The sequence below is a fragment of the Silurus aristotelis genome (genome assembly GCF_946808225.1).
Source record: "Silurus aristotelis genome assembly, chromosome: 15".
Taxonomy (NCBI): Eukaryota; Metazoa; Chordata; class Actinopteri; order Siluriformes; family Siluridae; genus Silurus; species Silurus aristotelis.
Window position 1 is genome coordinate 11,529,911 of NC_139588.1, and position 69,931 is coordinate 11,599,841.

Below are 69,931 nucleotides of genomic sequence, written 5' to 3' on the forward strand. Positions count from 1 at the left end.
ATTATTGCAAAACAACAATGTAAAAAGCTTTTGCATTTCTAGGAAAAAATATCTTGTATGTTCTTCAGATTGTCTTAGTGGTGGAGCCATTAGAAGTGCCTCAAGAATTGTTTTTTCCGAAGGATTATATAAACCAGATTACTACAACCTAGATTCCAAAAATATTGGGACACTGTGTGAAATATTAATAAAAACAGACTGCAGTGATTTTAATTCACAGTAGAACACAGAAAACATCAAATGTTCGAACTGAAAATATTTACCGATTTAAGCAAATAGCTAAATGAATTTTACATTTGATGCCATAAAAAGATCTCTGGAAAGGTGGCCCATGTTCAATTTTAACAAACATTTACATACACAATATGGTTGTGAGATGTTTCATGAAGGTGCTTGTATGTGTTTATAGTTGTACCTATGTTTTTGAGTCTGCGTGTTTGTGTGTCTGTTTTCCGGGTTTGCTCATCTCATCTGCAATAATTAAACTCTAAGGATTTGCACACACAGCAACACATATGTCCTTGAGGACTCGAATATGTAGTACCTGACACAAATATTACCAGACACTGACCAACAAACATTATTTAACAAACCGCTACATTTGATCAAAGTAGATATTTTTTTTCTCTGCTCTTATATAGTAGTTCAATCGTGTGCACACTGTCTGTCAAGGTTTTATGTTGATTAACTTTAATAGGCCCTAATGCTTCCACTTACCAATGAGCTATTAGGAGCACTTTGAATTCAAGAGGAAAACACTTGGTACTGAGGCTGCTGAAGCCTAATCTGTAATAAGCAGCTTTCCCTGTGTAGTGTTGACCCCAAGAGCACCACAGACCGCTTTTTTCTAATGCACCAAGTGCTCTTATATTCCAAATGTACTCTATTTATCCGACACAGACAATACAGCAAGTAGAGGTGAAAAAATGAAGACAAAATATTAGGTAACTTCCTCACTACCAAAAAGAGCAATCAGTTTAGTACAGACACTGCACACTGCAGTTTTAGTACAGAGTCTACATTAATGCAGTCTTTTAGTGCAAAATTCCCTTTACAGTCCTTTACTCAGTCTGCATCTGAATAAAGAACTGGCAACAATCAAACACACACCCCAGGCAGGGAAGCACCAATTAAGCCCAAATAGAAATTGAAGTAAAATCCCCAATAAGGCAGCATTCACTGTTGCTTATTCCATGCATAATTAAACTCGGGCTAAGAGATTGTTAACACGTTAACGTAAAAGGAGCTGCTCATTAAGGAGCAGGCAATTAGACCCCTGGGATGGGTGCAGCATACACCAGACAGGATTAATGCATTCAGACTCACCACATACCATTAAGTACCCACCTAGCAATGAAAAGGGGGGCCATATTTATGAAACTGAGACAGAAACCCCTAAACATGTTTAATGGTTAATGACTATAGCACAATGCAGAAAGATAATGATTTTGTTCCAGCAGTAGATAATCTTTAAATTTGCGTGAAGGTTTTAATCTCAGCTTGGACAGTTAAGTTCTCAAGCTAACCATTTTGAAGGACTTAATGAGGTTAATGATATCAGTCATCCACTTCTGTCATTTATCACTTTAATAGTTCTTTTGAAAGCAGTCATGCTTCAACAGAGTTTACACTGATGTTTGAGTGAGAATAAACAAGCTGAATGGTGATGAAACTTAATGAGCCGTAGCAAGAAAACAATGCTTTTCTGTGGCAAAACAAATATCTGCAAATATATTACAGTCTAGTATATTGACAAGTGTTTTTTCCCTTTTTTCTTTTTTCCCTGGTTTGGTTTGCCATTTGGCTAATTGTGCTAAACGGAAAAGTACACCAACAACATTAATATATATATATATATATATATATATATACACGAATATACGAAAGGGGCTGAAAATGTGTTGCTGATCCAAAATGTGTTCATCACAATCTCAGGTTAAGCAACAGCATATTAATGAATTTAAAGATTCCGTTTTTATTCTACTGGATGACACAAACACACTTACAGTGAAAAAAAGCAACAGCTTTTTCATTGTTTTGCATTCACTTAAATATGCAATAAATAAGACACACGAATGATAAATATGACGCAATTATCGCAATATCAGCATGTATTTAAAGCTTATACACTGAGGGGCTATTCAGAGAGTTTATTATGACATTATTGGTCATAATGATTGAAAAAAAGGAATAATTTATTATTGTTAAATTTACAATAGAAAAAGGGGGGAAAAAACTGGTTAAATACATACTAATGTGGCAAGTCTTCCCCAAAATGGAAGCACAAAATATGAATACATTTAGATGCTGTGGCAAGACAATTTCTCTTCACTGGAAATGTTCAAGCCCGTGACAGCCTGATAATACACAAGGCAAGCATGTCATTGCCAAGCTTGAAGTAGAAAAATGGTCTTTCTCATCATTGCTCTTTTCCAGTGAAGTACATAATAAAAGATAGTAGATGATTTACTTTCTGTAGCTAAGATTCTTTTTTCTTTTTCTTTTGCAGTGAACTAGACCACTCTAGCATTAATGTAATTCAGCACCAGTCTTGGTGGTTATAATTTTAAAACATCTATATAATTACTCAGTATCTTGTGGTATATTGCAGTATAGAGTATTGAGTGTATAGAGTGTAGAGTATAGAGTATTTCCTATTGTGTGTGTGTTGTTTTGAGATATTTCTTTTAAAGCCAGTTGTACACTAAGATACTCTGAATATTTTCTTATCTGTTTATAAAACAGAGAGGATCTTCAGCTCGTCTGAAGTATTTTTGGACTGATGATGCTGGTACACACTACTGATACACTGCATCTCCTAAAACTGCTATGCTATTGCTTCTTTCTTCACATGCCCCAAAAACACTGTCCTTATATGTTCCCTACTTCTTTCAGATTGCTTTTTTCTTTACTTTATATCCTGCATTTTAGAACAATGTGTATGCAGTTCATTTGAGAGACACTCTGTGTGTGTGTGTGTGTGTGTGTGTGTGTGTGTGTGTGTGTGTGTGTGTGTGTGTGTGTGTGTGTGTTGGAGATTGTCAGCATCCATCTTCATTCCTGTCAGCTTTTGCATGATCAAAGCAGGTCCCTCTATCTCACTGCAGCAAAACTCTGCAAACTGGCACACCAAGACAGGCAACCTATTTTTCCTCCCACTGGATTGTGCAAGAGTTTGCAGCAAAATATGGTGACTATGTGTTCTTGCAAACAACAAAATTTGGTGCATGCTTAGAGTGATATAAAAGATTTACATTGGGTTTAAACAGTATACACTTTCTCGATTGAGAGAGAAAACAGCGGTCAAGGTTCTTGTTTGTTTTTATTATATATATATTGAGTTACATCAATGCTTAAATGCGAATGCTGTGTAGTTTGAGAAAACTTTAAGACGTTGAGAAAAATTAATGAATAGTCCAAATCCAATATCAAAATACCACCTGCAAAAATTCCATCTGTTTCTTTCTCTCCCTCTCTCTCTCTGTCTGTCTCTCTCTCTCTCTCTCTCTCTCTCTCTCTCTCTCTCTCTCTCTCTCTCTCTCTCTCTCTCTCTCTCTCTCTCTCTCTCTCTCTCTCTCTCTTCCAGTGTGTGCAGCCTGTAAATATATAAGATACATAGAATTAATAGTACAGGTCAGTAGTAAATTGTAGCAGTTTATAGTGCTGACTAATGCTTGCTCATTTCATATTGAAAAACTGCAGTGGCATTTAAAGGCTTTTTCACACCCGTTATTATATGAAATAAACACTCAGGATTATTTATTCATTTCTGTCCTCACCTTATAAAATAAAAAGCGCAGAATTCCTTGTACAACTGTTGTAGACCAACCTATGGGAAAAGAGCCTTTCCCAGCAGATACAACATAGTATCATACTGGGCCCTTGTTTAAAAAAAAAATGTTGTCAGTGCTGCAGAGTAGGGTGTAAATAGCAGTATTCCCCAGCCACCTACACACTCCTACCTCCCACGCAGTAATGGTACAGGCATAGACACTGCAGCCTTGCTCAACTCCAGAAAATACTGCATACAGCACACAGTGAAGATTTCAGGCCAGGTTGTTTTACAACTTTCTAACACTTTTGATCACTCAAGTCAGTCTTCCTGATGTAACAAGAATATTTAACAAATACATTCGTATGTAAATGCTGCATGAATAAGCTGCAAGTTTGTTAGCCAAATACCATAAGTTGTGTTTTGTTACAATAGATTTTCAATATTACTTGTTTTGTGGTGCTCCATGTGTTGAAAATTTTCAAAACAGAATAATGTTTATAGCTTCTTGTCCTTCATGATGCCGTTGGTTAAGATACAGTAAGTTCTCTAATCAGGAGCCTACCATGTATGCATATGTGCATATGTTTGTGTGCATGTGTATGTGTGGTGAGGAAAAGTGTAATAAAAATGATAATAGAAGCAGCTGTATATTCTTACTTGTTATATTATTTACATTTATTGACAGAATAGGTGCAAAATGCATAATAAGAAAAAAGAAGTATACCCTTGCTACTTCCACAATTATTTAAAAGAGTATTTAGCAGCTAGGTTACAAATGAAATGCTCAAGACTAGTTAATCATCAGGAATTGTGAAATCTGTAAAAGCAGACCTTTGGTAGTGTGTTGTTATGGATCTTTCAGGTGTGTGTGTGTCTGTATGGACACCAGAATGGACATGAGCCATGATCTCAGCAATGCAATTGTTGCTGCTTATTAATCATGTTATGGTTACAGGGGCTTCTTCAAACTTTTAGAAATTCATCATTTTACAGGAAAAAGGAATGTTTACTAACAAAGAGCCTTTAAATCAGCTGCCAATATTCCCAGTATTGGGCTGCAAGTTTAGTTTAAGGTCAGAGTATTTAGTGTTCTGATATATAAAGATTTCTCCAAAAACTCCTAAGCACATTTTATGTTTATGTTCATAACAGTACAATCTGGGAAAAAAAAAAAAGGCAAATTCTCTTTCGAAAAAAGGATAGTGCAGCCTGACTGAGGTTTTGCACAATTGCATCTGAACGACCTACGAAAGATCTGGAACAATACCTTATGGACTAATGAGACCAAAAGTAAAAGAAAAAAAAAATTCGGGGACTTTGAATGGCCAAGTCAAAGTCTAGACCTTAATACAGCTGCTGTGGCAGGATCCTAAGAGAGCTGTGCATAAATGTATGCCCTCAAATGTCAAAGAAAAAAGAAATGATAAAATGTGTGGACCAAAATTGTTCCAAATAGATACTCCTCCAGGTGGTCCACCAAAAGTACATCTACATGTTGCTGAATTATATTGAAAAACCTTGTAAATCCGAAACAGTAAATAAAATATTTATTACTATGTCAAAATTCACAAACATTTACACTTAAATTATATTTTATTCACTTATACTATGCTGTGGTTAAGGAACCAAAACAACAAAAACCTGGTGTCAAATACTTAATGCAGATAATAAGGTGTATAAGGATCTACCCTGCTTATGTCTGTGTCTGGACAGGACTGAGCTGTTAAATTATCTAGCAAATTTGTTATTAGTAAAATTCAGCCAAAATCAGAGTCGAACATTGTATCTGGTGTCTACTTCTCCACTTATAAGACAAACTGACACACTAGACTGACTAGATAAAGTACTTGATGATGATGATGATGATATATTTCAGTCTGTTCAGTCTGTCATTCTGTTAGTGCTAAATGTTAAGCTTTCTGTTCCAATTTATGAACAGTGTTAAAAGTGATGTGGAAGTGTTAATATATACCTAATGAAGGTTATATCTGATTTAAATGAATAAAAGAACATAAATTGGAACAAAGTGCCTGCATACAGACAGTATAAATTGCAGGCTGCAGGATATTCATATTTCAGCCAATTTACTGCATATTCTTTCTGTTTTATTTCAGATCAGAAATGCCATGGGGGGGGCTTTTTGCTGCTTTTTGCTGCTTTTTCAATAGAGGAATCAGCGAGTGTTAGCAGTGCTTAGACTGCCATTAGTGAGAGAGCATTAGTGAGAGGACACCTTGGTGCTCGCAGTTCCTTCTGGACCTTCAAAAACAGCTCTGATCCCAGCAGGGGGCATGACTGGCTAGCAGGAGTGCATGAGGGTGGCTGATTGGATGCTCTGATCTCTATGGGAAGCTTGATTGGTTGCTGGGGGGAGTTAATTATGGTCCTAATTTACTGTTTCACTCACCGTTGCCCTTTGCTCAGCTCATGCTGTGATATATGAACTAGGTTGATGCTTAATAAAGAAATGTACAAGGAACATTGATTATTAGTGTAAGACAGTGAAAAGGGAACGGCATGGCAGTGTACAGTTTATTGTAATGTTTAACATAAGCTTAGACCTAAAAAAAAATGTGCATACATATTAAATGAGTCACCACAAAGTAGAGGTGGAATAATATTGGATATTTATGTAGATTATGTGGGGAGAAAATCTCTGAATAATGAGTAATGAGGTGATGGCACCACCTAGTGGTCTGATAGAAAACATTACAGTAATATTTGCAAACCAGTAAGTGCGTTCTCAAAACAATGTGTACAAACAGCACAAAACATTGGATTTCTTGCAAAAGCCTGTACTTTTCTCAAAATCCTTATTTCCTTAAAAATAAGTATTTGTGTCAATGAACAAATCATTCCCATCAGCCCTTTGTCATTGTTTACAAACAAGATCAAAGTGTTTAGTCTTGTTGTCAGTATGATGGTAAAAGTTTTAGGATTTCTTGATATAAACTATGGTTTGGATCACAGTGACTGAAAATGCACAAAATTTGACTTCCTTCTGTTTGGCGTTGATGAATTTTAGCAGCACAAATTTATTTATTTGATTTAAATTGATCGCAAGAGACCAGACAGGATTCCCACTTTTACTCTACTATACAAGTGTTTGTTTGTTTCTCAGTTGTTCATCCATTTTTAGAAGTTATAATTTCTTTATTTTGCTCTGTCCGTATACACTCTCGGAATAAAGGTTTACAAGATTCATCTTTGACCCGTTTTACTGTTCACTCTCCTTCATTAGTGACATTTAAGATTCATCTGCACAATTTATCAATTTAAGTCACATTTACAAAAAAGTCTAATAGAAATTTTAGATGACAGATGATGACAACTGGTTTAAACATTTTGCATTTATTGACTTGTGCAATGAACTGATGCTGAGATGTTTTGGGGGTTAAGACTATTTAGCTGAAACCAGTATAATATATTTTGAACAACATGACATAAACAATAATATGGGATAATGTGGGAAACGCAGACAATTGTACACAATCGATTAAATGAATGTACCAAAGCATTCGCAATTTGGTCAAAGCAACAAGAAATGTTCTTATGATAAGCACAATTGACTTAATGATGTGGAGGTTGAACAAGTCGTTTTGATCATTAAAATTCTTATATGAGAAACACCCCCATGCAACTGAAAAAACTGTAACATCTACTAAATGGGTATCTACTAAATATATATATATATATAGATACATTATATCCTCTGTGGCTGAATAATCCATCATGGACAAGTGAGCACTACGAAGAGTTCAAGTAGGTCTTGTAGTTCAAGTAAGTGTCAAACTAGCTAAGCTAAGATAGTTATCTTCTATCTGCCACTTCTTACTTACTTACTTGCTTACTTGCTTGCTTGCTAACCTACTTTTGCAATTTATAATACACTCACTGGCCACTTTATTAGGTACACCTTACTAGTACCGGGTTGGACCCCCTTTTGCCTTCAAACCTGCCTTAATCCTTCATGGCCCTCTGTCCTTTACATATGCCTCTTTCAACCCCTACCTGCATGTCTTCACTCACCACATCCATAAACCTCCTCCTTGGCCTTCCTCTTCTCCTTCTTCCTGGTGGCTCTATCCCAGCATTCTCTTACCGATATACCACATGTCCCTCCTGTACATGTACAAACCATCTCAATCGCGTCTTTCTCACTTTGTTTCCAAAATCTCCTACATGCGCTGTCCCTCTAATAAACTAATTTCTAATCCTGTCCATCCTCGTCACTCCCAACAAAAACCTCAACATCTTTAGATCTGCTACCTCCAGCTCGGCCTCCTATCGTTTAGGCAATGCCACTGTCTCTAAACCATACAACTTAGCAGGTCTCACCACAGTCCTATAAACCTTCCCTTTTACTCTTGCAGATACCCCTCTATCACAAATCATTCCTGACACTCTTCTCCACCCACTCCACCCTGTCTGCACTCTTTTCTTCACTTCTCTAACACACTCTCCATTACTTTGCACTGTTGACCCCAGGTACCTGAACTCCTCCTCCTTCACCACCTCTTCTCCCTGCAACCACACCATTCAACTGCTCTTACTGTCATTCACACACATGTACTCTGTCTTACTCCTACTGACTTTCATTCCCCTTCTCTCCAGGGCGTACCTCCACCTCTCCAGGTTTTTTTTCAACCTGCTCCCAACTCTCACCACAAATCATATTATCATCCGCAGACATCATTGTCCACAGGACGCCTGTCTTACCTCGTCCGTCAACCTGTCCACCACCACTGCAAACAGGAAAGGGCTCAGAGCCGATCCTTGATGCAGTCCAACCTCAACTTTAAACCAGTATGTTGTTCCTACTGCACACTTTTCTGCTGTCACACTGTCCTCATACATGTCATGTACCACCCTCACATACTTCTCTGACACACCAGACTTCCTTATTCCACAACTCCTCTCTCAGCACCCTGTCGTATGCTTTCTCTAAATCCACAAACACACAATTAAACTCCTTCTGACCTTCTCTATACTTCTGCATCAACATTCTCAAAGCAAATAATGCATCTGTGGTGCTCTTCCTCTGCATGAAACCATACTATTGCTCACAGATGGTCACCTCTTCTCTCAGCCTGGCTTCCACTACTCTTTCCCAAAACTTCACATTGACTGTTCCACTTTATTTCCCTGTAGTTCCTGCAGGTCTGCACATCTCCCTTATTCTTAAAGATCGGTACCAACACACTCCTACTCCATTCCTCAAGAATCCTCTCACCTTCCAAAATGTAGTTGAACAACCTGGTTAAAAACTCTGCTGCCATCTCTTCATGCTTCTACTGGTATGTCATCTGGTCCAACCTACTTTCCACTCTTCATCCTCTTAATCGCTGCTCTCACTTCTTCCTTACTAATCCTATCCACTTCCTGCTTTACCATTTTCATACCATCCATCCGTCTCTCTCTCTCTCTCTCTCTCTCTCATTTTCCTCATTCATCAACTGCTCAAAATACTCCCTCCATCTTCTCAACACAATCTCCACACTATTCAACACACTTCCATTAGCATCCTTTATTGCTCTAACTTGCAGCACATCCTTCCCCGCTCGGTCCCTCTGCCTGGCCAATCGCTACAAACGCTTTTCTCCTTCCTTAGTGTCCAACTTCACATACAGCTCCTCATATGCCTATTCATTGGCTTGCACCACATCCCTTTTTTACCTGCTGTCGCATCTCCTTGTACTCCTGTCTACTTTTCTAATCACTCTGTCCCTCCCAAATCTTTTTGCCAACCTCTTTCTCCTTATGCTTTCCTGCACTTTCTCATTCTACCACCACATCTCTTTGTCTTCCTTTCTATTTTCAGTTGTCACACTAATTACCTTACTAGTTGTCTACCTTATCATATCTGCAGTAGTTGCCCAATCATCCAGCACCTCTTCACCACCACAGAGCCTCACTCTGACCTCTTCCCTGAACCTCACACTACAGTCTTCCTCCTTCAGATTCCACCATCTTATTCTTCTTTCAGTCCTCACACTCCTCCTCTTCTTTACCTCCAAAACCATCCTACAGAACACCATCCAATGTTGTCTATCTACACTGTCCCCTGCCAACCCCTTATACCTCCCACATAGAACATAGTGCACCTTCCTCCACTCATATACGTCGCCCTATGCTCCTCCTTCTTCTTAAAATACGTATCACTGCCATTTTCTCCCTTTAGCAAAATATACCACTATCTGCCCTTCCACATTCCTCTCCTTCAAGCCATACCTACCCATCACCTTCTCTTCACCTACATGGCCATTAAAGTCTGTGCCAATCACCAATCGTTCATTCCTAGTTTCACCTTCTACCATTTCATGTAACTCACTCCAGAATTTTTCCTTCTCCTCCATCTCACAAGCCACTTGTGGACCATAGGCACTGATGACATTTACCATCATCTCTTCAACTTCCAGCTTCATGTTCATAACCCTATCAGAAACTCTCTTCACCTCCACTACATTCTTCCTAGAGGATCACCCCTACACCATTTTTCTTTCCATCCACTAGAACACACAACATATCTACCTTTCTCCTCTCCATCATATCAGTAACTCTCTCCCTTTACCAGTTATAGTACCAACATTTAAAGTACCAACCCTAACCTCCACTCTCCTACACTTCTCCTTTTCCTGCTGTCTCTGAAGACGTCTTCCTCCTCTTCTTCTCCTCCTTCCGCCAACAGTAGCCCAATTTCACCGGTACTCTGTTGGCTAACAATACCTGTGGTGGTCGTTGGTAACCCAGGCCTCGACCGATCAGGTATGAACAGAAGTGGGAAGTAATGAAGTACAAATACTTTGTTACTGTACTTAAGTAGATTTTCTGGTATCAGTAATTTACTCCAATATTTATTTTTCGGACAACTTTTTACTTTCACTAATTACATTTTACATTACATATAGTTATAGCTTTCTTTTTTTTGATGAGCCATTTTAATGTTTAAGGTTTTTCCCTATAATTTAGTTTGTCTTTTATATAAGTGATGCTGCCACATGTTGCTATTTTTAATAAGGATGTTCTTAATGTTCATTTGAAATCTGAGGTTAAGTCAGATCGTTTTTTTATGTTGTAGAACTGCTGTACAGGTGTATAAATGATAAACTTCCTGTTTGAACTTCAATAAAATGCACTGGATAACCCATCTTAAATTTGACATTGGTAAAAACATCATAATAACTTTGAATTGTTCTCAAGGACAGCTGGAATAACTCTACAATCTGGGATATGGCCTGGGGATGGCATATATATATATATATATATATATATGTATATATATATTTACATATATATGTTATATGTGGTTCTTTTCCAAACTTTTACCACAAATCTGGAGGCACTCCATTGTACAAGACATCTTAAGATGCACTGACTTGAACTTGGAAACCCAAACCTGTTCCAGCATGGCAATGCCCCCTGGGCTCCTTGAAGATCTGGTTTACATGTTTTGGAGAGGAAGATCTTGAGTGGCCTGCTAAAGAGCTCTGATCTCATCCCTACTTAACACCTTTGGGATCAATTGGAACGCTGACCGCACCCCAGGCCTCCTCACCTCACCTTTCGTAACACCATTGTGGCTGATAAACACAAATATCCATAAGCTCACTCCAAAAATCTAGTGGAACATTTTCCCAGATGAGTGGATGGAATCATAAGAGCAAATTGGGACTAAATGTTAAATTTAATGATCAAAAATTACATACCATGCTTATGACCAGGTGACCCAATACTTTAAAAAAATATAGTGTGTGTATATATATATATATATATATATATATATATATATATATATATATATATATATATATATATATATATATATATATTTCTAAAAGTATTGGGTCACCTGGTCATAAGCACGGTATGTAATTTTTGATCATTGAATTTAACATTTAGTCCCAATTTATTTATATATATATATATATATATATATATATATATATATATAAAATTAACACATTGATATAATGTGAGGTTCAGTTACCAGCGTGATCTAATCCTGTTAGAATAGTTTGAAGAAATGCCACCACGTACAAGTGCATTTTGATAATCTACTAAAAATGATTTCAAATTGTACATTTATTTTAGCAAATGATCAAACTGTTGTTTGTCCTGAAAGTTCTTTTATTTCTAAAGTGCATCTCTGGCTGTCATACCTCTACTCCTTCACTGACCACATAGCATAATCCTTCCTACTGCTTTTCTTCCTTTTTTCATTCTCATTCTATTAGTTCTTTCCTCATGCTATCTATTTAACCTAATTCCTTTCATTAATTAAATTTTTCTGTGGAGATGGCCAATTTCCTGTTAGGGTTTATAAACAGGTTGTTTCTTTCATATGAAAGGACTAAAGTATGTGTGTGTGTGTGTGTGTGTGTGTGTGTGTGTGTGTGTGTGTGTGTGTGTTTTATGTTGCCACATGTGCATATGAGAAAAACATTTATATAATGCCTGTTTAAGTCTAAATATAATGCGTATTTAAATTAAATACATTATTACATTTTAGTCTGCACATGTTTGGAGAGTGTGTGAGTTCACAGGAAGTTACCGTTTTAAAGGCTAAACAGCAGATAAAAGTCACATGCATTCGGTATTTGCTGGGTCTCGTGTTTTTCCTGAACAGAAACGTGGGAAACCTGCACAAAGCTGCTTTGTTTGGTTCCTGACATTAGCTGTGTATAGTTGCACTGGTTATACTCAAAGTGCCTTCTTATAATAGCAGTGTTAGTTATAACATTGCATTGCATGAATTGTGTTGTATGTATATATATATAAACAAAAGTCTTAAAGTATTATTTCATGTGATTTTTTTTTTTTTTTTTTGCCTTTTTCTTTTTTTGCCGTCTCACAGGCAGGTGGCAGTATTATCACAGGAGAAAAACTTTTTCACTTCTTGTCACTTTTCTGAATATAAAGAAATCATTACTTGACCCGTCTGCCCTGCAACAAAGATTTGGATCAGGATTTTACGGAGCTAAACACCTGTATTAACACTTTTTTTCAAAATCTGAAAGTCACAAAAACAATACTAGAATTGTTTAATATAATCAATGACAGGTCATGTGGGCTTACATGAAGCACTACCCTGAAGGTGATTATCTATCTATCTATCTATCTATCTATCTATCTATCTATCTATCTATCTATCTATCTATCTATCTATCTATCTATCTATCTATCTATCTATCTATTGAAAAAATGATCAAGAATATTATAGTGAAACTGTATTACAGGGGAACAAATAAAGTATAATGTTCTCTGTGGTTTAGAGTGAAAATATAGTTAGTACAGTAAGTTTTATCTATGGTTTTATCTAGGTCTTATTATTAGAAAACTGTAAATCAAATATATGATTATTAAATCTACTTATCAATTGCAAGCTGGAAAAGTCATGTTCTATTGCCTTTTTTGTTTGTTTGTTTTTGAAGCATTTATTTCTCCAGAGAAGCACAATTATGTATCTGCCTAAGAAAATGTAAAGAGAAAATTCAGTTAGTAAGAAATGTGTCGAAATTGGTTAGATACTTTTGATTCAGTTTTAATGTAATCTATATTAGGAAATACTTATTAAATTTGACTCCATTCAAGATGCTTTCAAGTGTTCCTGTTTTTTCATTTTTTACCTTAACTGTGAACTCTAAAATAAAGGTTTCATTCAGCTTTCAGAGTTACACGGACAACAAGGCCGTAAGGGGGAGAGGTTAATTCGATTAAATTCTTCCTTCCTTTTATTTCTCTCAATCATTTCTTTTCTCTATGACCTTGTGTTTCTATCTGGTCTTGACAAGCTGTAATGTGACTACCAACGCATACCAATGAAAGATCTTATGCTTTATGCCCTAGGCTGTGGTTTAACTAGTCTATAGCTCTGGTCTTAGTTTTTGTGGTTATGGTGAGCTGTAGAGCTTTATGCAAGATCTACAAGTTCTTTCACGCATGGTTCTAAAGCCTCTGTTCGACAGACAGAGCAGATTATTATTGGATGACATTGATGGAATAAATAAGTATAACGTTTATACTATTTATTTAGCATTGTGGGCATGTAAATTTTGGTATGCTCAGACTGAAAGTGTAGGTTTGTAGGCATGTAGGTTTCAGTTACTGCAGGGTTAATGTGCTTTTTAACTTTGGGCAGGTGTCCAAGATAGCTTTTTAAAGACTGGTTATATCATTTGGTAAGATTTACTGTTTCTTTAAACTATAAACTGGTATTGGAATGTTGTGCCTCAAAGCATATTTGATTAAAGGCTGGAAAATGATGTTCCACCTTTCCACAATTTTACCACGTTTACATCACAAAAGAATCGGCTAAGATCAAAACGCAAATTATTCAGATTTCAATAGGTATAAAAACAAATCATTGGCCAGGATATTAACAAGAATTTAACAAATACTAAAAAGCTTTCTTTGTTCTATCAATTAAGGTTCCATTTATGAGATTATCAGGCTCCTGATTTGCTAAGTAAGGTGTAGAAGATAACCAGCTAATGACTCATCTTAAAAGAAATCAAAGCGGATATTTTTTTGTACACCCAGATATGTGTACCATCAATTTTATATCAAATATTTTAGCTTTGTGTAAAAGAAGACTATAAGAATATAAACGTGAATTTCCCTATTTCTAGCTTTTTCTTTTTCCTTTTTTTTTTTTATTTTTTTATTTATTTATTTATTAATTTTTTTTTTTTACATGAGTGTATATGCCTACTACATAAGTGGTAAAATATACAAAATAAACAATAAACAAATCTATAAAAAATTAAACATTTTAATCATGGCTAAATCCTGATCAGCATGTGCCTGTTGTAAATAAACAGTTGTATAAATATAAATTATTAATACAAATAATAATGATTAACAATTATAATAATAATAAATAAAATAAGAATTAATGCAAATTATTACCAATAATAGGATTTATTTGAAATTCAATTTAACATGGAAGCGATGTTTTGCTCCTATATAAATTGAAAGCATAAAAAAGTTATATATTTTCATATATTTTAAGCACACAACAAACCCTCATGGCCAGAATGCTTTATAATGCTGTCATCAAGATGACATTAGCACATTTATTTCTATTAATTTTACTAAAAATATAATTTTAAGTAACTTTTCTATGGCATTTTCCCCACATTTCTTTTTTCTTCTTTTTTTTATGCTAAAAAAACCCTTTAACACACCCTCCTATACAGCTCCACCATGTGATTGACAGATGGACTTGTTAATGATTATTCCAGGTTGCTGTGGTGCACCTTTGTTAGAAGAAGGCACTCGGTAAACGGAACGTGCCAGAGGATTAGGGCCCGTCAGTTCTCTCAAAGCTAATCCCCGTAGTGAAGAGAGTTCCGCTTCACCGTACACTCTTCCCCCATTCTTCCCTTCAGCACCTACGGCGGCATGAGTGAACACATCCTACCAGATGCCCACACTTGCACGCCTCTAGATGTGTCAGACACCTCCCTTTTCTCTTCCTCCCCATACAAAGGCATGGACAGATTCATTCCATTCTGTCCTCATATTCCGTGCCTGTGTGAAATCGCTTCGCATGTGCATGTTTTTTTCCCTACACCATGGAAATGCTTATTCATCAAGAAAGTTCTTTGCCTCCACCCCCTTCTATTAAATGCACTTCTACTGAATTGCACAAACAAATTCCTGACAATTCTGCACTTATGAGTCTTCTTCTGACTTCATTTTGTCTACTGACTCTTTTTTGACACCGATCCTGTCACTCCTAAATAAGCCATAGCAAGGTCAGGGGTCAGCAATTCACTAGTAAAACACCAAGAAAGAAGGACAATATTACAATTGAGTTGACACATAAGGCCATCAATTTTTTTACCCAAGCCTTAAAACCCACTGAAATGGTAAGACGTACAGATGCAGCAAATAATGCTGTTAATTGCTAGCCACTGTATATTATTTTCATAGCAAGCGCTAAACATTAGATGCCAAATATTCTTTCAAATATGTTCATCGAATATGACAGATAACACAATCTAGTTATTGAATTAGCTATAAAGATGACTTTACAGTGTTTTTTTATTGTGAAGAAAAGTAGCTTGAGGTTTTTTGGAACCCATTTCGCTTAGCTTAGTGCAAGTGTGTGCATGCTCCTCAGAAACTAAAAGCAGTTGACTTTGATTAAAGTCGATCCCTTCTTTACAAAGTCATTCCTTTTGGGATTATCAGAGCTGTAGCTCGATTGTATAAAGAATGTTAGGCAGGCATGGGCAAGCAGTATGACCCCTTACTGACTTGTGGGCACACACAGGTGTGACGGTGTATAGGAAACCTACCCAAGCTTGAACAAAAGATTTAAATTCTATCCCCAGGGTGCAAAACATGCAGGCAATACACATAATACAGTCATACATAAATGTTCTAGGGGATGTTGAATTATACTACATTGCTGTTGTATTTTGATTGGTCAGATGGTGCTAATTAATTGCAGTTAACAACACAGCTAGGACAGAAGTGCCTACTGTAATTGAAATGATAATCTAATAATATTTAATAAAAAGTTACTGTTTTTATTGTAACAACTCCTTCACAGAGCCATGTAGGGCAGCCAGTCTACATAATCCAGCAGGGCCTTCTCTGCTGGCCTAAACACTATCAGAAGCACTGACCTACATTTACAATCTAAATTCTAATATTTGTTCCATGAAATTGTTTTCATAATTTCATTCATTACAGTTTATACTCTTTATTTTGTAGTGTTTTTCTTGGCTGCACTGCTTCCAGTACTTGTATGTGGATGTTAGATTATTTGTCCAATCAGATTTCAGCCTCTATGTGCTGCCATGTCAATCTAATCTGCCCACGGCATTCAGAATCAGTAGTGCTGGCCGATGTACCTTAGACTATATTAGCAATGAGTCTGTTTCTTTAACCAATCAGATTTCAAATTCGCCTTACAGGGCCATCTAGAATTTTGTATGCCAACAATGGCTGATGGAGGAAGTGAAATTGATTTGGTCTTGGACATTCTTGAAAAACCAATTTTCAAGAAAAGCTAGACATCGTGAAAAGACGTCGGCCAACCCCGAAGCTAGCTAGCATGTCTCAGCTCAGAAAAGGGTTTGTCCACCACTACCAGACCAGTGAATACAAGTGGTAACACTGGATTACAGCCTCTGAGGCATGGTGCAATTTAAGAGTAAATAAGGATTTACTTTTTTCTATTTTCATAGTAACATGGTAAATTGTGTATATATAATATATACAGTGTTTAGGCATAAGTTTATGACGACCTGCCTAATATCGTGTTGATCCCCCTGTTGCTGCCAAAACAGTCCTGACCTGTTGAGCATTAACTTCTTCAGTAATTTGAGCTACAGAAGCTCGTCTGTTGGATCGGACCACACGGACCAGCCTTCTCTCCCCACGTGCATCAATGAGCCTCGGCCGCCCATGATCTAGGGTTAGGGTTAGGGTTAGGGTAAGGGTTTTGGAGATGCTCTGACCCAGTCGTCTAGCCATCACAATTTGGCCCTTGCCAAACTCGCTCAAATCCTTAAACTTGCCCATTTTTCCTGCTTCCCACACATCAATTTTGAGGACAAAATGTTTAATTGCTGCCTAATAAATCAAACCCACTAACAGGTGCCATGATGAAGAGATAATCAGTGTTATTTACTTCACCGTTATAATGTCATAATGTTATGCCTGGTTGGTGTATCTAATTTGTGATAAGTGATAGAGAGACAAACTCGCCCCATGAAACTGTATATAAATGTAACTGCAAATTTGTAAAAAAAAAAAAAATTATAATAATAAAAAGAAATCCCTATTTCCTTATTTTGTATTATTATATATTTTTGATTTGAATTGGAGCTGTTAAAAGAAATATATATTCAAAAGTTACACCCACTGTCCTGCTACATGTTTTTTCTTTTTTTTGTCTATAAAGTTGCAAACAATACAACAATAAAGAATGCTAATCACTGAAAGACACCTTTGATTTTAATGGATGACAGAAGCCATTTTTCTGGAACACAAGCAACAATTTTGACCATCGTCATGGGAAATGATCAAACCTGTTGAGTGTTTTTTAATACCCTACTCTTTGTTGACACTTCCTTCTGGCCACCCGGCCCTAGCACTGGACCGTACTGTATTGGCTTAGAGCGCCACCCTTATCAGGGATGGTGTATCGTGCTGGGGACTGACAGCAGGGGCACGTACAGTGTAGATCAGATAAAGGTATCCCTGTTTAAATAAAGCACGGGCGGCTGTAAAGTGGGCTCGGAGGAAGGCTGCATTCTGCTTCGATTACAATGGAGTCATTCTTTAGGCCTGGGGGCAGAATAATATTGCCCTTCTGAAGCGGGTGGCACAGGAAGAGAGGGAGCCCCCAAGAGAGTTATCTGAAACCCCTGGCCTTTATTTATGGCCGTTTGAGCACCAGCAATCTGCATGCACCCATGGGAGAGCTCGGGAATCACAGCCTGACCAATGGCTTGACTTGTAGAATAGACCCTGGCTGCATTGTGCTTTTATCAAGGCCTTGTGAGTGTAGCTGTCCAGACCTGGTGGATTGTTGCACTTTTGGCATATCATGAAAGTTTCTGTGCCGCTGTACAAAAAAAGGATTATTCTTTGGAATGACTGGAAAATGTGGGGTGTTTTTTAGAGCAAATCACTCATTTGTATTTGTGAAAATAAATACAGATACTGATCATAGATCACCTTTTTCGATTTGTTTACATGCTGTTTTTGCACATCTTTTTTTGACTGCTGCTATTGCACAACATTTTTGTTTAATTACAGTGTTCACTCTTGTACTCAGTACTCTTTCACACACCGCAGTTTGCAATATACAACAGGTTTACTGGCGGCACTATTTTGTGTTTTGTGTATTTGTTTACACTGTATTGTGTTGTCTTGCACTGTCCTGTATATTGTTGCACTGTCTTGTGTTGTCTTGTTTGCACCAGGTTGCACACGATGCGCTTTATTTGGCGAAGGCACTTACTAGTCCCTAGCCCTGTGTTTTCTGTGATGTAGCTCAATGTTGTTTTATGTTGCACCAGGGTTTAGGAGGAACGTTGTTTCATTTCACTTTGTACTGCGTCAGCTATAAATGGTTGAAATGACAATAAAAGCTTCTTGACTTGACTTGAACTGACAACCTCAAAGATCTCTCCTTCAATTTATAGTATTTAAACACAAAGCTAGGAGAAACAGTAGCAGCATCCTTTATTTGTCACATGTACATTAAAGCATAGGGAAATATCCCAGCTTTTTAATAACGCTGGGGTCAAAATATAGGGTCAGTTATAATATAAGCAATCCAAGAGCATAGAGGGTTGAACACCTTGCTTAAATGTCCAACAATGGAAATTCTGCTAGGGCCAATAATTAGTTTTAAATGACCAGTTGCTTTTTGAGTATTGTTACTCATAACCAAAGGAAAAACTGAAAATTTAAATCCACTAGAAATAAATAAGAAGGTGGTGTTCAAAGTTGAATTAAACTCAACTAGAGCTGGGACATTCACAGTGGTCTCCTGTGAGATCTGTATAACAAGACAAACTAATTAGTTTTTATCAATTTGCACATCCTTATAGTTTGACACCTGATGCCACCACCCCTTACCCTCTTATATATCTGCTGTTTTTTGTCCCATTTTTACTTATAGAGATGTTTTTATATAGCTCAAGGGGACACTTTTTGTCTCTGAGTGGAAGGTGAAAATGAAAGCTGATAGATCAACAAAGGTGTGAAACCTTTTTTTCACACTACTAATGAATCCAGACTCCTTAGTGATTAACAGTAGATCTGTTTCCCAAATTATCTCTGTCTTTAATGAACTTGTTTAGTTAATAAACACAACATTCTAAAGTGTATAAAGCCTATCCCAAATAAGCCCAGGTTGAGATGAAGTAAAAATGTATGCAGTTATCTGATAGTGACCTCCTTGGCAGGATTCCTGGCAAGCTGATGACCCTTGTGCTGCTCCCGTGCTGACTTTGCGCATGTAGAACTCTTCATCTGCAGTCAATCACATGACTGGGGTAGAGTGTGTCATTAACATACCACTGCCTTGACAAAAGCAGTAATTATTATTCCTAGGCTGCAGTTAATGAGACCAGCTGCAAGTGAGGCCCCTCTGTCATTGTCCCCGATCCCCCTTCATATACAGCACTATTCACCAACCCTTTATATGATTACATTTCTACAAAAAACTCTCCACCCCCCACCAATCCCCAAAACCTATCTTGGGCACATAATGGACTCTGGAATTAGAGACAGGGCTCACATGACTCTGTCATTCCTCTACGCTTGAACAGTTGGTTTAGCAGGTCACATAACCTACCATATATTATGGATCTTTTTGCAGGTTTTCTCTTCCATTCTAACTCTCATCTTCCTCCACCTCCTCCTCTTCATTATACCCCTTCCCACCATGTATGTAGACTACACCCTTCATGAAGGAGTTCAGCTTTTGGAGATTGGGTTACGTGTCATTAACAGTGTCTCTGTAGACCCATTCAAGCAAGTAATTAGCAGGGGAACGTGCATTCCCATGGTGATGCAGGACACAAGCCACCACTCAACACACACACACACACACACACACACACACACACACACAAACACACTTCAAAGAACTAAATCGTACAATCCATTTATGGCCTGGCCTAACTTCCCCAGCACTCTGAATGACCATGGCTGCATATCTATTTAGGGTCATGTGCAGAAAAAAGTAAATAGATTTTGAAAGCAGTCAAAATAATGTCTCGCTATACCAGAAAGAGGGGGGAGCTGCCTCATAGTAAACTACGAGAGAGATCAAAGTTCAATGGACTTGACAGCTAAGTCTCCCTTTAATCCCCATTGACTGCTGTGACTTTTGACTGATACGTCGCTCTATCACCAAAAATATCATGTACACTATCATAACAGCACCCAGGCATGCACCATATATATATATATATATATATATATATATATATATATATATATATATATATATATATATATATATATACAGTAAGGAAAATAAATATTTGAACACCCTGCTATTTTGCAAGTTCTCCCACTTAGAAATCATGGAGGGGTCTGAAATTGTCATCGTAGATGCATGTCCACTGTGAGAGACATAATCTAAAAAAAAATCCATTAATCACAATATATGATTTTTAAACTATTTATTTGTAAGATACAGCTGCAAATAAGTATTTGAACACCTGTCTATCAGCTAGAATTCTGACCCTCAAAGACCTGTTAGTCTGCCTTTAAAATGTCCACCTCCACTACATTTATTAGCCTAAATTAGATGCACCTGTTTGAGGTCATTAGCTGCATAAAGACACCTGTCCACCCCATACAATCAGTAAGAATCCAACTAATAACATGGCCAAGACCAAAGAGCTGTCCAAAGACACTAGAGACAAAATTGTACACCTCCACAAGGCTGGAAAGGGCTACGGGGAAATTGCCAAGCAGCTTGGTGAAAAAAGGTCCACTGTTGGAGCAATCATTAGAAAATGGAAGAAGCTAAACATGACTGTCAGTCTCCCTCGGACTGGGGCTCCATGCAAGATCTCACCTCGTGGGGTCTCAATGATCCTAAGGAAGGTGAGAAATCAGCCCAGAACTACACGGGAGGAGCTGGTCAACGACCTGAAAAGAGCTGGGACCACCGTTTCCAAGGTTACTATTGGTAATACACTAAGACGTCATGGTTTGAAATCATGCATGGCACGGAAGGTTCCCCTGCTTAAACCAGCACATGTCCAGGCACGTCTTAAGTTTGCCAATGACCATTTGGATGATCCAGAGGAGTAATGGGAGAAAGTCATGTGGTCAGATGAGACCAAAATAGAACTTTTGGGTCATAATTCCACTAAAGATGTTTGAAGGAAGAAGAATGATGAGTACCATCCCAAGAACACTATCCCTACTGTGAAAGCATGGGGGTGGTAGCATCATGCTTTGAGGGTGTTTTTCTGCACATGGGACAGGGCGACTGCACTGTATTAAGGAGAGGATGACCGGGGCCATGTATTGCGAGATTTTGGGGAACAACCTCCTTCTCTCAGTTAGAGCATTGAAGATGGGTCGAGGCTGGGTCTTCCAACATGACAATGACCCGAAGCACACAGCCAGAATAACCAAGGAGTGGCGCTGTAAGAAGCATATCAAGGTTCTGGCGTGGCCTAACCAGTCTCCAGACCTAAATCCAATAGAGAATCTTTGGAGGGAGCTCAAACTCCATGTTTCTCAGCGACAAGCCAGAAACCTGACTGATCTAGAGAAGATCTGTGTGGAGGAGTGGGCCAAAATCCCTCCTGCAGTGTGTGCAAACCTGGTGAAAAACTACAGGACACGTTTGACCTTTGTAATTGGAAACAAAGGCTACTGTACCAAATATTAACATTGACTTTCTCAGGTGTTCAAATACTTATTTGCAGCTGTATCATACAAATAAATAGTTAAAAATCATATATTGTAATTCTTGGATTTTTTTATTTTTTATTTATGTCTCTCACAGTGGACATGCACCTACGATGACAATTTCAGACCCCTCCATGATTTCTAAGTGGGAGAACTTGCAAAATAGCAGGGTGTTGAAATACTTATTTTCCTCACTGTATATATATAATATTTCTCCTTTGTTCCTTTGTTGCACTTTAACTTATTTCTACTTGGTTCTTGATGAGCTGAATGAGAGTCAGTACCTTGATACAGATAGAATGGGCCTTGGGTGGAGTAACCATTATAACACCATATAAAGAGGCAAAAGCCAGAATATTTACCCTTGTCTAGGTAACACATCCCTGACTGGGAGAATAATAATAGCGAGGGACAAAATAACAGCAGAGGTTTCCATTACAAAGGCCTTGGCTGGACAACAGGCCTGCCGCTTTGAAGGCCTATACAGAAGAGGTGAGTTCCACACGGATCAGGTTGCCTTTATTTAGGCTCTACCTGGAAATAGAGGAAGGATAGGACCTCAGTCGAAGTGACAGGTAATTGCAATTCTCATCCTGTCTCTTTCTGCACAGTCCACACCTGCCTTCATCATATGTTATAAACACTGTAATATGTTTCAATTTTACACTTACTTATTTGAACCGCTTGGCCCAAAAGTGCTTACTATATATTATGTAACTTCAGTGAAAGTATTATCATTGATTTTTGGTGCTTTAATAAATGTTACATTTGTTGCTCATACACTTGATAATGAGTCATTTGTGTTGTGCCTACACACAAGCTTTATTGCTAATAAAATTGTATGAACAAATTACTAATAAAATCATTTAAATAAATGTAAACTCCTTCAATAATAGTTAGAATTTTTTTTTAGTATAATTAGATTTGAATATAATTATAATATACCTGTACACCTGTATTTGTATCTGTAGCCAGTCTTTCTTCCTTGAATCAGTGGTCATTTAAAACTCTAAAGCTTTAAACAAACACTGCATGAAGGCAGTTAAGGTCTGGAACTAGTGGGATATTTTTGACCTCATTTGTTCACATCTAGACATGGCGACTGGCCGTCGAGACCTTGGTCTGCTAAGGACATCATGTCAAGTTGGACACCATGGGAGCGCTAACAGAAACGCAGCAGGCACCTCAGCTAAGTGCATTCCCAGAGGCCTTCTTTCTCTTATCCATGGACATGTCCAAATCCCTGCCTGACCCTGACTGATAAGCTCATGGTGAGTAAACTGCTGTGAGAGACAGAGGAAAAGACAGGACTAGAAAAAGGCAGAGAAAAGAGGGGAATGTTTCAATGACCCTGGGATATAGAAAGGCCTACTATGGTCTGGCTTACGTTATAGCACTGTGGAGGCTAATTTGGAATGACATGATGGGTAGATGGACAGTATCGCTTTAGGGTGCTCACATAAGTCCAAGCTTAGAATTCTGCTGGCATCCCTTAGTTGAAAAGATAAGATATGGGAGATCTTATAGGGAGGCCTGCAGATAAATGGGTGCTATGATCTTAATGCCATCTCTCATTCAACTTTACTGGATATTTACAGGACGTTTCAATACGAGGTCAATCTTTGACTCAAATATAAAAGAGTCAGTATAATGTCATTAAGACTGCCCACACATAAGTCTTTTTTAAAAGCACTATATTCCTTGAAACTGATATGTATTTATACAAGTCTCGAAAATATATTGTGAAACATTTCAGTGTCAGTGCTGTTTTAAAAATATCTTAACAAAGAGCAGCACCCAGTATGAATTTGGACAGCACGAGGCGACTGGAGTACCATGAAGAAACCCAAAAAGACACACAGACCATAACCCAAGCATAGGTCTATACCCCTGACCCCAGAACTGTGACTAACAGGTTCAGATATTTACACTTTTTTTAAATTTATAATAATAACAATGAAAAAGTTACCACTATGAAGTAAATATGGGATTATGAAGTTAAAAATTTTTTAATAAAAAAGTATTTCATTGTATTACAAATAGGACAAAAGGACACTGATGCTCAAAAAGATGCTCATTTTCTAATAGATGTATGCGGAAGAAATCACACTACACCATGCTTCCCTGACTAATATTCTAATTGCAGGCAGAGCAGTTAACAGAACAGTTAATGAGAGCATTGCTAGGGGGCTAGTTTTAAATACTCCATTATCACCAATATCATAAAATGTGTTTTTAAACAAATAATCAGAATACCGTATTTTCCGGACTATAAGCCGCTACTTTTTCCCCACGCTTTGAACCCAGCGGCATAAACAATGAAGCGGCTAATTTATCGATTTTTCCTGGGTTTTTCACGGTTTCACAAGCTTCAAGCCGGCAAAAAACTGAGCAACATAACAATAGACCAATGAAATTGCCGAACAGGTTCAGGCGAACCAATGAAACTCTTTATATTAAATCAGACGCTCTCCCACTGAAGCCGCACAACATCATAAATATGGATGATGTTCCTCTGACGTTTGACCTGCCGCTCACTCGAACTGTCAACAGGAAATGTGAATCATTCGTCACGCTGAAAACAACCGGGCATGAAAAAACGCACTTCACCTGTGTTCTGAGCTGCACGGCATCGGGAGAAAAGCTTCACCGATGGTGATTTTTAAACACAAACGACGATGCCAAAAGATAAACTCCCGAAAGAAATTGTTGTGAAAGGAAGGAGGAAGACAGTGAACAATGACTTTCTTGGTAGGCTACTGTTTAGATACAAGCCGTCTGGAAATTACAGTACAATACACAAAATACACAAATTAATTAGTGTACAGAACCATTTCTTTTGAAAGGTATATTGAAAAGATTGGGTAAAAGTGTTTAATCAATCTGAAATGCATTTGAACCAAAGTGACCAAGTACGGTAGTTTTCCCACACAAAGGCTTACAAAATTCTTTCTTTTTTTTAAATGTCTAAAAATAGTGTAGTTTGGCTGGCTCTTTTGCTAAAACCTGACAAATTTACCTGTTGTACTGAACATGGTTAAACAAGCATCACTGCTTACAAGAAGCTGCTACACTGTAAGCTGGATGACTGTATTAATACTTATTGTGGGTTTACTTGATTTGCGCACCGGACCTGGTACCAAGTCCAGAGTCAGGACCTCTAAACCTAATTATGTCTGAGGCTGTGTTATTTTAATTGATGTTTTCCCAATAAAATCTACAGTCAATAGCCACTGCTGCAGCTTATATGCTTTGCATCCTCTTTCAAATCTCTTTTAAATGTCTTAATGCTGTTTTTCTTTAATTAACAGTGTTAAAGATATCTAGACCAAACCTGTTGTTTAGGTCATTGACCTCTCTATGTTGCTAAAAATGTTATATAATTCTGATTTTTTTTGGTCCTCCTGCTTTCCTTCAAATTTTCCCCTTGACCTCTGTTAGAACACCATGAAAGCCTCTGCATCCAGCCTTCAAGGTCAGTGTTCCCCTCCCATTCTGCTTATCGGAGCCTACAGTCTGGGTTAATCGGGCCAATATCAATTGACCGGGTGGAGAAGAAAAGCCAATGTTCCCTTCCAGATGCACATTGTTTCATTGCAGCACTGTTTATTTAGATGTAAATCAGTGGGCAAAAGTGTTACATCCTGCTTGTGTATAGAGGGTGGGAGTCTCAGGCTGCTGAAAAGGAAACTGGCCAAAGAAGATTGTGGCCTGGGGAATGTTTGGGACAGAACACTATACTGCAGTCTAAGTGACATCATGGCTTTTCCCCCAAGGCTGGGCATCCTGGCAGTGGCACACCTTTCCCTTCACTCAACACCTCTATACGTCCTCAGATCACTCTGCTGAACGTTAAGACTGCAGCAATTAGTATAATTATAGGCAAACCCGAAAACTGTGCCACGCAATATAAGGTCAGCTCTAATATGTGGGGAAAGTGGCACACCCAAGGGTCCCTACTAAGTTAATTTCCTTCCTTAAGAAGCCATTTACATTCAGTGATCGTCAAAAGATCTCATTTGGATTAAATGAGAACTAGCTTGCAGCTGGGAGAATTGTGGTGAACTGGAGGATGGGTGGAACAGTTTGTGTGGGAAAGAATGTCTTCATAGTAAGAGCTGGTAGCTGGCCATTATTATCTTATAACAAGTAGTGTACTGATTCGAGGAGTGATATCTTGAAACAGCATTTTTAAACAACTACGAAACAAAAAACGAATTAAAAAAAAAAGATCACTTCAAAACCTCACATGTAAATAAATCAAATAAATAAATGCTGCCTTTTTTTAAATAAATATTTTCATGAATAGAATTCAGTTTCTGTAATGTTGTGGAATGTGGTAAGGTGCTTCTACAGCCATCCTCCACTTTATGAACACCTGTACACATGCACATCCATGCAGTTATCTAATATTCTGTCTGCACACAGATTTATAAATGGATGTATTTCTTACAAACATGAAACCCTGTCAGCATCATCATCATCATCATCCTACCTTTTATATTACCAATTAAATCTCATAAGCTAAAGTTTTGTACAATTTCACCTTCAGGCTAAAATGTGTACCAAATGCATCATTCATTTCATTTAGATTTCTACCTTAAATGTTCTCTGGTAGAAACTGGGCCAGTTAAACCTATTTTCAGCTCTTCCTCAAAGGGACAAGAAGATGAAATGTCTCTGTGTGGCATTTCTTCAGACATAGTGTTCTGCACTTCAGGGGAAGACCACATTTAACATGTGGAACCCAAAACATGTGTTTGATTAATGCCATGTTTAGTGAAGTTGAGCAAGAGTAAGGGAAAAAAGTAAAAGGGAAAAAAATTTAAAAGGTGCATGATATAGAGACTCCCCAGAAAACATAGCGTGACAAAGAGTGGATGAGCTTCTTCAGCTGGTTTTGATGTAGCATAAGGCATATGGTCAGATAAGAATCCTGAAGTCACGATAACAACTCTTATCTCTCTAAACTTTTAGAAAAGCCAAAGCCTTCCAAATAAAGATCTTGACAGTCACAATCATAATTTATTTTGGTAGATGAGACAATAATTAGTAAAAAAGATGAGTTTAAAATAAGAATATAATTTATTATGCATTTCATGAGACTGAATAAATACCATTTGGATAAATCCTTTTAACATGATATTGCAACCAATTAAATTCAAACAAAGAAAATATCCAGAGAAACAAGAAGAGGCACACAATAACTAGTAGTGTACAACATTTTTCTTTCGGGACATCTGACTCGTCGGAATGGACCAATCACTTTAATGCTCATGTTCAAATGCAATCTTCATTCAGCTTTACAGTGAACTGATGCTGCTTAACTTTAATCCTAATCATATCTGTATTACTTAAATTGTCTTTGTTGACTTATTGTTTTCATTTGACGGCTGAAACTATGTTTCCCAAAAGAGCTTATAAACCCTGATAAAAATGTATTGATCAGAAAAGGGGTTCAATGAACAAAATCCAAAACATTAGATTTACCATGAAACACCTTGAAGGACACGATCAATAGACATGAAAATTGGGCACCACGGTGACTTTACCAAACACAAGCTATCTCTGTGATGAAGCAAACAGAAAAAAAGCTTAACATGAAGGCTGCCAATAGACCTCTGTTATTTACAGTGCTGTAGAAATATTTTCTGGTTCTACTCGCTTTGCTGAATGTGAGAATGGAAGCTATGGGGTATGGCGGCTAGAGGAAAATACTTTCTCATAACAATCTCCCTACATTTTGCCATAACATGGCAAAAGTTTTTCTGGTGTAATGTGACCAAAGTAAAACCTTTTGGGAATAATTCTAAAATATATATTGGTTGCAAAACCAAAACAGCTAACACCACCATATCCACATTAAAGCATGGTGGTGGCGGCATCATGCTTTGCATCTGCTTTCTATCAGCTAAGACTGGATGGAGGGAATTACGAAAAACTCCAAATAACAGATAAAAAAAATCACTTTCGAGAACGATAACGACCTAAAAGCATAAATCCAGCCCAACAACAGAATGGCTGCATGAACGAAGATGAAGATAAATGTTTTGGAATGGCCTAGTGTAGAAACCAAATGACCTCAAGAGGGCTGTGGAATAGCTTATGCAGTTTGGAAAAGTGGAATAAAATTGTCAAAATTCTTCAATACCACCTGAATACTTCAGGTAGACTCTTCTAAAAAGTAAAGTGCTGTTTTACAAGTGGTATGTGTAGAAGGAGTGTAGATTATAAGATTTATGTGATATTCTGGACAAATTCAAACTTGTTGGAAATCCATTTTAATGCTTTCTCTCAATTGTTTTTTTCTTTTCTTTTCTTTTTCCCTCTCTGAATCATGTGGGAGAAAAATGTAAGCATGCATTAACATCACTCAGAGGTTTGGTGTGGTCTTGTTATGGGACACCTAAATGAGGTGTTCTTAGTCATGGCGGGAGAGAGGGCGGGGCGCTGAAGGCACGAGCCGTACGCTGCTCCATTCGCGCGCCCGACCTGCTGCGCGCCAAATGTCCCTCAGGTCTCACTCCGGGGCGGGAAAGAAACCCGACTCCACGTTCCCCCCCCCCCAACCCCCCCACACCACACACTCCCTTTTATGGAACAAGAATGACCATCACGTCGTTTCTGTTCGTCTCACAGTTTCACAGTCGGCCCCTGTAACACTGTAAAAGCGTTAATGAGCGCGGCTCGCACGCGCACGCGTGAAGGCAAATACCAGCGGTATGGTTATGTACCTCACAGGCTTCCGTAGACTTTCTCTGAGTAGGGCTGCGGTTGAGCTTTCTGTTTTGAGGAACACCGGTGAGGAAGTGTGTGTGTGTGTATGTGTATGTGAGTGTGTGTGTGTATATATACATACATACATACATACATATATATATTATATATGAGTGTGTGTAGGTGTGCGTGAACCATGGAGCAGATTAATAACATTCAGGTGGTTCCATGCACCAGCTCGAATTATCTGAAACCGTTCACGGTGCATTATAGCCAGGTGAGTCGTTCATCTGTCATCTGTCAGACTCCACTCATTCCCCGGCTAATACCCCCAGCCTTCCATCCTCCATCTCACTGCTCTAAACGGCGACCTACTGCTCCGAAATCACATCGATTTGCCTAACACGGGTCAAGAGGGTGGTTTTGGGCAACGCTTGTGTCGTGAAAATGTCGCTGGAAAAAAAAAAAAAAAACCTTGAGCTTAAGCTAGCAGCGTGCTAACAAGCTACATGGGGAATCCCTCTGTCCATTGCTCTGTAATATACTGTACATGGTTTATGAGCAGGCTAGGAGACAGGAATCTCATATATATATATATATATATATATATATATATATATATATATATATATATATATATAGTACACACACTGACCAGGCATAACAATGACATTATAACATTATGACAGGTGAAGTGAATAACACTAATTATCTCTTCATCATGGCACCTGCTAGTGGAAGAGCTGTTTTAGGCAGCAATTGAACATTTTGTTCTTAAAGTTGACATGTTAGAAGCAGGAAAAATAGTCAAGTGTAAAGAGTTTGACGAGGGACATATTGTGTTGTCTACACGACTGGGTCAAAACTGCAGCTCTTGTGGGATGTTCCTGGTCTGCAGTAGACAGTATCTATTAAAAGTGCTCCAAGGAAGGAACAGTTGTGATCCGGTGACAGGGTCATGGCCAACAGACACTTCTGTAGCTGAAATTGCTGAAGAAGTTAATGCTGTTAATGCTCAATGGGTCAGAACTTTATTGGCAGCAAAAGGGGAACCAACACAATATTAGGCAGGTGGCCTGATCGGTGTGTGTGTGTGTGTGTGTGTGTGTGTGTGTGTGTGTGTGTGTGTATATATATATATATATATATATATATATATATATATATATATATATATATATATATATATATATGGCTGTCAAAATTAATGCACTGATCTTTTATTAACGCAGCACGCGTTTCTGTTTGACAATTTTTATAAAAAATATGAATAAATAAATATAAAGGAGGCAAAATCTAAACCTACAACACATTTATTTAAGTCATCCTTTCTTTACTCAGAGATATATATATATAAACCCTCCATCTAAAAATAATTTTTGATCACTGAACATTTGTTTTACTGAGGCACCAATGATGCACAAAATCCCCAAGGATGTGCACATCCGGCAATTAAAACCGTCTGTCTGGAAACAGCAAAAGTTGTGTTTGGTGTCCTGATGATTTACCTAATTTAAAACACCATAATTACTTTAAAACATTTCCAAGAATATTTTGCTGATCATGCTCTATGTTAAGTTTGGTTTCACTAATAATAAACATACATTTACATAAAGCATCCATAATTGTGAGTTAAGTTCATTTGCGATGAATCACGAGTTAACTCATAATAATCATGCGATTAAATGTGATTAAATATTTTAATCGATTGACAACCCTGTGTATATTACACAGTATCATTTCAGCACATTTCAGCACATTTCAGCAACCATCTTATCATCTTCTGACGAAACAATACTATAGAAATGAAACTTGGATATATTTTAGAGTAGTTATTTGTGCAGGTTGTATATGAGTACAGATTTACTGTCCACTGAAAATAACTCAACATACAGCCATTATTGTCAAAAATAACTGTCTGTTACTGTAACTGTAACCATGCAAAGCTACATGTCATCATGGTCATATTTTTTCTGCTTGACATGACCATACAAACCTACATTTGCAGCATTTGTCCAGAGGCTCTTGTTCAGGGCGACATACAAACGTGCTTTGAGTCTCTAGCAATGAATAAATCTACACTGGTATGCTAGATTACAAACTTAATATAAATATAACTCTTGAATTCTACAAAGCAAACTTGGAAGTGCTAGTTTAAGATATTCAGGAAGAAGTAGGTCTTTAACTGTCACTTACAGATAACCAGGGACTCCGCTGTTCGGACATCTAGGGGAAGTTCATTCCAGAACAGAGAAGAGCCTTGAAGAAATCAATACAATACAAATGTATGTGTCTTGTATGAAAACAGTTAGAATTTGGTGCTTTGAGTGTAATTCTCTTATACTGACCACTGGATGTTCAACATGTCACCTCATGGCAAAGACTCTCCTTCTCTCACTCTAATTCACAACTCAAGTTTCATTTCTATAGTATTGTCCCTTTAGAAGATATACCAAAACGGTTGCTGAAATGTGAGGGGTGTACTTACTTTTGTGGTTTCAAATGGAAATTTGTTTGCTTGTTTCTAAAGGTTTGGTGTTTTTAAGGTTGCACTTTAACCCATTCAGTACAGATAGCCTTTTAATTACATTATAACTAAATAATAACTAATAATCAGTGACACATTTCTGTTGAGGTTTGGTTTTGATCTTTATTGCGAAGAAATTCATTACAATGAAAAAAAAGGAAAATGGGGGAAATAAAGTCATAATGAGCCCAGAATCATGGACCCGGTGAATTTGCAAAATGGCTTAAATGTGTGTTTTGTTATGAAATATACCATTTTGCATGAGCAACAGTGCAAGTAAATGAATATGATAAAAAGCAACAATAAAAACCCTAAATGATTTGGACACTACAAACATCTCTGTGACCCCGTAAACACATTTTGGAAACTTTTCTCCAAGGCACTTTTTGAAATGGTTCAGCTGTTCCTGTTCTTAATTCTATGGCAGTGAAATAATAGTTTTCCCCAAGTTTTGTTAATATGGAAATCCCCAGAATTTTTGTTATTTAAACGGGCCCTTAATATTACGCGTTATAGACTATTTTCTGTCGTTGTAACCTTCGTCGTCTATTCACGAATGTGTTACTGTTAACAGATTTATTCTTCCCGCTTTTATTCTACGGAAATGTCAGCACAGCTGTATGTTTTTCAGCAAATTCATCAACATTTCCTGATTCAGCGTCTTTTTTCCCCTCCTGTTCTCCCGACGTGCGTTAAGTGCTCGGGTTTTGCAGGGCACCTGTAGTCGCTTCCTTTCTGATTGTTGTTCTCCATATGCGCTTGGCTCTATGTGCATTTTTAACTATGTAGTAATGCTTCCTCTGAAGTTAAAGCGCCAATCCCCAGGTCTAGGCCTATTGTTCTTTTCGCGATGTCTTAGTCAGTCGCATCCGGTCCTCGGTGCCGGCATGGATGGAATGCATGGCGCAATCACACTCCATGCTCATGGGACTCCCACTCATTCTGATAATGCAGAGTCAATGTGGTGTTGCACGCTGTGCAGGGAAATCATTTTCAGGACACTCCGAGCTCTCATGTCCTGTAAGAACAAAATTTCTGCTCGATGTTGACCGTTTTCAGGCCGCGTTAGGCAATGTTGGGAAATTATATAATAAGTGTATATCAGCGAGAAGAGAAGCGATCAAAGGCACAGGGGAAAGTTCAGAGTATGTATTTTTTGTTTGAATATTATTAAGTGTAAACAAAAAGTAGAATATGTAAAGCCTTTGTTGGCCATTGTCATCCTGTTGTATTAGAAAAGCACATTTGCACATTTAAGAACTTGTCTCTCTAGTAAGTAGAGGTAGTTGTTTAGTTTAGTTAGTTATTGTTTACAAAAAATGACTGTAAACTCATATCACTTATAATTGACCAAATGTTTCTGTCTCTCAGTATTATATCTGGGTGGCCGTCTCAGTTCAGTCCTGAGCTTGAATCCTGCGTCAGGTTTTGCATGTTTGCTCTGTCTACATGGGTTGGTGTGATTTAAGTGTGTCAAAGTGTGTTCAGGTTGACCAAAGAAGGACCTCACGGCATTTACGGTGTACACCATCTCACCAACTCCCAGGCTTTAGTTCCATTGTGTCCCTGATCAAAAGAAAGTGTTTACTGAAGATAAATGAATGAATATTATAGTTGATAAGAGCAGGACTGGCTTTGACCTTGGTCATGCAGTAGGCATGATAAGCACCCTCAAAAAAAATAAGCCTGCTTTGCTTAAAAAGCATTCTGTAAGTCTTGGCTTGTAAAGGAATGATCCATTTAGTTCACACATGGCACACATCAGTACCACCGGTACCTCGATTCGGCTTAAATGGCGCCTTAAAAGCTAAAATCAGTTAGCCTCACATAGCCTTTTTTTAGGAGCTGCATTAGATAAGTGGCAGCTCCCCCTCCCCTCAGATTTTGCAGCAGCCACAGCAGCCGCAGCACTGAGTCAGTGTGCTGTGCCACCCACATGTCCCTGCTGGCACTGTGTACCAGGAGACTGCTGCTGCCAACTTTCTTACAAACTGCAACGCTTCATATTACCGTCACTGTGCACACAGCTTGGACCACCTGAACACAGCACTCTCAACTGCGATCATCTGCTTTCAGGTAGCTTTTTGTCACTTGGGGACATCAACAGCTAAAACTGCAGAATGAGCATTGGAAGGTCTTCTTTGTCCCAGATTTATTCCAAGGACTTCAAAATGTGTTTGAAGTGCTTAAGTTATAAAAACCTGAGCCTGGTCCAAATTTACATTAGCTTGATCGTCTTTCCTCTGTTTTTAGAACTTTTCTTTTTTTTTTTTTTTTGTAGCGCTAGTATTCCTGAAACGATTTCACAGTATGTAGGCACGTACAAGCTGCGGTCGGTAGAATCTCAGGTACCGTAATCATCAAATGCTGACCCACTTGTAAATGAAACGCTTAATGAATTGGTCGACACATTGGCAAATGAAACTCACATCGCACAGAGCTCCCGAGTGGTCCTCGTGCAAATCTGGGATTCACTTGTGTCTTGTAAGCCAGCAGCTGAGCCAACACGGTCAACTGCTCCAGCTGCCAACCTGCTGCTTTAACCGCAGGGGTCTGAGAGAGAGAGGAGGGGTATCAAAGAGAGCATGTTGTGGAGAGGTGGGAGGAGGTGGTGGATTAGGACAGGGGCTGGCGGATGGACAACGGCGCAGATCGGGTGGGGAAGAACAGATAATGAACAATAGGGGCAGCCACGCTGGAGTGAGCAAAGAGTGAGAAGGACAAGGAAACAAGTGGTGGTCATTCGTCAAGCACCAGATCATCGGGTGCTCGTAATGGGCAGATGTTTGGGAGAAAGAACAGAGGTGATTAAAATATCAGATCCCAAAGGATCGGCTGAGCACGATCTTTTTCCCACGGGTTTAGCCATGCTCTGCCAGTTTATCCATATTGACTGATTATAAAAAAAAAAAAAAAAAACACTAGTAGGCTCCAGGTGATGGTGATCTCTGGTGGGTGATATTCTGAGATGTCAGATGGCAGTTGTTAAGGTCATCCTAGAGAGCTAATGCACAGGTGGTCAGTGAGGTCACTAATGTCCTTTGACCTCGTCTGATGGTGGGGCGTGTGCTCTTTTGTTCACAATCCACTATTCACGTGTGGTAAAGAAAAGGTGAGATGCAGACATGCTTTTCAGTTCTATTGTTTTGGCTGCCAGCTTGTTAACACATGGAACAGTGTGAACACATGAGTGTTCTTTTTCATCAGTCGTATTAACAGTCTCTTCTGTCATATTTTGGCCTCGTTATTACTCTGGATTTCTCGTGGGATTTTACAGGAGGAACGTGTCGCCAGTTCTGTAGCACTTCCACCCATCTTATGGGAGCAGGCGAATAAAATAGCCGTGTCTATTTCCCAACATTGTATGGCCTTCGTTTGCTAGTAACCTCAAACTACTTCCTCAGCCTGACTAAGCTCTATGAGCTACATAATGGTGAGAGTTGGGTGGCAACTAACTCGAGAACATTTTCCCACTGTGCAGAGTAGCTTCAGCCCTGTAGCTGGGCGTTTTCAGTCGACACTCATGGCATTGTATTTATGTCCTGTGTATCACTTCCCTGTGAGATTGTGGACGGATTGTTCATGAAAACAATGACTTTTATGGGTTCTGAAAGGCTTCATAAATCACTTACATGGTAATATAAAGTACAGTTGTCTTTCTTTAGATAGTGCTCGTCTAGTTTTTCGAGAGAAGAGATCAAACTCTAAATTAACTATGTAGAGCCTCTTGTAGCGGAGGGCTCTAAACTGTGGTGAAGAAAGCAGCAGGCATATGGAATGGCCTGGTCATTGTGGCCCAATAGCCATAAGCTTTTGGTTTGCACCATGCTGTGTATGCAGGCAAGAGGATTAAAGGCTAATTTGAGCATTTACACCTGTAGGAGGGTGTAGAAGGGGAGCGGAGGTGTTTTCGGGGGGGTTGTGGTGGCAAAGACAGCAGATGGACACAGATTAAACTTCTGTTCTCCTCTTCTTTCTTTTATTCCCGATTCTGTTCTGTGGTGCGCAAGAGTTGAGGTTTTAAAGCCGCTTTAAGCTCTTCTCGGCCTCCTATGTCATTTACAAGCACACACAGTGTATTTCTCCTCATTTGGTTAGTCGTTTCAGTATTTCAGTGCTCATTCATTTCTGTACTGAGCACACGTGTTTGTAGAGGCAGCGTGTGTGCAGTAAGGAGGCGTGCTCCGCTTGTTTATACAGCGAGAGGTTTGTTTGATAGCTGTCCGGTTCTATTACTCCGGTTGCTACTTGATGGATTTAAAGTCGTTTTGTTTGCCTTAGTGATCTGGACTGTTTATTCTGAAGCAGTGCACAGACTACATTAACCTGCGCATGCAGTGGGGTGGTGTGTCGTTGTTGGCATGGTTGTCTGGAAATGTGCACTTGCTCAGAATGGGTATATCAGGAAACGATTATCGAAACATCCGTATTGGTTAACTCAGATTTTCGCCTAGATACCGACCATTGTGTTGGAAAATCGAATTTATGGAACATTCTTTTTTTCCTGATCCAAAAGATAACGATGTCAAAGAAGTATAACCCGACAAGTACTAGATATATTACAGAATATACGTTTCATGCTGTGTTTTGAAGCATATTCCAATGAATGGTGGGGGGGGCTAAAGGAGTAGGACAGGACATGTCTGTAATAATCTGACTATCAATACAGACATTTAAAATAAACTGTACTGAAGCACATGAGCAAAAAGTCACACCTCACATTTGGTGTGATATTTGTGAGATTATTTTCTCAGCTCATGGTTTTCCATTTAAAACTATTTTGATAAATTATGTAATTATCCAGAACCAATGGCATTTCCACCCTTTTAGGTTTAAGGAGAGTAGTGGAGGGTGTAATAATGTTACCAGCTGTGCAGCAATCATTAAAACTCAGCTGGATTGTGAATTTGAAGGTAAAGTTTTTGAACATCTGCAGTGACCAGTGCTGAAGAAATCAAACAAGCATTTTTTTTGTCTGTTTGTTTTCTATCTATTACCACTATAAAAAGTTTTTGTGTTTTGCGTGGCCGATTGATTTACAGTTTTTTTCAAATATGTCTATTCTTTTATGACCCCCAAAAAGGAAAAAGCCGCTGCCTGTCCTTGGTTAAAATCTGACCCAAATAAATATAAGACTAATTAAAATGTAATACTAATTAGCTGGGCTGCTCCTCATCTTTGGAATTCCCTTCCACAATCTATTCGAGATCAAAACCCATTTGTTTAGATGAGCTTTTTGTAATCATTTGTAACAGTTAAACTGCTGTTGTTTGTCTTGGGGACTAATATCTACTCTTATACCTTATAAATTCTGAGGCAATGCAGCAGTGTTCTAGTTGGTGTTTTGAACACATCATCTCCTCCATGTTTCCTCTCATGTGTAATGTCTGCAGGGGTTTAATTGCCACCTGCACTCTTCAGCCACACACTCAGTTAGCATCTCTATCCCCATGAATACTCATTTCTAATACTAGCTGAGTGTGATTGCCTGGTGGGGATGGTGTGTGATGAGGGTTTTAAATCCTGAGAAGTTGTACTGCACATGGTGGGAATTAAAGGCCCTGATTGTAAACGGCAGCATGCTGGCAATTGAATTCATGACAGCTGCTGGGGTCACAGCATTATAAAGTGGGACTTGATGGTAATTAGACTTTAAGCGTCCAAAAGTACAAGGCCTACATCGCCATCCCCTTTCACTTGTGATCCTTCATTGCAAATAGGGCCAGGAGAAGAACATTCATTTTGAGGTTTTATCTGCTCCCTCCTTTTGGCCTATTAATCTCTATCGTAATCAATGCCTTTAGAGATTCCCAGTATCCCCAAAGGGCTTTTCACACTTACACTTAGTGAGTGGCCCTGATAATGAGGAGTCCTGCCATCTGCACATGTAGGTACCATGCACAGTCTTTACAAAAGACTGGTATTTAAGTAGGTCATTGTAGGCCAGGGTTCCTCATCAAGGATTCCTCAAAAGTGAGGTGACATGATGTGCTTCTACTGCGCTTCTACTCACCAGACAAACCATTGTGTTCAGAAATGACCGTAATCATGGTCTCATTCACATTTATATGTCAAATTATTTTACACATTTTTTATGTAGAAAGGATATGTCCTATAGAGTTAGAGTCACCTAAAGAATGAATAAGACAAGACTTGTCTATAAAATCTTAGGTTTGGCCTATTTAAACATTTTTTGTTTTGTTTTGTGTGACTGTAGTCATGGGGACTCATCGTGTACCTGATAAAAAGAAAAAAAAGTGAAAGTGGTTCTGTGAAAAAGATTGAAAGCTGTTGATGCTGTTTGCTAGATGCGGTACATTATGTACACTATAGACTTCTGTTCTATTGAATTATGCTGAACAATAAGGTTCAATTGGTCCAACAGCATAATTTCAAAGTAAACAGACATCCTACCAATTTATAGCTCATTTTTAAATTCTTATTTCTAGTCAGATTACTAGGCCTTCTTGTTTTGCCATGCTTGATTGCACAACAGACAACTTACCTCATTTATTTCTCCTTTTGGGGCAATTTAACAAAAAAATCCAAATGAAGGTCGCCTTATTTATGACGAAGTGCATCTTTAGTGCAGTAGCATTTCTTCTCACGTGAAGTGATCTCAAACGGGTTGAATGGGGTGTAGACCTAAAGTACTTGTTCGACACTGGCCCAAGGCACGAGTACTTGGATAGAGCTCCGGCATTGTTTGATGATGGAGCAAGATCTTATGGCAGTAATTATAGAGGAGCTCTGTAAACCTATGGTTCCACTTTAAAACAGTTTTTCTCAGCCTCAAGGCCTCAGTCGGATTGTGTTTTTCTTGTAAGAGCATGCAGCAACTGGATGACGGCCTTTGCATCACTTGCACTTTTCAGGGCGTGTCGTGTCATCACCGTGCCTTCACGCTACTGACGTACCGGCTCTGTACGGACTTGCACGTCTTTCCTGCTAGTGAGTCTGCTCTGGTCAGCTCTCATAATCATCAGGGATCATTTTGTGGAATTCTGATCACGCATGATTGCATCACAGTTTTAGCAGCCTTATTTCCAGGTATCAGTCGAATTATAGAAAAGGCATAATATATTACACAAGACCTGCTTGTTTATATGCACACATACCTACGGTATGAATGTGGGCTGCTATGTGGACCGTGGACTTGGAGATGCCCAATTTTAAGCTTACCAGCCATCTTGTATTGTTATCCCCTATCTAAACATGCCTACTTCCACCTCCACAACTATGCACTCAAGTACACACTTGCCACTGATGGGTCGTTTTTATCCCTACTCACCTTCCCCAATGGGAAGAAATGATGGATTTCACGCCTCCACAAATATGTGTGTCTCACTTTGAAGCATTGAGGAACAGGGTAAACACCTTTGCCCTGGCGTGCATTACAACAGCCATTTATTATACTCCTTGATTCCTTCCCCTTCACCTTGAGGTGCCTGGAAATGAGCTCTAGCCAAAGGTGTGCATTCTATTAATAAATGTGTTGTGACTTAACACCTTTAAAAGAACGCTGCATAATCCGGTTACAGGAATGTGTTTTAATGAAGAAAATCACATTTTGTAGGTATAAATGAACCTTTTTTTTTTTTTTTCTCTCTCATTGAAAGTTTTCCTAGTTTTCCCTCAGCGCAGAACATCACAGCTTTTACAAAGCTCTCGAGCTCGTTCTCGGTCATGTCTATGTCAAATGAGGCTATTTGCAAGCATCCGACATACTCATGCAAATTTTTACCTCCAAAAGCTCCAGCTTTGGTGCCAAAATTTGTGTGCACGAGCAGCAGGGACCCTGAGGGCCTCTCCGGCTGTACTTTACTTACTGAAGCCGCATGCAGAGTCACTCTCCCTGCACTGTTGTTTTAGTCCACTGCCTCGGGTTAAGCATGAACATTTCCGTTAATGGAGGTTTGCTGTTTATTAACCAAGCTCTCATGCCGGTCTGATTGAGTAGGTCATGCTCAGGGTGTTAAGCCAGGACAAGCAGTTGTCTGTTATCAGGTTTAAGTAATAATAGTGATTCCTGCTCTAATAGATGTTTTGTTAGCGTTACCCTGATGGCCTACTAACCAACCCAGTCGTTACTGACTAACTAGCCATTACTATCTAAACAAGGCCAACTGTTGTGTTTCGGGGGCTATTATAATCTTAAAAAAATCGTACACCTGCATTTGCGATTGTGGTCCAATGCATAACTCGCAGATGTTTGATCACTAAATTACGTGTAACACCAGTGTTACTTGTATACACTTATTATGAGTGTTTGCTACAGACTTGTGGTGTAGCATGTCAGTTTTGAATGTTGATTATGTCTTACAAAGTTGTGGGAGAGGATTGAACTTGACACAACAGTATATGACAGCCATATACACGTATACATATGAGCACGTGGTTGATTTCCCACTTCAAATAAAGATTCTATTGTAGCACATTGTGTTTGCACTTCAGACAAAGTCCAGAAAGTTCTTGCATTGCATTTAATGTAAAAGATTTTGTTGTGAGTGTTGGTACTTCTTACTTCTGTACTCCTTATTCAACATATTTAGCGCAGCACGTATCAGGATTCCGAAGTTTCCTATTATAAGTTGCAGCTTCGCGCCACAGTGAAGAATACTTTGTTAAAGCTTTCAAATAATATGTATAATTCGGTAATATGAAAACCATTAGTCTCTGGTGTCCATGTTTCTATAAGTAGCATTTCATGTAGCGAGGGAAAAGATCCTAATTGACGATAAGCTGATTTGTTTCGCATACACATTTTCCACCCATTCTGTATGAGTCACATGTGTTATGGATGGATGTAGGCATACTGGTATCAAATCTGGGTAGGACTCAATAAAGAGAATTTTCCCCGAAGCACTTTGTAAGAGTTTGTATGGGTTCGTTTGTCAAGCCTCAGATGGAAGGAAATGTTGCTTCTACTTCACCATTATTTCATTGTTTTGAGCTTATCTCAGGCTTGCACTTAATTATATAAACAGAACATTGTCAACAGAATATTAGCAGTCATATACACAAATGAAAATAAAAAAAAACTCTAAATATATGCTTTGAATGTCCCTATTCTCAAGCTTGTTAGAATGTGTGTTAGCGAGGGTCACAGCAAAGAAGCTGAATGGACAGCTTTTTGCCAAAATGAGAGGCATGATGCGCCTTCTGAAACAAACTTGTATAAACAAGAGCCAAGATGAAGTCACTGATAAGGATGATATGCATGTCCTTAATGTAAACATCCAGTATTTTTTATAATGGCATTGTTGTTAAGCGTAAACCACACGGTATTTTGGTATAATAATGAATTCGGAATAACTCAGTGACAGCAACACCTTCTCAGTCAGCTTTATGATGGAGTTCCATTCAGGAGGATTACCTTAAAGTCTGCGCTCCTCAGTGCTTAAGTTCTCAATGTCATTTATACAAATACCTAAGATAAAAAAAACAAATACAGAAGAATTATGAACGGTGCGGATTTGAAAACGTCCTGTGTGTTTGCTTTCATGCATAAACCGGTAATGATAAACGATTGCCAACGATGAGTTCGGAAACGTATTTTGTACTCTTGGGGAAAAAAAAACACAAACAAGACATTTCTGGTATGTTTAAACTAGTAAGTGCTGTCATTACTGCCCTCGAGTTCACATCATGCCAAAAAGCCATCAAACGGAGACGTGTTCTGTCATCCATTAATGCTAGGCATTTCGGTTTGGCAAGCCCTTATTGACTTGTTCTAGCCCATCATCGTTTAATTAATATAGCGCATGTGCCAACCTCTCTACACTTTAGATGAAGCATGTCTGATTTTTAACCTGCTGCTTAAGTTTCATTAAAAATGATCAAACAGTGGTAAGAGCAAATGCAAATAAGATTCATGTAAAGGAAAAAAAAAACAGGTCTCAGAAAAAGATGAGACATTAGATACGATAGCTGTGTTTGTTCCTATTGGTTGCTTTCATTTTGCATTGACTTTGTCCAGCTGGGGGCTTAAATCACGGTTGTCTTTCTGTTGCTTGGAGCAGAGATTTTTTTGCGAAATGATGGTTTTTCTGGGTGCTAGCAATGTGTCATATAACCTGCTCAAAACAAGTTTGGAAGAATATTTAGTATGATTAACCTTCACTAACACTGAGACGTCTAACTCTTGTATCAGCAAAACAATGCTCATGAAGACATCTACCTATCGGGTTGATATGCAAGATTTTGAGTGGACTACACTCCAAGTCAAGTCAAGTTTATTTCTATAGCACTGACAGCTTTATAGAATTTAACAGTTAAGGTGAACGATGTGTATTTATCCCTGATGAACAGCCATGGCGACTGTGGCAAGGAAAAACTCCCATAGATGTTATGAGGAAGGAACTTTGAGAGGAACCAGACTCAAAAGGGGAACCCATCCTCATTTGGGTGATATCAAAAGTGTGATCATAAATCTTTAAAACAATACAGAAAAATGGAGAGTGAAAACTCACATGAACAGCTTTGAAAACTCCACTGAACAGCTTTAAACAGGAACACTGGACCTTAGGCCTCTTCACTTGAAATCTTTACACGAAATCTCTATGAGAAATGGGATATTTGCCCATAGTTTTAGCTTTAAATATTATTAACGATATATATATTATTAACTATTATTTTTTATACTTTACATAACAAAATCCTTTCCTCAAATATAGTAGCACAAACTCACGAGTTGTTTTGAATAATTGTTTATGAGTAGCATTGCAAAATTATTTTTATTATTTATTTATTTATTTTCAATTTGATAAATTGATATGTGCTCTTGGTTATTCTCGGATGAATCATTTCAGCACAGCTTCAGTTGCAGCTTGTTTTCTGTTCAGGTGACAATTTGGTCCAGCAAGTATATGAATTTCTCTTCTACAGTCAGTATTTTAGACTGCTAAAATTGTTCATTTGTTCATGCTTCTGCTTTAACTTTTACTAGGATTTGCTGAAAATGTGTATATATAATGTGATTTGTGTACACACTTCTATATTAACATTTGAATACACAAACGTAATACACCTCCATCAGCTCAAAAGTAAAAGCTGAGAGTTTGACCTGCATGTCTGTTCTTGTGGGCTGCATGTTTGGCAGAATCTGAATCTCAAGGCATTAAAGTGATCAAACATACCAGAGAATTTGTCCACATAAGACAGAAAGTAAGAGTGAACATAGAGCTTCTTTTTTTCCCCCTAAACTCAATGTATGGCAGCACGTTTAATTGATCAGTGTATATCACAGATTACCCTCATTTTCGGATCATTCTATTGTCAGTTAAGATAAACCAGACTAGGGACTTTCACCACCCAGACGTAATACCGCATGGAGTTAACGTTCAATCATGTTTGAGTTGAGCACTTCCGGCTTTAAAACACAAGCTCTGATCAAAGCGGAGTGTCATTCACATTTATTTTGATTCCACCCTCAATCCGAGGCTTGACAGTTGAACACATATTTTGCACCATATTTCACTAACCTACTTATTACATGAGTGATTTCTATTCACTTAGATTCACTGTGGGGAACTGACTGCCCTATTAATTGGTATTGCGCTTACCTTTGTCTTTCTTTCTTTAGCCAGTTTGGTTATTGTATAAGAGTCATGTCTCGGGGTCTGAGTTCATTTGGAGCATTCGCAAATGACTCCGATCGAGTCACTGAGTGCACTTTAAATTAGCTGAAACGAATCGAGTGTGAAAACACTCTCCATGTTCCAAGTGGTCTCAGATCAATGCCCACACAACAGATGAGCCCAAACCCCTTTAAAAACGACCCACAAGTGAACATTCGGGCTTCCTGTTGTGCTGTATTTCATTTGCGCATTGTTAAAACAAAGCGTTTCCAATCTATTAAACATTTTGCTTTACGGGTAAAGAAACCTGCGGGTTGCTGCACACACACACACATCCTAAGTTATGGAACGTAAATGAAGGAAACGCTTTTATGGGATGCACCAAAATATCGTATTCAGCAGTGTTGGCTGTGAACATGATTAATAGCCTAATTCAGGCACTAGTAGTTATAATAAAGAGCTTAAGCAGGTAGCTGTAAGAATATTACCATGTCAGTGACAGTAACAATATTTACTGTATATTACTGTATTTATATTATGTGGTGTATGCATGTAAATTGTCTACGCAAGTCACTAAACACTCACTAGCTCCACGGCATTAAGCATGAGCTGGTTTTGATGGTTCAGCAAATTCACAGCCAAATGATAGCATCATGTACAGCAACCATTTCGAATGACCGTAATTCAGTGGCACACAGGTTTTTCACCATAATGCAGGAGTTTTTGTATAAACAAGAAGATCTCGTCAATGCTAAAATAACCAGAAAGAGAACCGAGTCCCCTTTTGAAGCCATTTACTGTATGAACACTAACAGCACTGAGGTCCTTTGCAGCTTGGTCCCATTCAGGTCCAGGTATAAGGAATATCGCATTTTCGTATAATCGTATAATCCATTGGATTCTATTGTGCAGCTCCTTTCTAAAATAGGTTTAAAACGATTTATACCTATAAAAACTGTTAACATTTTGGCTTTTCTTCTTTTACAGAATGGAACAAAGAAGTCGTGGGATTTTATGCGAACTCATGACAGGTAAATGTTCACCCTTTCAGTCACCACAATCTGAAGTGTGTTAGAAAGCCTCTGTTTGAAGCTCCTCGGCCAAATGGCATATTTCTATAGCGTTTTCACATTATTTAATATTTTCCTAACAGCTTATCACCACGTTCGCACACGTGACTGGGCCGCACCCTGCTTTCTCTCTGTCTAGCCCAAAAAAACACTTTTTTCCTTTTAAGTAAGTTTGTTTACTTTTAAAGAGCGGTAATTCTCCATCACGGCCTCTTTTGCATCTGTGCATCAGGAAATGAGGGTTTTGGTTGGCTCTACTGGCCTCTTTAACCATGTTGTTTGATTTATAGAGCTGCCGCTTTTACTGTTGCGAATGTAAAGCGAGGCTTTTTATGCAAACCGTTTTGTTATAAAACGAGAGATAAGAAGCAGCAGCAGAAGCCTGGAATCTCTCACCTCGGTGCAAGAAGAGGAAGTTAGCTATTGCACTCCAGTATAGAGCTACCTTTCAGTCCTCCAGATGTGATAAACCGTTCAGTAATAAAACTGTGATACTGGTTCCCACAAAAAAAAAAAAAAGAGCCCTCTAATCCAATACTACCCTGTAGTCTGCCTTGGGCAATTTAACAGGTTACTTGCTACCCGATATCATGGTGGTTTTCTTATTGGTTTTATATCTATTTAGTTATTTCTCAAAGTTAAGCTAAACTCCTCTGTGGACAGAGCTGACAGACATATTTTCATAAGAAAAGCTGAGGAGTTTTGTTTATTCAAGGAAACACAGGAGGGCAGCATAAATTGCGGATTCGAGGGTATTCACTTATAATAGAAAGTGATTGATCACTTCTTCAGGCTCAGGGATTAGCCTAGGGACGGCATTGACGATTAATAAAGAAAAATACAGACACTGTCTGTGAGAGGAGGCTGAAAGAACCAACTCGGAGATGCAGGACCACCTGGGTGAATAGAACACAATATTATTTCAATATCACTTTTTTAAAATCCAGATTGTCCCCAAACAGCTTTACAGAATCTTCAGTAAGGACGTTTTTGAATAAACATATTCATATGTTGAATGTGTTTGTGTTTTTCATTCGTACACAGATCAAAATGTCCCCAAGATTTAGTTTAGGTTGGAGAAACTCGACTCCAGGAGTCAGTGGCATTGAGCTGGTGATTTGTTTGAGAAAGAGTGCAAATAAAAATGCTGTTTTGGTGTAGTAACTGTGTATGCACCATTCTTAGGTTGCTTTTGTGACAGTTTTATGACTGTTGCGTTTTGCCATTTGGTCATCCGGTGCATTGTTTTGCTGCACTGTTTGGTCTGTCGATCTTTTGGTTGATACGAGTTTTGCGAGAAAAAACGTCGGGTGGAGGGGTCGAAGTGGAGATGCAGCAATTGAAAGGTAAAGCCATTAAGAGTAGCATCTGTTCAGGTCATTAGTGCCCCTGCTCCAGTCCTTTGTGAACACTCTGCTGGTCCTTGGAGCTAAGAAGCCCAGAGAATTGGTGTCAATTGTCCTTGAGCCTTGAGGGATGAGAGCGAGGGGGATCTTCAGATCTACTTGCTTATGTAAATGCAAGGGCACTAGGAGGATCAGATAACTCGACCAATATAAGCACATCTTAAACTGTCACTCGGCCTCATCTCTCTTCCATTCATCTCATGCCACAAAAGTGAAAGAGTGCTAACAGAGGACAGGTTTAACGATGTGTAAAATCTCCTGCGTGCCTCCGTGGCAGCATTTTTCCCGCCTGCCAAGTGCAGCAGCGTGGTGTGGGATGCTGGAACTTGCCGGGACGCGCCGGTGCACTGACCCAGCAGATGCGCAGTCACTGCAGGTCAGCAGAGCCCAAGCTCTCTCAAGAGACAGAGGGAGGGAGTCATGGGTGCAGGAACAGCATGTCTCGCTGCTTAGGGAAGGGACTGGAGGGTGAAGAAATGGTCAAGAGAGAGAGAGAGAGAGAGAGAGAGTGTGTGTGTGTGTGTGTGTGGGGGGGGGGTGGCTCTTAAAATGGAATCTGGCCCTCTTGATCAGGAGTACAAATGATTCATGGTGTCTCCAGATAATAGGCATTCCTCCCATACTCTTTAATTGTGCATGTCTGCATGCGTGTATGTGCTTGTTCTTGGGCAGCCTACATATTCTGAACTGTTGCTTCTGGTCTCCAGAGAGCACGTATTCAGGGGTGAAGTCCGTCTGTGTGTCTGCACGCTTCCTCGAAGTAGCCAGGCGGAATGGTAATATCCAACTCTGATTTCACTCTGGGAAAATCAGGATAGGGCTTCCTGTTTCTATAGACGCTTATCCGGTTTCCCAACAGGGTGTACAGGAATCGGTCTCTTCACAGCCTTCAAAACAAATGCGCGCACACACCTAACCCGTCCAGTCATGGCTCACCTAACTTCTCAACAGCCTTCTCAAGAAGAGAAGTGGCCCTTAGGCCTATCCTCGAGCAGCTGGACATCCTGGATGGGCAGAATAAATGGTGCTTATGGGAGAGTAGTTGCTTTGGATGGATGGAAAGATGGATGGATGGATGACCTCTTGCTCCACAGAGTGATTAGTTTGCTCCCGGTTCACCAACAAAAGTCTGGCTCTCCCAGCATGCTTTGCTGGATTTCCTTTCTTAGCTTTCTAAAATCCTATTATCCTGAGATTCCTTAGATGCAGGTATTTATTCCCTTCTTTCTAAAGTATTAGCCTCTGTCCAAGACCTAGAGTGAGGAAGCAGGACAATAGGCAAAGGGTTAATCCCGTGTGAACATGTGGGCTTGACAGAGAAAGGCTCAGGCGTATAAACACTGCCTCTTTTTCCTTCCAAAAAACCACCGTATAAACTTGTGATAGATGTGCTGTTGATAAAATGTCGGTCAGAGCTTGAGCCTTCATCTTCTCTGATAGATCTTCCACTCAAACTGGGCCTCTTCCTATGCTGCGTAGATCCTCGTGAGACTTCCACGCTCGCTTTTATTTTTCTAATACGCTTCAGTCTGATTACCTTGCCCAGTTTTCTTTTGAGTCAGGTCAGGTGCTGAACATGCTTTCGCCCTGAAGAGCATTTGATTTGCTTTCACTAGAACAATTGATCATTGTTGCTTTCATTACACTTGTTCATCACGTAAGACGTTTAATGTGTTCTGTGTATTTTTTCTCACCCCTCCTTTCTTTTTGTCTCTGTTCAGTGTCTCTGTGCTGATCTTCAATACCACTTCTCATTGCTTCATCCTGGTCAAGCAGTTCCGCCCAGGTAAAAAAAAAAAGCAGCACTAAAACACATCTTTAATCTTCTAAATAAAAACAAAAACATCATTCTGACTTTAGAACTTACACATTCTACCTATGAACAGTAAAAGCATGTTTCGAATGAACTGCTTTTTCATTCATAGACAGTTTGCAATCCTCTGTAATATGTCAGGCAAAAGGTCAGAGTAATAAAGCCATCTGTGAAGGATCGCGTCTACATTTCAATGCTGAAGGGGAGACTCGAGTCAAGGGTGCTAAGCTCCTCCCACTTTTTAAAGAGGCGGAATCAGTATCGTGTTGGTTAAGATCTACCACTAGCACTTGTAGCTTCATCTGCGATTGTCACAGCCGTGAAAAGTCATACAGGAGTCTCTATGCTCCTTCCAAACCTCGATGAGCGTGTTACCTAATGTCTTGCATAACAGTCAGAATTATTGGCACCCTACATAAACATGAAAATAACTATTTGTGAGGTGTCATCAAAACGTTCCGAGAATAACGGTGCCAACTGGTTCTATTGTAACCACGTGCGTTACCACGTCTGCGATTTCATCATGCAAACGTGAAATTGTGCATGAAACTGGTCAAATCCGCCACACAGATCCTTGCCATGATACACGTTCAACATAGAACGTCACGGGAAGGCGAGGAGAGATCAGGAAGACGAGCTCGACCCCAAAAAAAGTGTCGAAACTTTCAGCAACTTGTGCACGATAATCCACGTGATCCGCACGCACCCAGATTAGGCTTCGCCCTGTTCTCGAAGAAGATGATTCACCTCAAAGGTCAAAGGTTTCCGTTGTTGAATCACAGAAGGTGCTTGACACGCTTCGAAAAGAAGACTTCCGGGACACAATCCAGAAGTGGAAGGAACGCTGGGAGCGAAGTATTTTGAAGGTGATGGTAATGTAAATGTAGATAAATAAAATAGATTCTTCTAAACAGAGCAAGTCGCAAAACTTTTGATACCACCTGGTATAATTGTTAATGCAAATTTTTTATTTCATATCAAAGAAATAACATTCTAATATTTTTGGCATCTTCTTTTAAAGCAAATTGGCGCAAACCCTAAACCTTTTTCCACAAAAAAGGTATCGACTTCTCTGATTAAACGTCACCTCCTAAATCCATCGCGTTGGGTTCGTTACTAAGCGAGTCAGAGTTCAGGCCATGAGGAGCCACCTGGCAGCATCAGTTATCCATCTTTTTATAACTGTTTGCTGAAGGTGGTGCTGTACACCCCCAACGTTAGGCTAATTAACCTGGCAAACAATTAACTCTTGCTTTATTTCTTTTTTCCCTATTTTGTTGCAAGGAAACAAAAATGACCGCAATTTGTATTGATTTCAATGAGATTTGATTGAATTAAAAAATGTCTGCATTAAAGTAGACCCTGATGCGGTTGCGTGTACACTAGAGTTCACGGCGCTCTCTGCCATGTATGAAAGGACTTTGGAAACAATGGTTCTCTTGTAATGGAATATTTTTTACAACTCACAAATAGTCATTCGAGTGAAGAGGTTGCGCCACAGTACGTGGGGCCGTGGCCCTGAGCCGTGCCGCTCCACTATTGTTCTTCACGTGCTAACCAGGGACGGCGCCCTTCTCCTCAGAATGAAAGGAAGGTCTTGCATTGAATGGGACTTCTCCTTATTCACTTCTTTCTCCTCATGTTTTGAACAATGCATGGAGAAAAGGCTGTTTTTTTTTGTGTAAGCCAATAATGTTGGAACAAAGCCTCTTAAACTTGATTGTATGTATATTTTTGGAATTGGTAAAGGAGGTAGTCACACAAAATTCAACAAATTTGAAACTTTCTGTATGTATGTATGTTTTCACACCAATATTGAAAAAAAGGAAACTGTGGTGTAACGGAGGTTAAAGCCGGATTAAAAGCTTAAGGTCCGCTTGCATTATCACATCTTTTTACTTCATACTGCTCCCTGACAATATATAACATGTTCTATATTCGCTCTGCAGCTGTGTACATGTGCGAGTGGGAACGAATGAAACCTGCAAACGCTGACCAACAAGGAGAGCAGGGAGTTGAGGGCCATGCCGCGGCAGCCCCAGAGGAGGAGCAGGAGGGTAACGAGAACGGCAGCCGTCCTCACCAACCCCCGGCTTCAGCAGGCGTGACGTATGAGCTTTGCGCAGGCATCGTAGACAAGCCGCATCTCTCCCTGGAGGAGATCGCCTGCCAGGAAGTGCTGGAGGAGTGTGGTTATGAAGTTCCTGTCTCCAAGCTAAGGAGGATCACATCCTACAGGTGCGGATGCACGTTTTTAACACGTGCAGGTGTTTAATTTGTGTACACCTCGACATTTGGCTGGATGTGGTGCAGGGAGCTAAATGGCAACTGTAAAGCAGCAGTCAAAATAAAGCATTTGCTCTGAATTTAGTTTATAACATCTAAAATTAATAAAAGCGTTCATTTAAACAGGCAAGTAGAAACATTTGATCTGAAAACACTAGTAAACTAATACACAGTCGTTTAAAGTCGACGAATCTTCGTTTTATTCCTTTTAAACAATGTGAACATAAAAAAACTATATTTATAAAAATATTATACACCATACTTTTTATAGGATTGTAGCTACATTTAGTGGTGACGTCAACATCAGCCCCTCATGTTTGCTTAAAGGTAATAAGACAAAAACAATGTAGCTGGTTTCTGCGAAGTCTTTTATCTTTAGACTTTTTGTGTGGGGAAAAAAAAAGTTACATCTGCATTCTTTCCTTAAAAGTAATAGAAATGTTTCTTTCAAATAAAAGTTCACGTTATCAACATGTATACTCTTTATTCGTTTACATGTTCTTAGTCCATGTATTATTACTCTTACCATACAAGCTCCTGAGATAAATACTGATAGAGAACTAGGACTAGTGCGTTAATTTAACCCTTGCAGTTGAACCGTTGTGTCAGACGTGCTGTTATAGCAAATAACAGCAAATTCAGCACCCCGGGATTAATCAGATTTGTGAAATGAACAGTGCTGCGCCTGAATATTAATAATTATGTCCCTGCAGTAGACCTCTAATGTTTATAATTATATGTGTGGAGAGAAATAAAAGTAGTGTAGCATGTCGCTCCAGAGACACACCTATGCGCTGGCCCGTCTGAGTTAAAGATCTAATACAACCTATAATCAGAGAAAACCCATTTATTATTCGTTTTTTGTGATCTATTGTGTTCTCAGATTTGACAGAAAACGTTTCGCATCAAACGTAACGGATGTCTTAGGCTTAATAGTGCTGTAAGAACTCTACTTGATGTTGTGCTCCCTCAGTAATCCTGCAGTATTAGCACTTCACAGAGCCATTATGTGAATGAAAATAGGTGAGTTGTGGGGTTAAACACACCTCTGAAACACTGTCTAGAGCAGCAGGAAGAGACATTGTTCTTATCAGCCTTGGACGAGGAGACGGTCATAAACCCTTACCGTCTCACATCTGTGCATGTGTGTGCGGGAGAGAAGGAGCGTACACACCTGCTTATTGCCTCTGATGATTACCCTCACCCACCCAGTTCTAATCCAGTGTGTCATTACATGGAGTCACAAACACTCCCTCAGACCAACATGCTATCATAAACACACTATAGCACAGATACACATAAACACACTCACACACAGGCCCAACACCTGCTGTTTGGGTCATCATGAGCATCTGCATGCCCAATGCAACACCTGCCATGTGTATTCAGGGGCAGTTCAGAATATACAGAAAGAATCAACCGATTTCATTACGCAATATTTTATTAAGGAAAAGTAATACGAAAACTCCAGCCAAGTCACAAGTATTATACTCACAATCAACTTAGATAACTCCTCTTTTAAATGGTCACTGACTTATTCCATGAAGAAACCGATCCTTCTAATAGGTTCTGTAACCACTGAACCCAGTCTAATGACTCGATTGAAATAAAATCTGACCATTAAATTGCACAGAGAAATCATAATGATGGCTCTGAATGTTTTTCCTTGGGTAGCTTTAGGATTGCAGTTAATAAGAATGAATTGCAGTCCTGTCTTTTCATTGAACAGATCAAAACTTCTGTTTGATATGATGTACTTTCATTTATAACAGTACCAAATTCAGAAATGACTGATTGTATTTTTCTCTTGGATTCCAGTAACAGAATGAGAAATGACTTTCTATTATTTATTCCTGAACTTTTCAAAGATAAATTACATTGAGCCCCAATTGAAATCACAACCAGTGATCTAGATTCTTACCTCAACTAGTGGTGGTTTTGGAAATAGTATTTTATCAGTGCTAGGATTTCAATTCAACTGCTACAATAGAACATTGAACTATCAAAAAAATATAGATTTGATTCTTTTTGAAATAATTTCTATTTCATTAGTCCTCTTCTGGAGAATATTAGCATTAATGTTGAATAAGTTTTAGAAAATGCTTGTAGAGGGATATTTCTTTCCCTTTACATATTTTCTTGCGTGTGCCTAGCAATGCTTTGCTACAAATTAGACTACAGGATTTTAATCACAGTTGAATTCCAAAGAAAGTTATATGATATACAGGAAGCAGCAGTAAAGGCATAGAATCTGTCTTGTCTTGTTTTGGGTCTTGTCTTCCTGTCTCAATAGGTTACCATGTCCCCCATACCCTCATGTAACAGTACTCAATATGTGCTTTTAAACAGTACCATCTACATGGCAATGATATAAGATTTTACATGTGCAGGCTTTTACAAGCCTGTCTGTTTGATTCAGGCTTCAATTTTGGGATTTATTTTTTATTTTTTTTTACTTATCTTCAAAACGTATTTTGGGATGTTTAGAGAAGTGTATACGGGCGGAGAATTTTCTCGAGTTTGCTCTCCCTGGATTGGTCGCTCTGAGCTATAAACCAAACTGTGAAATTCTATTGGAATGTTAATCAATTCAGTGTTGTGTTTTGCAACCTCAACCCACACATTCTGATCGGATTTAACTCGGATAAGAAGGCGTGTTCCATGTGTCAAAGCGTAATCGTGTACTCTTATTCGTTGGTACAAAGCAGAATTTTTATTTTTATTTTTTATCTTTCATGTTTTCTAAGCGATTTAGAAATATGATTTCAGGAAGAGGAAGAGCTAAGGAAGTGTTTTTCCAGTCTCAGCATTTCTCAAATACCTTCTGGGCTCCTATCATAAAGGCCCCTGGGAGATTTCCATAGTGAAATCTCCTTGACAGAGTCTCAGGTGAGGCAACACTTCAGGCACAGCCTTGTTTCTCACCACCATCTGTGGTCTTTAAGGACAAACAGGGTTGACTCCATCATTCCATAAAAGAACACATCGATGGGAATATCTGTTCAGATGGAAGAGCTTCAGGAGGGTTTCCACTTTGACAGACGATAACAAACAACCACTCCAGTTCTTATTTATCAGATACATTAAAAGGCTATAAGAGCATTTATTTATGTAACACTGGTCCTAAGAAGTGTCCATGTTCTTCCTGAGATTTCTTCTTGTGGTGTAGATACCTCCTAAAAACACAAATAATACCCCTGTTTATATGGTTCCTACAATGGACATTTTTCATTCCATTCTGTTTTATTCACAACTTTTTTGTACAATTTAATAAAATTTTATCAAGTTTAGTTATACCTACTGTTATTATATCTATTAGCATGCTAGGTCATAATGGCATGCTAAATGGCATGCTAAGTAGCTATTAGACGATGATAGAAAAAAAATATATATAATATACAGTGAGGAAAATAAGTATTTGAACACCCTGCTATTTTGCAAGTTCTCCCACTTAGAAATCATGGCAGGGTCTGAAATTGTCATTGTAGGTGCATGTTCACTGTGAGAGACATAATCTAAAAAAAAAATCCAGAAATTACAATGTATGATTTTTTAACTATTTATTTGTATGATACAGCTGCAAATAAGTATTTGAACACCTGAGAAAGTCAATGTTAATATTTGGTACAGTAGCCTTTGTTTGCAATTACAGAGGTCAAACGTTTCCTGTAGTTTTTCACCAGGTTTGCACACACTGCAGGAGGGATTTTGGCCCACTCCTCCACACAGATCTTCTCTAGATCAGTCAGGTTTCTGGCCTGTCGCTGAGAAACACGGAGTTTAAACTCCCTCCAAAGATTCTCTATTGGGTTTAGGTCTGGAGACTGGTTAGGCCACGCCAGAACCTTGATATGCTTCTTACAGAGCCACTCCTTGGTTATCCTGGCTGTGTGCTTCGGGTCATTGTCATGTTGGAAGACCCAGCCTCGACCCATCTTCAATGCTCTAACTGAGGGAAGGAGGTTGTTCCCCAAAATCTCGCAATACATGGCCCCGGTCATCCTCTCCTTAATACAGTGCAGTCGCCCTGTCCCATGTGCAGAAAAACACCCCCAAAGCATGATGCTACCACTCCCATGCTTCACAGTAGGGATGGTGTTCTTGGGATGGTACTCATCATTCTTCTTCCTCCAAACACATTTAGTGGATTTATGACCCAAAAGTTCTATTTTGGTCTCATCTGACCACATGACTTTCTCCCATGACTCCTCTGGATCATCCAAATGGTCATTGGCAAACTTAAGACGTGCCTGGACATGTGCTGGTTTAAGCAGGGGAACCTTCCGTGCCATGCATGATTTCAAACCATGACGTCTTAGTGTATTACCAACAGTAACCTTGGAAACGGTGGTCCCAGCTCTTTTCAGGTCATTGACCAGCTCCTCCCGTGTAGTTCTGGGCTGATTTCTCACCTTCCTTAGGATCATTGAGACCCCACGAGGTGAGATCTTGCATGGAGCCCCAGTCCGAGGGAGATTAACAGTCATGTTTAGCTTCTTCCATTTTCTAATGATTGCTCCAACAGTGGACCTTTTTTCACCAAGCTGCTTGGCAATTTCCCCGTAGCCCTTTCCAGCCTTGTGGAGGTGTACAATTTTGTCTCTAGTGTCTTTGGACAGCTCTTTGGTCTTGGCCATGTTAGTAGTTGGATTCTTACTGATTGTATGGGGTGGACAGGTGTCTTTATGCAGCTAATTTAGGATAATAAATGTAGTGGAGGTGGACATTTTAAAGGCAGACTAACAGGTCTTTGAGGGTCAGAATTCTAGCTGATAGACAGGTGTTCAAATACTTATTTGCAGCTGTATCATACAAATATATAGTTTAAAAATCATATATTGTGATTTCTGAATATTTTTTTTTTTAGATTATGTCTCTCACAGTGGACATGCACCTACGATGACAATTTCAGACCCCTCCATGATTTCTAAGTGGGAGAACTTGCAAAATAGCAGAGTGTTCAAATACTTATTTTCCTCACTGTGTATATATATATTTATTTTTTTATTTTTTTAATAATTTTTTATCAGATTTGGTTTGCTCCCAAGGTTGCATCTCTGTTTTGTGCTGCAAGTTGCCACTCTTGATTTATTGAAGAGAAAGATGCCAAGGGTATTTTACAAACTGTAGTTGCTAAACAGGAGTATGAAAACCATGTAAACTTCTGAACTTTATTGCAAACCACACATGAAAGCGGAGCATCCAAAGCTGCTGCTTTAATCTGGTCATATTCTAGTTTGATGTAAGAAATCACTGAATTAAGTATGCTTGCATCAGTGATCGCAAAGTCCTAAAAGTCACACTCTACCTCTGTTTGCTTATTCTAACAACCTAAACACAAAGACAATAAGCATGGTGTGGTGCAAGTACAAATTGCCATAATTTCCATGTATTTCTGTGACACCTGGCAATTCCCTAAAACTACTATGTGCCCCACAGGTCAGGAGTGGGCGTTATGGGAGCCAAGCAGACCATGTTCTATGCAGAGGTGTCAGAAGAGAACCACGTCGGCGAGGGTGGTGGACAACCTGAAGAAGGGGAGCTGATCGAGGTGGTGAAAGTGCCCCTGCACGAGGCCATGACTTTCGCTTATGATGAGAGCATCCCCAAAACCATGGGCGTCATTTTCAGCTTTATGTGGTTTCATAGCAACATGGCACCTAAGTATAAAATCTCCACCAATGTGTAACGGATGATTAGCTACAGTTTCTTCCGACCTTCTCAAGCACACTGTATGTAACTTTGTATTACTTTGTGTTCCTGTTGAATTAAATACTGTGTTTTTACTTGCTTTCCTCTTTCCCTATTTCAGACTTTGCCTCAAATGTTAGCCATAATTCCTTCTTGGTAGTAGATGAGTCCCAGAACACAACAAAATGGTACAAGTTTGTTGAAATGAAATGCTTTTAATGAGTCAGTTACTATTATAATTAGTTTTTTTTTTTTTGTTTTTTTTTTTAAATGCTCTTTAGAAATTTCATGGCTGGTAAAAATTCACAAGTTTGAAGATGAAGGTAGAAGAAGAAGTTACAATAGCATAGCTAATGGGCAGCTACCACACTTGTCTTTTACATGTGCAAAGACTAGCCAAGAATTTGCAGACATCTCAGGTCTAATACAAACTAAGAAGCATTCAGGGTTAGAGACGATGCTCTTTTAGCGCTTTTTAACATCAAGCTGGCATGAGTTTAAAATTGGGTTGGAAAAAAAACAACAACGGTTTCTTCATTTGTTAAGGTGCAAAAAAAATGTAATAATCTGTGTGCACAATTCAAACTATCCCACGTTTATAAGGCTTTTATTGATTTTGACATGTCATTCAGATATCTATACACTATACAGATATACACTACTGGAGCACTCTAATAGTTGCAATAATGGAAATTGTATAGTAGAGCATGAAGTAATTCAGAATGATTAGGAATAACACCTTTGTGGGGGGTTTTGAGTTGGAAAATGCACATTAAATTATACAGTGTCATATCTATAGACATTTTCCCAGGAACATTCTCGTCGGGTAGCAACGCAGTGATTGGGCATCTTTCTTTATATCCAACATGAAGTCATTTTGTAACAAGCTTATTCTAGAGTAATAAAGATTTATTCAGAGCACAGTATACGATTTACAATGACATTCTACCTGTCTCTTCAATCATGACAACTTACATTGTGATTGTCCTTACTAATTAATACTTGAAGGCCATACGTAGTGTTTCTGGTATTTTGCACATGCTATATCCGAGGTTTCTCTTGTAATCAATTTAATCTGATTGGTTATTTTAATGTTTATATTGTTATTGCCTCACCTGTGATGATGATATTTATACTCAGCTATGCCTATTTTGGTACATAATCTGGGACAAAAAAAACAAAGGTCATAAGCCATTTAACACTGCTATCGTCTATTTGACTGTTTTCGGCTATTTTAGATACTTAGATATAAATACTTCAGATACTGGATGGGTGTGAATTACTTGATTATATTTAATAGATATATTTAAACAGTGAGTGTTTGGTTCTTTATGTTGCAACAAATACAAGTAAGCCATTTGAACATGTGACGTATGAATAATAATTAAAAAAAAAGTGCATACCTGTAGTTAGATATGCTGTGTAAGATTTTATTAGGGTTTTGTATATTTCAACATTTTTATCAATACCTTTTGCTTTTGACTGAATTTCTTTGCAATAAAATTTAAATGGACAAAAAAATTTAATAAACACAAAGTGGCAATTTAAGAATGCATAGTAGACCTTTAATCAAGCTTCCGAATGATAATCACAATATCAACCTCGATTAAACATTAGTAATAAATATTACCGTACACAAAGAAAACAACGAATGCATGTGGATGAAAAGCTCAAGTAGTGTTCTGGAAAGCATAGTCGTGCTTTTTTTGATTCTATCCTGTTTTTATGTGTATTGATCGTTTCCTAAACGCTTTTACTTGGGAGCATAAAACCGTATCCTACTAATCATGTACAGCGGTGATTCTTACGACTTGATATTAATATTAGTCATCGAAAGTGTTTACATGAAAATTGGATTTTTTTTTTGGATGTTGGATAGTTTTTCCATTAATTGTATTCTATGCATTAAATTGATGTATTGTGATGTCTTGCATGTGCTCCATGTGTATATTAATCTGGATTAAGTGTACATAAATAAAGATGGATTAAAACGTATCTGTGCGTTGCTTGCAATCCGTCAATGCACCTGTTATCCGTCTTTTGTGTTTGATTCAGTGACTCGTCACCCGGAAGTTTTTAAGGACGTGATGACAATGTGAAAGTGAAGATCTGCTGACGTGTGCCTGTTGTCTTAATTTAAACCGGGCCAATTTGTCAGGTCCCCATCCTCTAGCATGGCTGTTCCCGAACGCTCTCAGTCGGACCTCTGAGAGAGAGCGAGTCGTCAAGGTGATGTTTGTGTTCAGCCCTTTTTCGATTAGGCGCAGTGGTAATCATTAGACTGTGTTACTGACGGATGTCCAAAGCAAAGGATTGTGGGGGTGGGACAGGTGGTTGGGGAGAAGGGACAAATAATAGCATCGAGTAACTAAGTACAAGTACCACGGCTTTGCTATAGCAACAGCACGGCACAAAACAAGTCACACAATGAGTGTGCATGAGGGAGGGCAAAGGAGCACTTAACCATGTCTCCTATGCCTACTTGATTTATTTTCCACTTTGCTGAGTGTCCTTGGTCTTTAACTTGGACTATTATTTACTATGTATACACAAATTTTGTCAGGGCCATTTAGTCATTGTTTGTTGAGAAATTTGATGTTTATTATGTTAGACGTGAGGCTAAAAGTAAACTCCTGTCCTGATTAGCTTAATGAGTCTCAATGGTTAGGGAAAGAAACCTAATATTTTTATGTAAATGTTGCCCATACTTGAATAGCTTGGATCCTTTTCATAAAGGAAGCCTGTATTCATAGTTGGCTGTCGTTTCTTATTGGTATACGAATAGTAGATGCTCAAGTCGCCATTAAGTGGATGTGTAACTACTATGGAAGGTTGAAGTACTTAATCTGCCCTGCTATTTGAGTTCTTTCCCATTACCTATTTGATCTTTTTTGTTTTTTATGACCTTTGTTTGGTAAGTATGGGATAGTAGAATTTCTAGTTGGCCTTAAAGTGACAGTAACATGCCAATACCAGTCTGTTTTTGCACAGGCTTTGCCTGAAAACTCTGATTGGTCATCAGCGACCATCAGCCATGCATTAGTAATGCCTATAGCTCCACAGACACACATTTAATTTGTGCCTTACTGACTGAAAAAGTGAAGACTTATGCCTCTGGATCAGTAAATCAAACTATTTATTGGCACACTTTAGTTAGTCTGTAGAAAGTCTTTTACTTTTATGTTAATAGCTACATATCCTGAGGGAGTCGTGTAATAGCAGAAGCTTGGCTGTGCACTTTAGCTTTTTTTCAAGCAACTATTTTTCCTTCTTTCCTTCAAAGTAGAAAACTTGTCAATGGATACAGTGCTTTATATGTATAAGTATATCTATAAATAAAAAAAAATAATAATAAAAAAAAAATATATATATATATATATGTATATGTAAAGAAATGCTATTGCTGGTAGTGCCTTATTTCATTTAACACCTGGTACACGATAGCACCGTTGTTATTCGTTGTTAGGAACTGCTGAATCAATGGCGTTTCGTAACGCGTTTTGAGGCATATGAGGCACGCTTTGCTGTCAGAGTGAATATACATTTGCTTTAGATTATCTGAAACCTGTTATACTTGGGCTGAAGGATGAGTAAATAATACTAGCATAGATCCAGATGCTGATGGAAAGAAGCTTGTAATTGTAAGGTACGATTTTGTGAAGGTAAGATCTTTTCACTAGGAGGTGGAGCGAGTTTATTCCAGTGAAACCCAATGCTGATGGGATGTCAGGGCATTCTGCCAGAAAAGAATTCTTGTAAACTGCATAATACCACCCAAGTGACACAGGACTGCTCTACCTGCTTATTATTTTTTCGTATAATAGTTAGAGGATGGTCTATCTGCCGACCGCTGCTCACGCTTTGAACTGATATATATCTGATATGAATTCGAGCTTATTCATCATTCATGGCCTTAACTACTTACTTCATAAGGCTATTCTTGGCTATATCCTATCATGCACTGCCACTCCTTGTGAGCTAACTCTGTCTGGATGCCAAATCCTTGTGGTGAAGACTGACTAATACATGGATGCTCTCTGAAGGATAGATTTCTCTTCAGCTATTACATCAGGCACAGAAGGATGATTCCTTGGAAGAGACTGATATTTATCTATCCTGACATATAAGCACCTGCATTCCACAAAAAAGTCTAAACCCCAAATAGTGCTGCTTGGAGGACTTGTTGCCAGGGAACTAGGTGGTAGCAGGTCATAACACACCCCCACACAATCTTGTTCAAAAAGATGCACATCTTCCTGGCTGCTTTTATGTCAATAAAATAAACATATGCTGACCTTCAGCAACCTTCAGGACAAATGCATTGATCTCACCCTGCTGTTAAAGTACAGGCATAAATCTTTAAGGTTTACATTAAAGGTATAGTCCCCATTCCCATTGACTCTGTAACATGGAATATATTCAAACTATACTAGAACGCAATTTAAATTTTTTCTTTTTTTTATTTAATGGGACGGTCCAGTTATTTAAACCGATCTACCCATCACTTATTTTAAGACACACACAATAAGTTGTATATAGTGCTTTCCTCTGAGTGTTGACATCTTTAAACTCATGCATGTAGAACAGGGCAAAAAGCATTTTCCTCCAAGTGTTTTACGCTGCCTGTAATGCAGCATCAGTTATAAAACAATATGTGGTTGGTTGGCTTCACATGTCTCAGAAGAAGTATGTTAACCTCCCCCCCCCTACTTGGCTGGTAACTGTTGTATGATATATGAGTCGGGAAGTGGGTGGGAATTGGCAGGTGACCAAATTGTGTAGGAAAAATAGGGAAAATCATTGTTTTTTTTTTTTAACTGGCGTGAAGTTGTGTGTGACTTCCCGCTCTGAAGAATCTTGGGGAGTAATTGTTAGATAATAGGACTGAAATGGGGCAGCAGTCAATACAGAAACTTCAGCACGAAAAAAAACGGTTAAATAGAAGAAGTTAAATAGGAAGAAAAGGCAGAGCTTCAGACATGGCCTTTCCCCCCAATTTTTTATTTAAATTATTATTTAATTATTTAAATTATTACACAGCTCTATTAACATAAATTGTTGACTAATATGCTGGGTGATACGCGGTTACTCTTAATCGGTAAGATGACTGGGAAAAAAAAAAAGGGATGACTATAACATCTACAAAGTTGTGACATTGCTGACAGGTCCTGGCATTCGAACCTGCCTCATCAGAAACATTTGTGCTCACTGAATCATGAAGAGGGTATATACTGTAAGATACTGTTATTATACATGTCAGTCAAGAAGACGCTTACTGTCTGGAGGCTGAAGGCCACGGGTTCAAAGCATCTGTTTGTGCTAATTCCTGCTTAACTCTTCTTATAACTCCTTAAAATCGATTCAAGCATTGCTAACAATATATACAATACTGCAAGTAAACACGTAAAATAAAAAAATGGCTAATAAATAGTTCTGAGCCATGCTTGCATTGCCAGGAGCACAGGTTCTACCAGAGGTTGCTGAGGAGCTTTATGTGTAATCTGACACATGGACCACTTACAGCTTGGCCATTGTGCATCAGCGTGAGAGGCCATCTGTGCGGCTGGCTATGGGCGGCCGCCCCCTTTCTCCCGGCACTCCCAGGTGTGACCGACCCTTTGAAGTGCACTGAGCATTGTGCCCACCGCTGGAGTTGTGACCCGCAGACAAAAAGAGGGAGGACACCTAATATGATTCCACCACACTGTCCATCTGTATGCAAATGAAAGCACGGTGCCTACATGGGGAGAGAGGAACCTGAACCAACTGCCCATTCGCTGTCCTGCAGACCTTCTGCATTGGAAACAAGAGGTCTATCTGAGTGGCTGCTCTGCTAATCATGGTCAGATGGTGAATATGAGCTATGGTGATGTGATCTTTGGGCAGTTCTTCATATACAGAATAATGAGCTCCATTTTTATATCCCAACACAACCTGTTCACAATTGATTGATTCCTTCTATCCAAACTGGCTCAAAAAAAATACGATGACTCCAACTATTGTAGAAATACTCCAGAAGATTAACCAGGTTCTAATTTAGAGTGGGATTAAGATCTTACTTTGAGAACACATGGTCCTCTTTGCTTATCTGCAGATATTTATGAGGATTTACAAACCACTCTTGCCTACGCCAGTGCAGCACTTCTCCACGGGGGCAACCTCTCCATTTTAACTCTTGAGTCTTAGGATTACGAGCTGAAAGTGCTGATTCTCTGGTGTTTTTCATGCGCCCTTATGCCCTTTGACTTACTGAACTCTCTCTGAACCACAGGACGGATGATGAGCTTTGAAATGGGTTTGTATAAAAAAAAATTCAAAAAAACAAGCCAAGCAGGCAGGAGAGTCTGTAGTAGGATATCCTGGATGAGTGCACAGGATTGGTGTAGGACAGCCATAACATGTGGAGTTTCATACATGCTCTTTAGAAGAGTGGCTTCTTGGGTCGGATTTTGAGGTCATCCACAGGACGGACATCCTTTCTGACTAAGATTAGCTGCGTTCCGTGTGTGACGGTAAAAATACCATCTTAAAGGGTTGTCAAGTCTACAAGTGTAGATGTTATGACTGTGTGGTTTGCACGCAATTTAACAGAACAAAATGGCCCAGAGATAAAAGTTAGATGGATGTCTCCACATATATCTACATATATAAACTACAAATGAGTACTATTCTTCTGCTAAGCATTGTAAATGTATCCTTAGAGAAAATACAGAATTATGGAAAATTTGAGACGATATCTAGTGAAATGAATGCATTAATGGTGTGATGAGCTCTGCAGGATACCAATTCAACTTAACAGTAAGGTGATCAAATAAAAGATTTCTCATTCACTCAGAAAAAATATAAACCAAATGGTATATAGCGTATCTCTGTCTCTATCATTTCAGTGAGCTTCATGAGATAGAAGCAGTGTGCCTTGATTGGCATCACAATTCTTTTGCATATACAAGACTTCTGTTTCACATCAAGTATTCAATTAGAGTAATTGTTCAGTACTAACAGAGATTCTAAGAAACATTAATGCACAATTCTCACAATTGAATGCAACGTCCTGAAATGTTTATCAATACAATTTTAGCTATCTACAAAATAAAAAGAATTCTAGGAGTACATCGCTGAAGTAAACACCTCTATTATTAACATATGCCTCAAGTTACGAAGACTTGCCAAATATTTGTGGCTTAACCTGTCAACCGGCTAGTAGACTAGAAACAAAGCGAAAACTAATAAAACAAAGCCATCGAAAAAAAGCTTGGAGGCAGTTAGAAAGGCAAGTGTGAAGAAACAAGTTATGTAAGAAATAGTGCAGAGCTTTTATACAAAAAAAACAAACATTCACTGGGTTGTGTGGTGTTACCTTAGTATTATTTCGGTAACAGCATGTATTATTCCACTTATACCACAGCAATTTGTCAGATTAGTTGTAAATTGAAGAATAATAACCCAAACTTTGCATGATTTAATAGTTCTGCTTTAGAATTACCACAAAACAAGTTAATCCCAGTCACGAAAGCTGTAAAGTTTTCCCTTCACGCACTTCTTCACACCTAAAGGTGACACCTACAGCTTGTGACGTTACCAAGAATCTACAAAGACTTCCATACTAAAGATGTTCCCATACCACAGAAGGCTTAACTTTGAATGTTATAAAGCACTGGCACTGGAGAACTAATCCCCCAAAATGTTGAATTAAGTCTCTTCATGGGAAAATTTCACCATATAAATGACTACGTGGTTTTAAATCCTTTTATGGAAAGTGTTTGCTATGGCAGTCTTGCAAGCTAAAGAACCAGTAAGGTGTTGGAAATAAGGACATACATATGAACCTTAAAGCTAGGGCTTATTCAATATGGCCGTGGTACAGTAAAGAACGTAGCATTTAGAGAAGTTTTATTTTTCTTTGTATTTTTCTGAAACCAAACCCACTAAAATTGGCTACTTTTTTTTTGGCCTAAGGGTATGCAAACTTTTGTATGAGAACATTATTACCTTACAAAATGAATAATCACAAAGCATTACTTCATATAATGGACTTGATCCAGAATAGATTAGCAAAAGCACAGAAACGAGAAATGGACCAGTATAATATCAAGTTAGGATGGTAACATATTTCTCTAAATAATCAGCTATAACTGATTATTCTGCTGCATCCAAACACTTGGCTAGGCTTGTCTAAAACTCTGGAATGACCCTTCTCTGGCCCTGAAGTCAAGGTTGATTGGGCCCATTGTAAAAGCTCTAATTGTAAAGATTATTGTGTGAAGCGATCTGCACCTGCTCCTGTGGAGGGAAAACGGGAGGGAAAGGACAGGAGTGTGTCACAGTGAAACTCAGTGGTGTTGCCTCAGCGTTAGCCAGGAACACTGAGGCAACACTTAGCTCTCACAGATGACCTGAAGAATACAGAAACTACTTGTCCAAACTTGTCCGAACTGATTCTCCAATGTCATCATAAAATTGCCTTTTAAGCCCCTTTTACTTTCTCATGTCCTATCGTTATCATCTGCTTCTTATTCTTGAATAAGAGTGAAAGTAAAGGTTTTCAGTGAATTTCTGTTAATGTCCACATGCCCACATGTCCTGCTGTTATCTAGAACATTTTTCACTTCATGAGGTTGACAGCTGTATTCATCATTCCCCTGGGCCACACACTGTACTAAGATGAGTCTACAGTGGTCTTTGGAGCAGGAGGAAGCCATGTTTCCGCAGAGATAAGGAAGCATGCAGGCAAAGATGAGGGTGTGAGCAGCTACATATCGGTCAGGTGTTGGATGCCCTCATGTTCTGCTTCACTACAAATATGCACAGTTAGTGTAGAGGCACTTATGGCAAGACATAAATGCCATCCATCATTTTTACACTTGTTAATTAGCAGTCACACAGGTTGGATTTAATGTGGAAACATTAAGGAACACTTTTTGAGTGACACTTCAGCTGCCTTACAACTGTTTCACTTAGTGTCGGATGATGCATTGTGGCTGATCGTGTGCCACAGGTGGAACATGAAGAGTCAGATTCTTCTTAAGCTTTGTCACTTCCTCATGTTTACCTTTGAATGCAAATGCAGGTGCTAAACACACACGTTTAATTCTGTAGGTGAATTATTATCTACACTTTCGTCTAAACATACAGCACAGTATAGTGCTGCTTATTATAGGCCTTTAATATGAAAGCCAATCAGCAATTAGAGCGAATATTAACACCATCAAGATCCTCTAGAAATAAAATATCAAATAAAAAAAATAGAGCAAAGGATCTTTTTGCACCAGTGTAGATTAGTCAAAGATAAATGTAATAAAAATGTCAGAGTAGAATGTGCTACACCTTCTAGATGCACTGCAAAATTGTGAATGTGTCAGTCACACTGGCAGTGTGTGTAAAATGCCCCAGGCTCGGTGCCAAGGAACCAAACCGGATTTGTCAATTCCTCAGGTTTGGCTAGAAAGACGAATCAGGCAGAAACAATGTCATTGTTGCCTTTGTGAGCTGCCTTTACTTACACTGTAGAGTTACTAATATTGTCATGTTGACAGGTTTGCAACTGAAGATGTAAAATTGCAGTTCTAAGCATTCTGCCTATATTTCTTTCATTCCACCAGGCTCCCTTAGGCTCATGTCATGTCTGAGTCATTTGGCCTTAAATCACAATGATTGATGAATGTTGTCTGTTGCTCGTGGTGGGTCTATTGCCAGTAATTCAGAGTTGAACTGGTGGTGCCAACACACACACGCAGGGACATATACAGCAAATTCAGGGCAGTTCTGCCAAATCCGTGTAAAGCCCAATAATTCCCTGAGTAGCAGAGAATAATTATATGAGTTTCTCTTTTTTCAAACATAAAATAGAGAGAATGGGAGCTATAATAAATTATGACCTCAACATTATAAGGGTTTGTCTGGGTGAAAACAGAAAGCCGGACAAAAAGTTAAAATGGGAGCATGAATTGACGGTGTCTGTTAAACAGAAGGCTGGGATTTATTAATATAACTTTGCTTTAAAAAATGCTGGACCAAAATTTATGGGAAACAAGGAACACAGTTGCAAAATTGTTGGAAATTACTTGCATAGTTGGACTGCCCTCATAAACAACGACCTTGACAACATTTTTCATTCTTGATCCATGATTATGGTACAATAATAAAGAAGAGTTTTAAACATTATTTGAGGGTTTTTTTTTTTATTATGTTTGGATTAAATCTAAAATTGATCATAGCTATGATCATGTGGGTTGGAATTTCCACTGCCACTTGATGAATCTGTGCCCACAATAGGCCTAGAGTCCTGTTCTCGGCTGACAGGGGTGGAGCCATATGTGTTCTCCTCTTCTTGCCCATCCACCACAAGGTTCGATGCTTTGTGCATGCTGAGATGCTTTTCTGCTCACCAGGATTATAAAGAATGATCAAATGGGATACTGGAGAAACTAATCCGACCACATTCTTCTGACCTCTCTTAATAAAACCTTTTCACCCATAGAACTTTCACTCACTGTTTTTAGTTTTTCTGTGTAAATACAACAGACCGTTGTGTGTGGAAAATCCCAGGAGATCAGCAGGTTCTGAAATACTCACACCAGCCCATCTGGCACCAACATCCACACTGACTGATGAACGTGGTGGGTCTAATGCCAGTAATTCAGAACTGAGCTATTAGTTTGCCAACACACACATGAACATATACAGCAAAATCAGCTTTAACAAATCCATTTAAATCCTTAAGATTCCCTGAATAGACAGAACACCATTTCCCATATTCTGGCCTGCATGATTTTATGGTTTGTGCTGCACCTATATGATGAGCAGATTCGAAATCTACATAAATGAGCGGGAGTTCCCACTAAAGTAGATGGTGAGTGTACAGTGGTGTGGAAAAAAGTGTTTGCCCTAATTTCTTATTTTTTTGCATGTTTGTCACACTTTAATGTTTTAGATCATCAAACTGATTTAAATATTAGTAAAAGATAACACAAGTGAACACAACATGCAGTTTGAATGAAGGTTTTTATTATTGAGGGAAAACTAAATCCAAAACTACATAGCCCTGTGTGAGAAAGTGTTTGTTAAAACTGTGGTTTATCACACCTGAGTTCAATTTCTCTAGCCACACCCAGGCCTGATTACTGCCACACCTGTTCACAATCAAGAACTCTCTAAACTACGACCTGTCTGATAAAGTGAAGTAAACCAAAAGATCCTCAAAAGCCAGACATCACGCAGAGATCCAAAGAAATTCAGAAACAAATGAGAAAGAAAGTGTATATAGTTTGTGACCTCAAGCTAAAGCGAACTTGGGTTCTGCAGCAGGACAATGATCCAAAGCACACCAGCAAGTCCACCTCTGAATGGACAAACAAAATGAAGACTTTGGAGTGGCCTAGTCAAAACCTGAATCTTATTGAGATGCTGTGGCATGACCTTAAAAAAAGGCAGTTAATGCTCGAAAACCCTCCAATGTGGCTAAATTACAACAATTCTGCATAGATGAGTGACCAAAATTCCTCCACAGCGCTGTAACAGACTCACTGCAAGTTATTGCAAACGCTTAATTGCTGGGTGGCCCAACCAGTTATTAGGTTTAGAGGGCCAACTCTTTTTCACACAGGGACATGTACAATTTAAAAACTGCATGTTGTGTTCACTTGTGTTATATATGACTAATATTTAAATTAGTTTGATGATCTGAAACATTAAAATGTGACAAATATGCAAGAAATCAGGACATCAGCCAACACTTTTTCACACCACTGTATATATTTTTTTTAACAAAAACACTATAATGCATTATATATTTGCTCCTTTAAGCAAACAGGTTCTTCCATAAGTCAAAAGCAACCAACAGTAGCTAGTGTGTAAACAAAAAAACAACAACTAATTAACAGGTTAAATGTGTTTTGCTTGTTTTTCACACTATACACTCATTAAAAAAAAAACATCACATTCAACGGTTGCTTCCTTTGAATTACAACTTGCATAACACATTTCATACTCACCCCCTTCCCACTCCAGTTCTACCACGTCCTCCCACCACTTAAATGTAAAATGATGTAGGCCAGCACAGCAAACCTGTAATCTACTGTGAACTTTACTGTTATGTTTTCAGAAAATGTATTAACCAAATTCCACATTTCTGAACATTTAAAAGATTTTCAACAAACCACAAAGAAAAATAGCCCAAGCTTCACCAGGAAAAATTACACCTACTCCATGATGGCACATACACCAGTTATAGGTTAAACATGTCAGGTGATATTTGCATTGATAAATCGGCATTGCTGGAAGGCCTTATTATATCACTATTAATTTCCTGTGAGCTTGGTTTACTGTGGAGACAATCACAGAGCCATCGCTATGGAAACCAGACTTCCCTGCAGCAAATATAGTAGTGCCATACAACAGTGAGTGTAGCAGAGAATATATACAAGGCAACAGATCTGAGGAATTAATTAACATGTGTTCTGAAATGTGATCGTGTTGTTTTTTTCAGATGTTGCAAAGTTTCTAATTAGCCCCTTTTTAAATAATATTGTCATGCCTGGCCTTTACATCTCATTGCTTTGGTTGATGTCAGTAATGTGTGTGAGGAGCTTAAGTGGGTCAAGGCGATGATTAGGGATGAAAAGGAATGACTTGGTTGCCTATATGTTTGTGTATGAGGCCTCCAACAGAAATCCATGAAATATGGATGAGGAGAGGCATCCACATTACCTTTCCTGAGAGCCACCTCCCCCATCATGCCCACCTCTGTCTCTGACCAATTCTCCCCCACCTTCTCTTGCTTTATGCACCCAGAACTTCTACCTCTTTTACCCCAGCTTTCTAGCTGTCATCAGGCTGGAGGTAGGTTGTTATGACAGCATCAATGATTTTATATTTAATTGAGGCTGTTGCCTGCTTTAGCCATGAGTTTATTTATGCCGTGTCTGGTGGTGGGAGAGAAAATGTCAGGCCAGATTACCTTCATTTTCCCATAAAGTAAATAACACACCTACGGCCTCACACTCGTGAACTGCAATGCTCTCAACTCTTCCGGTCGTCCAGGTTGGATTCCTTTGAAATGAACTGTTTGTGGTAATTAACTCCTGTGAAAAGTAGCAGCAGAAAGCAGAAAATAAGTGTAGTGACTGGTGATTCAGTAGATGCACTTTTTCTGACCCTCGCCCATCTGTCACTATGAACAATTTGTCTACCAGGGGGAAAAGACCACCACAAGATTACCACTGGCCAGATATTATTTTGGTGGTGGATCATTATCAGCCAGGAATTGACACAGTGGTGTGTGTCTGTGTGTGTGGTGTTGTTAGAGATGTATGCAGCAAAGCAGCATTGGGTCTTTAACACCTCAAAAATGATTTCTGTATGAAACCAACCAAAATGGCTAATGGTCTAAAGTTGATTAAAGATGAACACAAATAGTGGATGGAAAATCGTGAGCTATCAGTACACACTAAGAGATGTGTTCTTAAGCTTACTACTGCAAGAAACCCCTTTCAATGTAAACTCTAGCGAACATATTTTTACATATTTCAAAGCCCTTAACCCTCTGTGCTCCAGGGGCACTGTATGTCATGTCTGACCCAGCGCTCTGACCCCAGCTTTCTAACATCACTGGGATATGTAAAGAAAGAATATCACTGTGCTGTACTGTACATCTGACAAGTAAAAAATAAAAAAAAAGGCCCCTCCCCTTTAGTGAACATACATTATATGGCCAAAAGTATGTGGGCACCTGATACATGCACCTGATACAGTTGGCACAATGTTGGAAACAGTTGTCTAGAAAGTGCCCTTCTGTGAGCTCTGTGAAGACATGGTTTACACAGGATGAAGTGGAAGAACTTCAGCGTCCTGCACTGAGCTGAGATCTAAGCTGTACCCCAGACCTCGTCATCAAACACCAGTGCATGATCTCACTAATGCTTCTGTGGCTGAATTAACACAAATTTCTCTTGACAGAACCTGCTTAAGTCCAAGGTGGTGTCATTTATAAGCCAACTGAAGAATAGAATATAGAATAGCCTTTATTTTTTCACATATACATTACAGCACAGTGAAATCTGTTCTTCGCAGATATATCCCAGCTTGTTCAGAAGCTGGAAAAAAATAGTTTTGTGTTATTGAGGTTTGGATTAAAACGTTTCTAAAATCATGTTTGTAAAGCGAGTCTATCAAAAGATACTCTACATAGTCTCTTACATTGTGCCGATTTGTGTCGTGTTTGGCTGGACAGAACAGTGTAGAAAAGCTTCATAAATATGCATTGTTTTTTTTGGTTTTTTTTTACTGCTGTAATGCAGTCATAAACTTTGCTCTGTACACTAAGATCCAGCTGGCATTGTAGGACAGTTGTATCTTAGTTCTATCTGCAGTGGTTGGTCTGTGGTGTTTCCTTTTCACTGTTTGACATGGTGGTGTTAGGGGTGAAGTGTGTATTTATTTACCTAGACAGTTTACCCTGGAAAAAAAGAGTGCAAATAATATGTGTACATAATGAATGCAATATTGAAGCTCTTCTGAAGTGTGTGCAGAGCTACAGAACCCTGTCACCACTCTCCAGCCCCTGTGTCTTGGAGAAGGCCAAAATGTCCGAAAGAGGGCGACCTCAGCTGCGTCACTCCAGCCACTGACGCGTCTAACGGAAAAAAAAAAAAAAAAG

At 38.8% G+C, this 69,931-nt stretch overlaps 1 protein-coding gene across 2 annotated transcripts; it reads left to right on the forward strand.

Moving 5' to 3' along the window:
* The first annotated feature begins 28,850 nt into the window (after window positions 1-28,850).
* On the forward strand, window positions 28,851-56,460 carry nudt14 (nudix (nucleoside diphosphate linked moiety X)-type motif 14). Of its 2 annotated transcripts, none has more exons than XM_083562071.1 (5): window positions 28,851-28,990; window positions 44,000-44,043; window positions 47,210-47,274; window positions 49,251-49,539; window positions 55,027-56,460. In XM_083562071.1, exons 2-5 carry the CDS (start codon window positions 44,027-44,029, stop codon window positions 55,274-55,276), a joined length of 621 nt encoding a protein of 206 aa, XP_083418197.1. In that variant the 5' UTR covers window positions 28,851-28,990; window positions 44,000-44,026; the 3' UTR covers window positions 55,277-56,460. The 2 variants fall into 2 exon arrangements, with proteins under 2 accessions (XP_083418197.1, XP_083418196.1); XM_083562070.1 differs by having other exon boundaries at window positions 28,854-29,183.
* The last annotated feature ends 13,471 nt before the right edge of the window (window positions 56,461-69,931 follow it).

What these genes read in the sequence shown, in the direction of transcription:
- nudt14 (XM_083562070.1), top strand. Translation starts at nt 29,103, where the DNA reads ATGGAGCAGATTAATAACATTCAGGTGGTTCCATGCACCAGCTCGAAT. An exon ending in TCACGGTGCATTATAGCCAG is followed by an intron (nt 29,184 to 43,999) that starts GTGAGTCGTTCA and finishes CTTCTTTTACAG; the next exon opens with AATGGAACAAAGAAGTCGTG. An exon ending in AGGAGGATCACATCCTACAG is followed by an intron (nt 49,540 to 55,026) that starts GTGCGGATGCAC and finishes TGTGCCCCACAG; the next exon opens with GTCAGGAGTGGGCGTTATGG.